General features: G+C 36.3%; 2 protein-coding genes across 2 annotated transcripts; both read left to right on the top strand.

Moving 5' to 3' along the window:
• The first annotated feature begins 13,180 nt into the window (after window positions 1–13,180).
• LOC145660840 (E3 SUMO-protein ligase ZBED1-like) lies at window positions 13,181–14,188 on the top strand. The gene has a single exon (XM_081726262.1). The coding sequence runs from the start codon at window positions 13,181–13,183 to the stop codon at window positions 14,186–14,188; it is 1,008 nt and encodes a 335-aa protein (XP_081582388.1).
• Window positions 14,189–63,037: 48,849 nt separating this feature from the next.
• LOC145660839 (glutamate receptor U1-like) lies at window positions 63,038–64,283 on the top strand. Its single transcript, XM_081726261.1, has 2 exons — window positions 63,038–63,896; window positions 64,117–64,283. The coding sequence occupies exons 1-2, from the start codon at window positions 63,038–63,040 to the stop codon at window positions 64,281–64,283; spliced, it is 1,026 nt and encodes a 341-aa protein (XP_081582387.1).
• The last annotated feature ends 7,806 nt before the right edge of the window (window positions 64,284–72,089 follow it).

The following is a 72,089-nucleotide window of genomic DNA, read 5'->3' as shown; positions in this document are numbered from 1 at the left end:
TATGCTAACCGCTTAGCCACGGAGGAGCTCCCTGCAAAATTAGAATATTTAAAAAATTGTATCATGGAATTATGTACGTTTAAAGTGAATATCTTGAAAACCATTAAACCAATCAAAACAAAAGTTGCACAATATAATGAGAACAAAATGCCCTATGGAAAACCACAAAAAGTATGGCCATAGATGAAGCAGTGTTGCCGACTCAGCATAGAAATATTTTGTTTGAAATAGCATTATATACAAGTGAGCACAGGTTTAAAATGCACTATTATCATTAAACATGTTGCACATTGTTGGAACAACGTGTGCTGATAATGGCCAATGAAGAAGTCTGATATATGGCGACAGATGGTAATCAAGGAATCTGGTCTCACACTATGAATTTAGTTCAAAAGCATAATACAGTGAAACCTCTCTAAAGCGGACAGCCGTGGGGAATCAAAAATTGTCCGCTATAGAGAGGTGTCCGCCTTCAAGAGGTTTCAGTATTTTGTTATGTAAATTAGTGAGCAAGGTAATATACAATTAGAAAAAATATTTTTGCATGAATCACGTATTTACGAATATTACATGCATTATACTGTGTCATCCAATAGTCTATGTTCGAGGCACAACATGGAAATAACATGTTATAGTTCTCTGCACTTTACACTTATCAGTACTTCCTTCGTTTTCAGTATGGCGCTTTAATTTATGGGGTAATTGCAGTCCTGAAGTGTCCTTTTTGAGACAATATATATATCTCAGGGCAAAAAATACCAAACTTGTCTTCTGGTTGGTTAGAGACTCCAACGAGACAGTACCATAACGTGTAATCCCTAACGGCGGGCAACTGTCAATCACTTTTGTGTCTAAAACAGCTTGGGTGGGAGTGGGATGCAAGCAAAGGACACAAAAGTTCGTTAAACAGAGACGCTTCATCTGGGTTGCTAAGCAGACAGTTGAGGATGCAAAATGTTGTCACAATGCTTCCTTGGTGACACATGTATGAATTACTAAAAATGTATTTTTTCTACACTTTTGAACTTATTTCTAGAGAAAGTGTCCGTAATACGGAGGTAAATAATACCTATAAAAGACAGAAAAGACTGTCCGTGTCCGTACTAGAGAGTGTCCGCTTTAGAGAGGTTTGCAAATATGTTTTTTCCTATTACAGTGTTTGGGGATTACAAAATATGTCCGTTAAGGGAGGTGTCCGCTTTATAGAGGTGTCCGTTAGTAGAGGTTTCACTGTATTGATATTATAACATAGCAAAATGTCAGCAGTGACATAAAATATTGATGCATTTGGAAAACGAACTTGAGTTATGCCATTTTTACATCCTGTGTCAGCTCCGAAGCTATATATTACGGAACTTATAGTGTAAAGTGGGATCCGAACCACTATGAAAGAAAAATATAACAATGAAATGTAAGGTGAAAAGTGCAACAAAAACATGTCCGAGGAGGGATTGGAACCTGCGATCCCTAATATGTCGCTTGTCTAGCCTTATAGACCGCACGGCTATCCGGGACGACTGAAAACAACTAGTAATAAAATAATTATATTTTCAATGTGAATATGGTAACATTACAATGTACAAACATAATCGTATGATATGTAGGAGAAGAAGTAAAAGAATATGTCACAGAGTCTAACACGAAAGACATAAACCAAGAAAGTACTCTTCCAAATATTGATAAGATAATCTGGAGAACCAGTTTATAGAATTAGAAAACATGTGATTCTTTCCTTGTGTATATCATTTTGTTTTAGCGAGTTGTTTTCTTATTCACCTGCGCTAAGGAAGTATAATGCAAAACCCTCACTTTTTTCTAATGCATTCCTTTATTACCATCTATCGCCAAATATCAGACTTCTCCATTGAACATTTTCAACACACGTAACTCCAACAGGGTGCAACACTGTACTACTACACTTCATTGTTATGTTAATGATAATAGTGTATTTTAAATCTGTGCACACAAACAAAATATTTTTATGCTGAGTTGGCAATACTGCTTCATCTATGGCAACACTTTTTGTGGTTTTCGATAGGGCATTTTGTTCTCATTATATTGTGCAACTTACTTTAAACGTACATAATACCATGATATAATTTTTGAATATTCAAATTTTGAAGCCCCGTAGCTCCTATCCTTCTGGTCCATAACATCTTAAATTTTGCTAATTTTCATTCCCCATGATGCTCTATCAGATGTGCTATGGGGCATTCAGTTTTAAGCGACAACTTGTGGGACCTTCCCGTGTGAGGGAGGAGGGAGGAAATCACAAAAAAAGGACTTTTTGGTTAAAATACCTTTTTTTTAGCTTCTTACCCCTCTGGACCCCTCCTTTTTTAACGCAGAGATTTAAAAATAATCTGATAATAATTACTTGTGAACTTTTTTTTTTTTTAACAAAATTTCAATCTTCTAGGTGCAAAAGTAAGATCGCCATAAAATAATAAAAATAGGCTTAACCCAAAAACTGTTTTCAGGATCTCAGGTAAAAATTTCCTGAGACATCCTATTTACCCTAGGGTCATGGGTCGTACCTCACTCTCTTCAGAATAGAACATCCTTTCAAATGGCACCATTCATATGTCCCTATCATGTATCTGGCGGGGGGGGGGGAGGGGGGGGCGAAAAAAAGAATTCTTTGGTTAAAATATCACTTTTTCCCTTTTTGCCCCTCTGGACCCCCTGTTTTAATGCAGAAATGTGAAAAAAAACTTACAAATACTATTCGGTAGACTGAATGTTTGTGCAAAACGTCATTCTTCTAAGTGCAAAGGAAGCCCTCCAAAAAATAAAAATGGCCTAACAAAAAATATTTTTTTAGAAAGTTATGACGTCATCACCCACTATGTATCCACTCCGAAAGTGTATGGACTTGAAAAAAAAATAACAAAGCTTTATTGATACTTTTTTAATCGAATAATAAAGACATTACTTTAGTACCTAAACATAGATAGCCTACTAGAACTTAAAAGGGTTGCAAGTGGGAAGCTGAGAGTCATGATCCTACGATGGAATGGATTTTCGAAATACATGTACTTCCTACGGAAATCGTACGCAGGAACACACGTAAAAAAGCACACGTGAAAGGTTTTTATGCACGTCACAATCCAGTTGATTTTGATTGTGATCAACATCCAGAACGGTTTTCAAAAGTATCCATTCACTAGAATAATGTGTTGTTGCTCTTTGGTAGTCTCTGATGGAGGTGATCCATCATGTCTTTCTCCATCGAGATCATTACAATGCTAATCTATGTTAAATGCACCCCGAAATTGTCCGCAACTATCCAGCAATGACCAATAGACTTGACGTCTTTATGTTGCACGCCAACATGTCGCCTCAAAGGATGGTGCAGAGTTGCAGCATGGAACTGTTCGCTAGGTGCCATATTCCTCTCGTATATAGTAATTGATATGTATACAAGAATAACTAGGTAAATACGCCATATTAACATTTACTCTTTTATTATATACCTTTATAAATAATTGTAAAGACAAAATGAATGAATAAATGATCAGAAAACCATTATTTCTTAAACGACTAATTTTAATTAACGCAAGCCAGGTAATGAATCTTGGTTTTTGGTTTGAAAGTACTTCTTACCATTTCAACATAATTGGAATTGGCTTCTGAATGAATAGAGAATTGTGGTTTTTCATGGATGTGTCGAGATATTGTTTGAAAAACGACTTCCATCTTATTGCAGTCTGAATAGAACGTAGAAGGTAGGGAAATTCCAGGAACTTTGTGTAACAGTACCAATTGGAGGTCTTGATTCACTGTTACTGGTAGGTATAATGACCAATAGGTGTACATGTGCTACTTTCCAGAGGTACAGCAGGACTAAACTTCTATTTAATGGATGATGAGGCATATAAACATCAGGCCTATCCGCTGCATGTGCCCTTGGAAGTGAATAGATTTAAAGCATCGACTTCCAGCAAGACCTCCAGATAGGAAGATAATAGAACATTTCTAATGCGTTTGAGTCAAATTGTAGCAATTCAAATGCCATTAGGACAAACAGAACCCATTCCTGATATTCGTGAAGAATGAGACTAACTGCTTACGGTTCTCTTGTACTTGCTCGTAGACAGCATTTAAAGTCGCTGCAATGAGTATGTGGCCGTTACGGGTGACTATAAGCCACATTAAACTTCTTGTTCTTATGGAAGAGATGTTGATATTTAAGATTTCTTCATTCAAAATTCATAACTTCTCTTGCATTATATGATATATTTTGAATTTTCGTACTTTCTTATATATAAATTTCACATTATGCCTTACCTCACCTCGTTTGGAGCATTTTGGCATGACTTCCACATTCCTCTGGTATCATACGAGACGGATGTTTAAAGAAGGCCTACAAATAAAAAGAAAACAAGAAAATGATCGGAAAGGAAATTTATTGTGATTGATCTACACGTACATATCTGGGCTATTTTTCGACGTAGTCGTATATACTCCACACATTCTGGTAGTGTGACTCAAGCTTTTGTATACCCTCTGGGTAAAAAATCTGCGGCATGAGGGTACAACCAGCTCAGAACTGCTATCTTAAACACTTCGAAGTCCTTGAACCACTTCGATGCATGCAAGCCACCTTTTCAGATGAAAAAAAAAATTAAATAAAGCACTGGGGACAAGGCCGGGGCTGTAAGGGGAATGATTGAACAGTTTTCATCGAAATCTTTGAATTGTTTCAACACTACAAGCAGTTGTATTTGGCCGGGCCAGAAGAATTCAGAAGAATTTCAGAGCGTAGCATTCCTCTCAGCCTCACGGTATGCAGCAGATTAGTCAATATATGTCAATACATATCTGTTGTCATTGTTCGTCCTGGTTTCAAAGATTACATAAGAATAACACCCTTTTGGTCTCAAAACACAGTTGCCATAATTTCGTGAACTGATGGTGTTTATTTGAGTTTCTTTGCTTTAGGAGAACCAAAGTGCGGCCATTGCATTGACTCCCTAGTGGCGTACGAAAAAATACAGGTTTCTTCCCCCTTCACATGTTAGAAAAGAGATCGTCCTCATATTTCTCAAGCAAGCCAAAAAAAAAAAAATCACGTGGAGTTATCATACTTTGGAATTTGTGAGCGTCTGTTAGCATTTTTGGCACCCACCTCGCAGACAGCTTGTGATAGCTAAGCTTTTCAGTCACTATTTGATGCACTGTTTTCACAGACATTTCGGGAAACTCTATGGCGATTTCAGTTTTTGTAAATCGGCGATTGGATCATACTTTCCTTTTAACGCGTTCCACTAGATTGTCCTTCTGAACACTAGGCCTTTCATTTCGCTCATCGTCATAACGCACAATTCAGGATGGATTCATTGTGTACTTAGGCGTTCAGAAATCGCATGACAGTTTTTTCTTCAGATTTGGCAGCCATATCACCAAATGGCTTTTGTATGGTATGGATTTTGTATTACGGCAGCCATATCACTTTACTGTTACTCGTACGTACACAACCTACTCGGTCGATTCCACCTCTTGCACGCACAGAATATTAGGGCATGCTCCTGCGCAAGGTCAACTTCATCAATGTTGACAATACAGCGTTAAAATTATCGGCCCTTTTTTTGACATTCGCCTGGTAGTTTGCCTAACTTTCAGGCAAACTAGTATAACAAAATTTGCTAAAGACGGGACTTACAAAACGAAACGTAAATTCGAAATACGTATTTTGTTTCTTTCGGGGGCATATGGAAAGCGTTTCTTCTGCTTATGCGTTACACCCAGATTTGAGTCCCAGTGTAAACAGATAGCACGTTAAAATGTAAGTTCTCTCAAACATCTTGACGTTGGAAAAAGACGTTAAATTACATATAACTTTTCTATAATTTATTTTATCTCTGCAATTATTGTACATATTGTAATATTTTGCACATGGTTTTATTTGTAAACCATAGCACGTGTTTTTATTTACAAACAATACCACATACATTTGCTATAAGCCACTTCAAGATGCAAATAACAAACCATCAGCGCCACTACTAATCACATGATGAAGGAGGAACACTAGGGCCATCGGTACACTGGAGCAGTTATAAAATTCAACTCAACGGTCTTCTCCCTTAGTTTGCTCTGAAATTCAGCGGGATTCTAACCCCTCTTTGCTCGCAGCAGAACATTAAAAATCGTACCTCACCTCACTTAGCTTGCAGCGAAGCTTTGTAAATAATCCTTCACTTAGCCATCTGGTCTTGGAACACTTACTTATTCTAATCATTAAAAAACATTATGCTTATTTAGTAAAATTGTATCATACTCTGTTATATTTACAAATTTTGTAATAAGATCAGTGGTAAAAGAAATTACCGTGTGTAATTGCTCTACCCCGTATCAGCTTCAACAGAACTTTTAAAATATTTTAAAAATGAGCATTGTAGAAATAATTTATGTGTTTCACCATTATAGTCAAATAGGCTAAGTTTATGAAACCAAATTGAAGTATAAATTAAGTAATACTTATTTTGCAAAAATCTTATTTGGTATTAACAAATATAACATCAAATATATAAATGAAGAGATAATTAATTCGTTAATCATTTACATTTCAGGAATGGCAAATCTCACTACCCCTCGAAAGTTTCTACTTGCTACTGGTCTAGCATTAGTAGTTTCAACTGTTCAAAACACAACAATTAATTTCATGAGTGGCTTGAACGAAAACATATAAACGTGTGTTGGACTAATTTTGGACAAGTATTTTCAAACTACAAAAACATTGGTAACCTTCGAGGATACAGAAGAATTGGAAAATTTTATTACGTTTAATTACTTAACACCAGTCTTAAGAATTTATCCTGACATTACCGACTATTATACTATGTTAAACCTACAACTGCTAATGTTACAGGAGAAATATGCAGTAGATTATGTGATTATTGTAAATAATTTATGTAAAGTAACAGATATACTAGTGAAGTTTTGGAATTTTAGGTTTTTGAATCCACCTTCGAAATGCATGATACTTATTACCACTGAAGATCATAATACTCAAGACTTACAAATTGCATTTAATAGCTTACAGAAAGCAGATTTAGTTAATTCTATCATAATATTGTCTCCAAGTAACTTGAATTAGACATCTGAGAATGGTAATTCTTTACTGATATATACTTATTTTCCCTACTCGAAATTGCATTGTGGATCTGCTGGTGCAGAGGTAATCTTGGATAGTTGGGAAAAGTTAAATTTTACGACAGGAACCAACTTGTTTCCAAACAAGATGGATAATCTCCATGGTTGTAGAATATCATTAACAGCAGCTGCTCTTATTCCATATTCCTTTCTATCAGACTTCAAAAAGGGAAAATTTGCTCTCATAAAAACTCTTGGAAAAACTATGATAACATTGATGAGAAAACTGAATTTTAACTTAATATTAAATGATATTTACGATACTGATAATTTTGTGGGAGATATTCTTGCTAATTTAACAATGTCAGGTGATTTATCAGAAATATTTACTCGTACGTATGAAGATTCTTTTAAAGTGTCCATTCCTAATACAGATACATTTATTTTATTTGACGTCATACTGTCAAGGATTTACCAGCATACTATATGGATAGTTCCTGTTTTAAACAGTTATCTACGATGGATGAACATATACTTTCCTCTGGAACTGTTAACTTTGATTAGCACAATCGTCTCCTACTTTCTAATTGTAATTACATTGAAAGCTATGATGAAAGATGAATCTAAAAATTACAGTTCAGTAATGGGTAAATCGTTTTTATATTCTTTGTCCGTTCTGCTCAAAGCCAAAAGGAATGAGTGGAAGATCATTTTTCCAAAGGACCTTCAAAGGAACCTAGTGGAGTACTATCACCTTCAGTACCTCACAGGAGGGCATTCTGGGATATACAAAACGATGCAGGAGATTATGAAATCATTTACATGGACTGGGATAGTAGATTATGTCAAGGAGTACGTGAAATCTTGTCCAGAGTGCCAGAAACCAAACCATCCAAACCAAACAAAGTAATCCTGAAGATTAAATGGTCAGATCCCAGCCTTGGAAACATCTAATAGCAAGACCCGGCATGATGCATACCCTGATGTCTTTCATTGGTTACATTGGTCACCTTATACAAGGAACTGGTTTGGAAGAGCTGTTGCATGCAGCGTACGGTGGAGTTGCCAAAATGATATCTGGAAAGGCATGACCAAAAGCAATCAGAGGTCTGCGTATGGTAGTGACGATACTTCTCCAGGACTTAATCAAAAGTGGAATTGGGGATATGAATGCTCTTCAGATGGAACTTGAGAAAATCCGACAGAACCCCAACTGAAGATTGTGGGTAGCATGCTAATTATACCCATCATCATAATACACTTATGCTTACTACCCCAGAGAGAAGGAGTTTGGTTGTTCGAAATGTATTGTCTAAGCCGCATGATACCGTATTTCTTTACAGCAGAACACTGGAACTATGCAAGACATATCGCGTGGCACGTACCAGAGATGGAAAATGCCTTACCTACTAACGTACAAACTCTTCTAGATAATGAAGAGCATGTAGACAAGATTACGTGCCTGTGCCGCTTGACCAGTTTGGAGAGCGAACATACATCCGGCATGGCACAGCAGATGGTGGCCTTTTGGGCTGAGCCTTTTTGGTCATCAAGTAGCAGGGTGGGTCCTTTCGCATCCTATCTACAACACATTGTCTATGTTAATTGATACGATGTTCGAAACTTCATCTCATGATGTGGAGTGTGGTACACACTGTAATAAACATCGTTAGTGGGCAGAAAGCTGATGAAAAGTCAATGTGCATGATGCATTAGTAATTTGCGACAGAATGGCCACTGTTTTAAAAAACAAACTCCTACATGGATTCTATTACAGCATCCGCAAAGAAGTAATCACCATGGTATCAATGAACAAAACTCTCATGGTGGGAAAAAAGAGTTATATGATGTAGAAAAGCTGTATGCTCGACTATTGGTTATGTATCAACACAGGAATATAGATCTTAAAAGCCTTCTTCAATATGAACTTTCTCCCATACCGTTCTCCGTTTTTGATGTGATAGGGTAACAAAGCAATATTGACAAATAAACTTGCTATTATGGTTTCAACAGATCCAAGACCAGATGTGCTGCTAGTGGATGAGAATGCTTTATTGTACCATGTGCAGTAGCCAGTTAGGGGTAGTGTGTTAGATCTTTATTCCAGCATGTTAAAGGCAATCTCCCATGAATATAAGTACGTAATCTTCGACAATTATAAGACTCCATCTATAAAGTTTCATGAACGAGACAGATGTTCAACTGGTGGTGCAGTGCAACTTGTCTTGACTCTCTCGACACCACTGCTCGCGTGAAGTGTTGTTCTTAGTAATGTGCATAATAAGGTACAACTCGTTAATCTTCTGTGCTCAATTGAACATTCTAACCCTCATGTAAAGTTTATAAATAGTTATAGAGCCATGTTTACGTATGAGGAAGCAGACGTCACACTTATCAGTTACGCTCTGCAGCTGGTTTCCCAAAATGTAAAGAAAAGTGTGCAGCTTCTCAGTGATGATACGGATGTGTTTGTTCTAATGTTACATTTTTACTGGAAGTACAAGTCAGATGCCCTTTTCTCCATGAAAGAGTTCAATGACGAGATAATTGACATCAATAAGAGTGCCATTCATTTGAGTGACAAATGCAAGGAAATACTACTTTTACACGCTCTTACAGGATATGATTCAATCTCCTATCCATATTGTAAAGATAAAGCTGCTGCGAAGCACGAAAGCCTTGGGTTAGAGTTACTTGGAAAGATCCACGTAAATCACAAGGTGATTTTTAAAGCTGCTAATAAATTCTTCGCCCTGTTGTATGCAGCAAGAAACTGGGATCTATTAATCAACTGCGACACCATATCTTTACCACTAAAAAGGGTGCTTCAACCAACCTGAAGGCAGACACCAACAGACGAGGCCATATACTAACATGTGAAGCGTGATATACTGGATACTTACAGATGATATACTGGAAATAGGCAAAAACAAACTCACCCCTCCCGAGTTATGCCTGGATGTTTATGGATGGAAGTTGAAAATTATATTTGTGTTCCACGAACTGGAGTAACAACTCTTAGAAACAAGAAGTGATGGAGCTGATTGCCTGTAAATGTGTGTGTTGTAAGCAAACTAATTGCAGTTGTAAATCGTGTAAATTATCATGTATACACAGCTTCAAAGTACCTGCAATTCTTCCTTTCCTGCAATAGTAGGCAATCCAGAAAATCAGGGTCGTTAGGGTGGTTGAGAATTAGAAAAGGTGTTGGACCAAATCTCAAGTTTGTTACAAATATATCAGTGTGGGAAACTGCAAATAAGAGATGAAAATAAATTGTTAAGAATGGCAATTTTGTTATCGTGCAGGCAATGGGTAACATAAAAAAGTTACAAAATGATTTTGTTTAAGCGGTTCAAACAAGACGAATGGTAAGAAATAGAAATCAGAGGAAAGCATTTTCTCTCCTTTTCCCCCCAAAAATAATAACCTCGCAACAACATAAAAAGGTTACATAATGTAAAGGTTTATGCCTAACGGCACAAAACAAACATCCACATGAAACGGAAAGAGAGATAAACAAAGAATAAGGGACACCAGTGGCATAGGAGACTTGATAACGAATCCTCCCATACAAGATAATGAATTATTATTATTATTATTGAAAACGCGTTTCTCTTTCGAACTCTGATAGCGTATATCGCCTTACTTCTTAAAATATCCACTGTACCCTATTTGTCAGATCATTCATCTCCAGACATCATGTAGAGACAAGACAGAGATGTGACATTTGTAATATCGATGTGATTCAATAAGGAGCATTAGAAATTAGAATATCCGAGTTAAAACACATGTAAGAGAGCGAAAGGAAGATCTAGAATTCTAAACTTTAAGAAACGCCTTAGAAAGGTGAAAATATAGTTAAAAATTCCAAAAGGAAACCTATAATTTATCTTTCTTTTCTTATATTCTAGTATATTTATCTTAGCATGTAAACATCTGTATCCAGGATTACGAGATAAAGTAAAGAGAAAAATATTTCCATTTCAAGAATTAAATCAGAAAAATCCTCGCTATCTGACCTGGACTCGAACTCACAACCGCTGGACTAGAAAGCCAGCACTCTACGGCTGAGCTAATAACTGCTTTGATATTAGAAGATATAACGGTTCTTTCCACAGTTCAATAATTTAACATGACCTGTTAGCAGGACAATCTTCCAAATATTAAATGTGCGGGTGAATTATTACATTCGCCTAACTCTTTATTTGACAATGGAATCTGATTATGTTGAACATGAAAATACTACTTTGCCATTGTAAAGCAAGAGCCGTAATAAATTTAAAAATGATTCAAAGTATTACATAAAATACACAAGTATTTATTCTGCGTAAAACAAAATATAATTCAGTAAGCAAACAACATGATTACGACCAGTAACACCGATAGGAGTTTTCTCAAGAAGGGAGCAAAAGATCGATATGCAGTGTTTCAATCTGTTGTCTTACATGTATACACTTGTGTCCAAAATTTGCGCATTGTCTTTACAAATTACAGAAACCAGTCACATGCAACAGCTGGCTCTCGGGCGGCTCCGGCCCATTGATTCCTTTCATCCATCCCGTCTGACAATATTTAAACTGTATGTTTTACCTAATATTAAAACTCAATTTAAACTGCAGTCCTTGAACACGCAGTGCGACTTACAACATGAGAAAACAATCCAGAAGCTAGTGTTTCTCTTCAGCACTACCTTTTCCTACTCCTTTGTGCTGCAAAACTCGTCATAAGAAAGATTTTTATATGTTTCTTTAGTAACTAAATATTTTTGGCAACCGGAAAAACAGTGTTAACGTTCTTGTGATGTTAGTGTATTATCTGTCACATAAAAATGCATGTTTTTTTTTCTGCGAAATAGTATCTCTTGTCCCTTGAAGCATTGGAAGCCATGAGAAATTCAGTTCGCTTAACAAGGTAATTGACCTTAAAACTTTTAAAGCTGTGGATCCTGATAAAACAACAAAAAACATTACGTTTGTAAATGCAATTTATACAACAAATAACACGAAGAGTGTGACAGGCAGAGAAAGCAGAGAAACTGTTATATGTTAAAAGAATAGAAACAAAAATCACAAGCTGAATGTTTAATGTGTACAGCAAAGCAACAAGCACCTGAGTATGTAGCGTAGTGAGTAACGTTCTAACTTACCACCCAGCTGATCCGTGTTCTAATCTTCGTCAATTATACTTTATTGTTTTCGTCGAAGGAACAGCCATTACTTGTAGTATTAACTTTCTTTTTCGTTTCGTGAAGGAACAGCCATTACTTGAAGCATTAGAGTTTTATATATGGTATCATTCTGTTAGATGTTTTCTTATTCTTGTCTAAGGTAATAATATAAGGTTGCAAGTATGATTCTACCTAAGTAGATCAAAAGTAAGAGTGTTCTAGATTTCTTTCCATAAATAAAATATAAAAATAAGCTAGCATTCGAAACTAAATATTAGGGGTGTTCGGAATTGAGATTTCAATTCCGGAATTCGGAATGTCGATAATTCCGGAATTTTTCGGAATTCCGTTTTTCGGAATCTCGGAATTTTCGGAATCTCGGAATTCCGGAATTTCGAAATTCCGAGATCCCGGAATTCCGAAAATTCCGGAATTCCGATCTTTAGAAGTTTCCGATGGAGTTTAAAAATTCCGGAATTCCGACCTTCCGAAATTTAGTATCGTGTTCTGGATTCCGGAATTCCGATCTTCCGAAATTTCAGATCTTGTTTCGAGATTCCGGAATTCCGATCTTCCGAAATTTCGGATCGTGTTCCAAGATTCCGGAATTCCGAACTTCCGATATTTGCGATAAAGTTCCGGAATTCCGATTTTCCGAAATCTAATCTATTAGAGGCTTTATATTTTAGTATAGATATGTCGGAAATACCAACTGAAAATGTTCGTTGTGTAACAACAGTAGTGCCAATATTGTAAAGGCCATTGTTGACTTGAGTGATTTCCAACATTTGAGCTGTTTCGGTCATACTTTAAATATTGGAGTGAACAAAGCCCTTGAGCTACATCCAGTCAATGAAGTTATTAGGTAACTTCGTAAACTTACTTGTTAGACAAATTACGAGTCGCAGCAGCAAAATGAGACGTGCGCTGCAAGAAGAGCAAGATGCATTAGGCCTCCCGCGCAAAGTACTTCCGTCATGCACGCCAACAAGGTGGTGGTCTACTCTTCCTTTGATACAGGTAGCTTTAACAAATCAAGAAGCAATAGCAAAATTTCTGTCCCGAACAAAACATAAAAACCTTATCCTTCAGAACAAAGAAATAGAATTATTAAATATGATCATGACCCTATTATCGCCCTTACAAATGCTTTGTGACAGTATGTCAGCTGAAACATCGGTTACAGCGTCGGGCATATGGCCATTATATGAACAAATCTTAAAAGATTTTCAAATCGAAGAATCTCAACAGATAGAAGATACATCACAACAAGACGAAGCAAGTAAACAGGAAACACATTTTTCGCTGTATGACTCTTTGACTGAAAAAGAAGATAGTGAACAGATGTTAGAAGCAGCACTCAAAGAAATTGAAAGAAGCATGAAAATGGAAATTTTATCTCCGTTGCAATCCCGATACGAGGAGGATGAAGAAAGCAGAATACTGTTGAAAATGTGTACATTCTTAGATCCCAGGTTTAAAGATCATTTGGGTGAAGATACTGAGATAATAAAAGGTAGAGTACTGAATGAGTTGAGATTTATTCCAGCAGGAAGTCCTAAAAAACATGATCGAGGGAATGTTGGCACTAAAGGATTTGACAGTTACCTAAAACGAAGGAAATTTGGTGACAGGAACGATAAAGAAGACAGTCAAATAGAAGAATTAAACCGATACCTAAGTCTTGGGGATGCAGATTTGGAGGAAGAGAAACTTGTTTGGTGGAATAGCCATTCCCACCATCTTCCAAGATTAACAAAATTAGCGAGAAAATATTTGTGTATTCCTGCTACGAGCGTGCCAAGTGAGAGAGTTTTCAACTGTGGTGGCAATGTAGTGACAGATTATAGAGCATCTCTTACCGCTGAGCATGCTGAACAGTTAATATTTCTGTCCATGAACAAAGCTATTGTCCCAAAATAATTTTAAAATGCTATTTAATATAAGCTAAATGTTCTCATTGTTTCACATTATTGACTTAGTATAACAGGGGATTCATAAATCAACACCTGACTTTTAAAGGTGCGATAAATTTAACTCTTTTAGGATTTCCCCTTTCTCAGGTAAATTTTATACTTTATACTTTATTTTATACTTTTACAGCTACTGCTTGCTTACTATTTATCGTAGGATCATGGTTCATACCTCGTTTTCTGTTTTAGGATAAAGCATACTTTCCAACGGTACCACTCGATTGTGCGTATTATACACCGGAAACGGAAAAAGCGGGAGACTTTTCGAAAAAAAATCGAAATTTTTGCGCCCCTCTGGCGCAAGCCTGGGTTCACGTAGGGATCTAAATTATTATTTTATAAAATACGTTGTTGTGTTCATAATACGTGTGCAAAATTTCAATCTTGTATCTTGAAAACTAAGGTCAGGAGAAATTTTTGAAAGTCTGAAGGTAATCCATTCTTTTCGTATATATATATATATATATATACTGTACTTCAAAAATATACTGTTTATTACTACTTGACCAAGAGTCATGGTTCAAACGCCATTTTCTTCAGTATAATGAGCCCTTTCCAACGGTACCACTCACATGTTCGTATCATACACCTGAACCGTAAAATTCGGGAAAAACCCGCATTTTTTTTTTTGAAAAATCCAGCCAAAACACTTTGCCCCTCGGAACCGGGCCTGCGTTTATGTAGAGATCTGAAGCTTTTTTCTTATGTATATACATAATACGTGTGCAAAAGTTCAATCTTGTATCTTGAAAACAAAGGGCGGAAAAAATTGTTGAAAGTCTGAATTTAGGCCCTATATAGGCCTATATTTACACACACACACACACACACATATATATATATATATATATATATATATATATATATATATATATATATATATATTGTGCAACAGTCATGGCTCATTTTCTTTGGTATATCGAGCCCTTTCCAACGGTACGATTTACATGTCCGTATCATACACCTGAACCGGAAAAATCGGGGAAAACCGGAAATTTTTCATTAAAAAATCGCCCTCTCGGAACACTTGCTTCCCTCGGCCCCAGGCCCGGTTTCACGTAGGGATCTCAAAAAATATATATATTCAGAAGAAATTTGCAGAGGTACACATAATTCATATGTAAAGTTTCAATCTGATATCTTGAAAAATAAAGACGTGATTTTTTTTTTAACTTGCCTTAAGAAAAAAGGAAAAACGCCCCTCCGCCCCCACTTGGCGCCGCCAAGTTGATCATCCGGTTCCAAAACGCATCTGGGGTGTTCTTAGGGCCATCATTGACTTGACCAATAAGAAAACGGCTTAAATACTTATTATAGAACCTAAATAAACGGTCAAAGGCGATACTACGCCATAGTAACAGAAGTCGCTATAAATCTTAAAAGAGTTAAGCTACTGAGAAAGGTATAGTTACTAGTGTCATAACTGTATAGATGTATCTACATATTGTTAAAATAACATTTTTTTAGGTTTCATAACGTTAATAATACAAAAATGTTTCAACTAATACATTATTTGAACAAATGTTTCAATTGATATAGTTCATAAGATTCATAATATTTCGTATTTAAAATGTCGTTTGTACAGTATAACATTCCCTTAGTTTTCTAATGTTACATGTTAAATATGTGTAATGTATATTATTATTAATATGTTATTTGTATAAAATTTCCTTATGTTTAATAGTGATAAGTAGTTTTTATTTTAATTTGTAGTTAACGTATATTTTCATTCTATCTTTTATGTATATCCAAGTAAAATAACCAGACTGAAAAATGCTATTTGAATTTATTTTTATTTTCAAAAGTAGAATTTTGTAGTAGAACTAATTTACACATACAATCAGATTTAATGGCAACCATCAAATATATACGATATTATTTCGTTCTATAACTGAGTACCATGTTCCGAAAAGCATTAAACAAGGTGTACAATGATAGTATTGGATTTGAGGTAATGCATATTTTTTTTTTTTTTTTTTTTTTTACCTTTTTGTAAATTAATTGTAATAATGTATATTTGAATCAATAATGATAGTATTGGATTTGAGGTAATGCATATTTTTTAATTTTTGTAAATTAATTGTAATAATGTATATTCTAATCAATGGAAATTTATACGAAATTTAAGTAGCATTGACCAATATCTTTAAACAGAATAAGGTTTTTTTTGTTTGTTTGTTTATTTGTTTTATTGATCATATGAACAGGTAGATTATAAGGGTAACAGTCCGCTACTATGTAAAGCTGTACGATTATGATAGTTTTTTTTAAATGTAGAAACTAAAATTAAAGGTTTCTTTAAATTAAATTAAAGAAACATGAGAGGATTAAAATTCTATTGATATGGCATTTCATTATTACTTTGTGTTGAAACCTAGATTGTCTATTTCTACACTGTTTTTACAAATATTAATTACAATTATTATAAATATATGAATGTTTCTTATATTCTATTTTCAATTCTCCATTAATTTAGCTCTATTATATTTTTATTTCTTCTTTATAGTAATACAAAATACATTTAACACTAAGGAAAGTTTATTCTTTATGTATTAAAAAAAGATAGCATGGCATAACAGTTAATATTTGTGTGTAATAGCATTATGCAAGGCTTACGTTATGAAAAACTATTTACTATCAGCTAGTTACGAAATCAACTATGTGTGTGAGCTCCGAACCACGTTTTTATTGAAAAGTTTCCATTTTCCAAATACAAGAAATTAAAAACTAAGAAAGTTATGAGGGAGAAGAACTACATGCTTTATCTTATGAAAATGTATGTATGTATGTTTGTTCCAACATAACTCTGGAACGCCCGAAGCAATTTCAATTAAACTTCGCAATTTCAATTAAACTTCGCAATTTCAATTATTAAATTAAACATATAACTTTACAACCTGGAAACAAGAGAGACCCCCTAGCTTCCCAAGGAGGCGAGTTGAAAGAGCGTTAAATGCAAAAATAATGAGAAACGACCGGTATTACTGTCGAATTCATAGTTATTTTAGGTCGCTGAGTTGAACATTGACACTCGATGTCGTTTAAATTTCAGTTAAGCCCTCAAGACCCCCTAACACCCCTATGGTTGGAGTGGCAAGAGGTAACATGTAAAAATAACCGGAAACTACCGATATTAGTGTCGAATCCATAGTTTTCGTGGTAAACCGTGTAAACAATCGTTGAAATGTGTATCGTAAGGGGATTGGGGGTTCAATTATTTTTCATAAACTTACTCTGACCGTGCGAAGAACGAGCATTTCAGCTACGTTTTGAAAACCTGGCTTCTAAACATCAAGGAGTACGAGGGTGGAATAATAGCAGAGGAATGTCAGTTTAAGTGTGCAAGTAAATATGTGGGTAACGAACATGAAACTCGCAACTTATGTATTCACCGTGGTTCTAAATTTTCCATTTTCTATATGTCATTTTGAAGCCAGACAGGGAAGGAACTAGTTGATACTCTTTCCGTATTGCACTGGTGGCCCAGGTAGCAACCATGTATAAATGTCATAGAACCTGCCTTTGGGGAACATTAAAAAGACAAGAACCAATAATGAAGTGTTTAAATTTTGTTCAATGAGTACCATGGCTAAGAACTTTCCGCTCCGCCGAAGGACGGAGTATAGCCACCACTGACAACGTGTGAAAGGAAGTAAGTTTCATCATTATATCTGCCTGAGTTGATGTCTATCTCATAGTCATGTTATTTGAAGATTCCAGTTTCTGAACTTTTGTAATTATGAAATCAAGGAACTCTAAAATTTCAAAATCCAGTTACTTCGTTCTACAATTTCGATTGCCATGACTCAGAAATTTCAACATTCCGAGATTCTGATAGAAATTCCGGAATTACGAGTTTTCGAAATTCCGAAATTTCGGACTGAAGTTCCGGAATTCCGAGATTCATGCATTCTGAAATTTCGGGATGAAGTTCCGGAATTCCGAAATTCCGAGATTCCGCAATTCCGAGATTTCGAATTTTTCGGAGTGAACTTACAGAATTCCGGAATTCCAAAATTCCGAGATTCCGGAATTCCAAAATTCCGAGATTCCGGAATTCCGAAATTCCGAGATTCCGGAATTCCGAAATTCCGTAATCTCGGAATTCCGGAATGAGAAAAATTTTAATTCCGATTCCGGAATTAAGATTTTCATTCCGAAATATTCCGGAATTCCGGAATCCGGAACACCCCTACTAAATATACTAGTAATTGAAATGAAAGTAACAAGTGTCTGTCATCTGACTCAATCAGAATTTGTCTCTCTGTCCGTCTATCATTATCTGTTTCACCATAACTCTCGTAAAACTTATTTCATTTTAACACTGTTCAACAACGAAAATGTAAATTGAACAAAATCAGCTAATTCTTATCGATTTTGTGGTGCTGATCACGAATTTGAAAGTTTTTTTCGAATATTAGCTCTACTTTTCGTTTTACAGGCATGTCTAATAATAACGCTTTAAAAATAAATATATTCGCTTCGTTTGGGGTAAAATGTTACACTGATCCGGCAACACTGGAGAAACTATATGAACGCTTGGTTTCATTGTGTTCCTTATCTCAATAGTGTTCTGCTATTGTTAGAAAAGACAGGTTTAGTGCAGTTATCAGCGTTTTGGGTGTGACGTTTGTGTAGTGCAGGACATAAAAATACAACTACAAGTACTCAAAAATACTGGTAATTCGAATGTATATTTTTAAATAGTTGTCGAAACTATTTCAAGTGACATTTTGAGGATTTCAATAAACAAAAATGCCGCGAAAGTGTGTAAACAGTGCGGATAGCTTCTGCTACGTGTGTGGGGAAGTGACATTTTCCTCACAAAAGCAGACTATAACACCACTAATAAGAAAAGCCTATCAATATTACTTTGGTTGTAAAATTGGAGACCAAGATAAATCTTGGGCACCCCACATTGTGTGTAACACTTGTGCCAGCAATCTAAGAAATTGGATTAATGGGAAGGGGCGCTCAATGCCTTTTGCAGAGCCCATGATTTGGAGGGAGCCAAGCGACCACATCAGAGACTGTTATTTTTGTATGGTTCCTTCCGTCAAGATGGGAATTTCCACGAAGAAGAAGCGGGCCATGATCTATCCTAACATTCCTTCTGCAATGCGCTCTGTTCCACATGGAGAAGGACTACCTGTTTCTGACCCACCTAAAGAATACGATCTTTTTTCTGATGATGATCAAGAAGTTGAAGCTTCTGAATCAAGTACTTCGAAGGACCCTACGTTTGTTGTAGAAGAACCTCCATGTGAACCACATAGACTTACTCAAGAGGAACTAAGTGATCTAATCAGAGACTTGGACCTCTCGAAAAGCAAAGCCGAAATTTTAGCGTCACGCTTAAAGCAATGGAATTTATTGCAGGAAAAAGAAATATTTCAGTGTATCGGAATAGGGAGAAGATGTTCACTTCATTTTTTACTATGGAAGACACACTTGTGGCATGTACAGATGTAAATGGTCTCATGAGGGCACTTAAAATTAATTACGAACCTACGGAGTGGAGGCTCTTTATAGATTCGTCCAAGGTGAGTTTAAAGGCAGTCCTTTTACATATTGGAAATGAACTTCCTTCAATTCCTGTAGGTTACGCAGTTCATATGAAGGAATCTTATGAAAACTTGAAACGTTTACTTCAAGCCATTAAATATTACGATTGTCAGTGGCTCATTTGTGGTGACCTTAAAGTAATAGCACTGTTGCTAGGTATGCAGTTAGGGTATACAAAGTATTCTTGCTTTATATGTGAATGGGACAGTAGAGATCGTTTATGTCATTACCGCAAAAGTGATTGGAGTACCAGAGAAACTCTTCAGTGAAAAATGTGCAGCATGAACCACTGGTAGATCGTAACCGAATTTTGCTTCCCCCTCTACATATTAAATTAGGTCTTATGAAAAGTTTTGTTAAGAGCATGAACCAAGAGGATGAGGCTTATAAGTACCTAAGAGGACAATTTCCTCGATTAAGTGATGCCAAAGTTAAAGAGGGTGTTTTCATAGGGCCACAGATTAGGCAACTATTCAAAGATCACAAGTTCGACGAAATTCTCCAAGGTGAGGAGAAATCTGCGTGGGAAAGCTTGAAGAGTGTTTGTTCACAGTTCTTGGGAAGACACCGAGCAACATATTACAAACAACTGGTAGCAAAGTTGTTATTGTGCTACGAAAATCTTGGTTGCAATATGTCTCTGAAACTCCACTTTCTTCATTCACATCTAGACTTCTTTCCCGAAGATTGTGGAGCAGTAAGTGACGAACATGGTGAGCGTTTCCATCAAGATATTGCAGCCATGGAGAAGAGATATGAGGGAAAGTGGAGTTCTAACATATTAGCCGACTACTGTTGGACTATTGCAAGGGATGCTCCAGATGTAACCTACAAAAGGCAAGCCAAGCGAAGACGCTCAAAATAAAATAAACATAATCCAGTACAAGGGATCACTTGAAACTTTTGTCTACATTGCAGTGTAGTTCTTGCAAAAAAGGTATTTGTATACACGACTCCAAAAGTGCATTACCACCTGCAATTCTCGTTTCCCTGCAATAGCAGGCAACCCCAAAAGCTCGGCGGTTGGATTGGTTCCGAATTCGAAAGGCGTTGGACCAAACCTCAATTTTGTTAAAAATATATCAGTGTGGCAAACTGAAAAATAAGGAAATAAAACAAATTGTTAAGAATGACAATTTTATTATCGTGACGGAGTTGGATGACATCAAAAGTTACAAAATTATCTTACTTAAGCAGTTCAAAAAAGATGAATGGCAAAAGACACATATCAGAAAAAACATTTCTCTCCTTCTCCCCCCCAAAAAAAAAAAGAATTTTAAAAAAGAAAAAGTTACATAAAGTAAAGGTTTAATATAAAAGACTCACCCAAAATTTTGAAAATTGACACGCGAAAGGCAAGAATAACTGAACCCAAGTGAATAAAATTGTGCACAGATATTGCAGACGTAAAATGTGGGAATACAGGCTTCATATTTTCCTGGAAAAAAACAGTAGGGTGGGGCACGGACCCCTCCAAACCCTTGATCATGAGATATCAAAAATGCTTGTAACAGTATGTCAGATGTGTGTAAAGGACATGAAGAATTGTAACGAAACTTTTTCTATGGACAACACGTAAAAAATAAAGGAATACGAGGTTTTAATGTTCTGCGGAAAACAGTTTTAGGGGGCAAAAGCCCCCACGAAAAATTTTGAAATTTGACGTCCGAAAGGTAAGAAGAAGTGAACCGAACTGAATGAAATTCTGCACAGATATTATAAACATAAAATGAGGGAATACGGGTTTCTTATTTTCCTTTAAAAAACGGCTGGGTAGGGCACGGACCCCTCTAAAGCCTTGATCATGAGATATCAAAAATGCTTGTAACAGTATGTCAGATGGGTGTAAAGGACATGAAGAATTACAACGAAACTTTTTGTATGGACAACACGCAGAAAATAAAGGAATACGTTTTTTTTTTTATTTTCTGCGGAAAGACAGTTTTATAGGGTAAAAGAACCCACCCCAAAATTTTAAAGTTGACGCGAGAAAGATAAGAAGAAGTGAACCGAAGTGAGTGAAATATTGCGAAGATGTCGCAGGTTTAAAATGAGGAAATACGGGTTTCGTATTTTCCTGCAAAAAAAGGTTCGGTGAGGCACGGACCCTCCAAACATTTGATCACGAAATATCAAAACTGCTAATAACAGTATGTGAGATGTGTCTAAAGAACATGAAGAATTGCAACGAAACTTAATGTATGGATAATATGCAAAAAACATACGAATACTGTTTTTTTTCTGCGTAAAAATGGTTTTACGGGGAAAAGTACCCACCCAAAATTTTGAAAGTTGACGAACGAAAAGCAAGGACAAGTGAATCGAAATGAATGAACTTGTGCACACATATTGTAAACATAAAACGAGTGAATACGGGTTTCGTATTTTCCTGGAAAAAACTGTTGGAAAGGGCACGAACCCTTTCTAAAGTTTTGATCACGAAATATCAAAAGTACTAGTAATAGTGAGGTGTGTGTAAAGGAAATGAAGAATTGCAACGAAGCATTTTGTATGGAAAATAACCATAAAATAAATCAATACGAGTTTCTTATTTCCTGCGGAAAAACTGTTTTAGGGGTCAAAGGCTCCTACCCAAAATTTTGAATGTTGACACCCGAAAGACAAGAATAAATGAGCCGAAGTGAATGAAATTTGCACAAGTACTGCAGACGTAAAATGAGGATAAGGGTTTTATATTTTCTTAGAGAAAACAGTTAGGTGGGGCGCCGACCCTCCCAAACGCTTGATAACAAAAAATCAAAAATAATATTAATAGTATGTGAGATGTGTGTAAAGGAAATGAAGACTTTCAACGAAACTTTTTGTGTGGGAAATGTGCTGATAACAAAAAAAAATACGGGTTTTTCATTTTTGCGGAAAAATGGTTTTATGGGGCAAAAGGCCCCACCCCAAAATTTTGAAATTTGGCACCGAAAGGGAAGAAAAAGTGAACCGAAGTGAATAAAATTTTGCGCAGATATTGTAGACATAAAATGAGGGTATACGGGTTTCGCATTTACCTAAAAAAAAAAAAAAAACGGTTAAGTGTGGCACGGACTCCTCAGAATCTTTGATCACGAAATTTCCTAAGCGCTAGTAACAGTATGTCAGATGTCTGTAAAGGACATGAAGAATTGCAACGAAACATTGTGTATGGAGAATACGCAAAAAGAAAATAAATACTTGTTTCTTCTTTTATGCGGAAAAATTATTTTGTGGGCAAAAGAACCCACCCCAAAATTTTGAAAGTTGATGCCCGAAAGGTAAGAAGAATTGAGCCGAAGTGAACGAAATTGTGCACAAATATTGTAGGCATAAAATGGGGGAGTATGGGTTTCGTATTTTTCTTGAGAAAACGGAAGCGTGGGGTGCCGACCCCTCCAAACCTTTGATCACGAAATATCGAAAGTACTATTAATAGTATGTCAGATGTGTGTAAAGGACATGAAGAATTCCAAAGAAACATTTCGTATCGACAATACGCAAAAAATAAAGGAATACGGGTTTTTTATGTTCTGCGGGAAAACGGTTTTAAAGGCTATAGCCCCAACCAAACTTTTGAAAGTTGAAGCCCGAAAGGCAAGAAGAAGTGAGCCGAAGTGAATTAAATTGTGCACAGATACTGCAGACGTAAAATGAGGATACGGGTTTCGTATTGTCCTGGGGAAAACGGTTCCGTAGTGCGCCAACCCCTCCAAACCTTTGATCACCAAATATCAAAAGTACTAGTAACAGTATCTGAGATGTGTGTAAAGGACATGAAGAATTGCAACATATCTTTTTGTATGGACAATACGCAAAAAATAAAGGAATAGGGTTTATTATTTTCTGCGGAAAGACTGTTTTATGGGGCAAAACAACCCACACCAAAATTTTAAATTTGAAGCTGGAAAGGTCAGAACAAGTGAACCGGAGTGAGTGAAATATTGCACAGATATTGAAGGCTTAAAACGAGGGAATACGGGTTTCGTATTTTCCTGGAAAAAGGGGTTGGGTGAGGCACGGACTCCTTCAAACATTTTGATCACGAAATATCAAAAGTACTAGTAACAGTATTTGAGATATGTGTAAAGGACACGAAGAATTGCAACATAACTTTTTGTATGGACAATACGCAAAAAATAAAGAAATATGAGTTTCTAATGCTCTGCTAGAAACGGTTTTAGGGGGCAAAAGACCCCATCCAAACTTTTAAAAGTTGACGCCCGAAAGGTAAAAAGACATTAGCCAAGGTAAATGAAATTCTGCACAGATATTACAGACGTAAAATGAGGATATGAGTTTCGTATTTTGCTGAAGAAAAAGGTTGGGTGAGGCACCGACCCCTCCAAACCTTTGATCACGAAATATCAAAAGCGCTAGTAACAGAATGTCAGATGTGTGTAAAGAACATGAAGAATTGCAACGAAACATTGTGTATGCAAAATAACCAAAAAAAATAAATGAATACTGGTTTCTTATTTTCTGCGGAATACTGTTTTAGAGGTCAAAATCTCTCACACAAAATTTTGAAGTTGACACCCGAAAGAAAAGAAGAAATGAGCTGAAGTAAATGAAATTTGCACAGATATTGCAGACAGAAAATGAGGTTACCGGTTTCGTATTTTTCTAGAGAAAACAGTCGGGTGGAGCGCCGACCCCTCCAAACGTTTGATAACGAAAAATCAAAAGTGCTACTAACAGTATGTCAAATGTGTGTATAGGACATGAAGAATTGCACCGAAACTTTTGTATGGACAATGCACTGAAAACAAAGGAATACGGGTTTTTTATTTTTGCGGAAAAACGGTTTTATGGGGCAAAAGACCCCATCCCAAAATTTTGAAATTTGACGCCAAAAACGTAAGAAAAAGTAAACGGAAGTGAATGAAATTTTGCACAAATATTGTAGACATAAAACGAGGGAATACGAGTTTCGTATTTACCTAAAAAAAAAAACGGTTAGTTGGGGCTCGGACTCTTCTAAACCTTTGATCACGAAATATCAAGAGTGCTAGTAACAGATTGTCAGGTGTGTGTGAAGCCCACCAAGAATTCCAAAGAAACTTTCTGTATGGACAATACGCAAAAAATAAAGGAATACGTTTTTTTATTTTCTGCGGAGAAACAGTTGTAGGGGGCAAAAGAACCCACCCAAAGTTTTGAAAGTTGATGCTCGAAAGGCAAGAAGAAGTGAGGCGAAGTGAATTAAATTGTGCACAGATATTGTAGACATAAAATGAGGGAATACGAGTTTCGTATTTTCCTGGGGAAAACGGAAGCGTGGGGCGCCGACCCCTCCAAACCTTTGATCACGAAATATGAAAAGTGCTAGTATGTCAGATGTGTGTAAAGGACATGAAGAATTGCAACACAACCTTTTGTATGGACAATACGCAAAAAATAAAGAAATACGGGTTTTTTATGATCTGCGGGAAAACGGTTTTAGGCGGCAAGAGACCCACCCAAAATTTTAAAAGTTGACGCCCGAAAGACGCGAAGAAGTGAACCAAATTGAATCAAATATTGCACAGATATTGTAGGTTTAAATTGAGGGCAAACGGGTTTCGTATTTTTCTGAGAAAAACGGTTAGGGGGCTCGGACCCCTCCAAACCTTTGATCACGAAATATAAAAAATGCTGGTAACTGTATGTCATATGTGTGTAAAGGCCACGAAGAATTCCAACGAAACTTTTTGTATGGACAAATACGCAAAAAAAATAAAGGAATGCTTTTTTATTTTCTGCAGAAAAACAGTTTTATGGGGCAAAAGAACCCACACCAAACTTTTGAAAGTTGAATCCCGAAAGGTACATGTTGTCTCAAAGGTCGAGGGCATTCTTTATTGCTATTTTAAGGAAAAAATTTTCTAAGTCCAGCTTCGGGTATCTTCGGGAAAAAGTAAACCAGGTTCGAACCTCGAAGTCAACCTTTGCAATCGGGAGAAATTTTGCAGATGTCTTTTTCTTCTTTTAAATATAATAAGACTTGTTATTAATTGTATAAAAAAGCAACATTGATTGAAATACTTAATAATTCAATATTTCGAAACTTTGTATTAATCTCAGCACATGCCTGTTTGTCATTTAGCTCTCCATACGTAATGAAACATTTAGATACGTAAACGAATCTTTCCATATGTGAAAGAATGCACAAAATTAAGACATAGAACACAATTCTCGTCTGAGTACTAAAATAAAAGTCAAAATGGAACAAAAACAGCGTTTGCAGTAGATATGAATCAGAGCCCTGCACCAGAGCCCTGCACGGGCCGGGCGCGCCCAATTCGGCCCGGTGCCCGGCCCGGCCCGACCCGTTTCAAGTAATATCAAACTGGACCGGGCCCTAACCGGGCCGGGCACATTTCGGGCCGAATCGGGTCGAACCGGGCCGAGCACATATCGTGCCGAACCGGGCCGAGCCGGGCCGGCCCGATAGTCTCAAAGACGGTTCGGAAACTAATGTTGTCAGCCTACTTGTTTTTTTAATGTCCTCCACTACCTCTATTTTTGCCGTGTTTGTACGGTCTTACTGTCAGCCTATGTTAATCGTAATGTGTTTGGGAAACTGACTCTTTATTCAAGACTGTGATGTACTGGTAATACTATTACTATTACTACTTCTAGTACTACTATTACTACTTCTACTATTACTACTACGACCACTGCTAATACTACTACAAGTGCTACGACTTCGCGTCAGAGTTGACATGTCTGATGGTACCGAATTTACCTTCTAAGTACAGAATAAAATTGAGAAATGCTAGTTATTATGGCCGGTCTGCGTAGAATGTGAACCGATGCTTGATCTACGAGGGACAATAGTGGCTCAATAGAAAAAAACACTCACATCTGGTGCTAGAGGTCATCGGATCAATCCCTGCTCATACTATGTGAGCTTTGTTTGGACAAACATCGTGTGCATGGGAGTTTCTGGGGTGGTCCCGCTTCCTCCCACTGTTTTCTTTCCACCAATTCATCCCATCATCATCCATTCAGCCTGAGCCGTAGTTACCTAAAGAACGTATGGTAAAGTCAAGTACTTGACCTAGTAAGTAGAATTTGGTACGCTACCATTGGACTACGGAGGGCAAAACCATAAACTGGCGTGCTCATAAGATCAGTGCAATTTGTAGTAATGTTCAATTAGCAAGGCAAATATCGAATGGTGTTACATGTTCATGTATTGTTTATAGTATGATGCTACAAATATAACAAAATATAATGATCAAATAAATCACCAAATCGCCAGGGTCGATTAGGTGTTCCTGGAACGGTGGCTCAGTGGTTGAGCGTTCACCTCTGGTGTATGGGGTCCCTGGTTTGATCCGAGCTCTCGCAAAGTGAACTTTGTGGTGGACAAACACCGTGTGGGGGGTTCGCGGCGTTCTCCTGTTTCCTTCCACTTTATTTACTCCACTATTTCATTTATTACTCACCATCGTCTCCTTTAGGCTAGTTGGCATAACTTGGAACCACCTACCAAGAAGAATAAACTAATGGATTGGGAAGATAGACATTCAGTCTCTGGTGAATTTGATGATGAAGTAGACATCTACCTCAACATGTCATCATGTGTAAGAAAAATGAAATGAAATGAAATCTTTGAGTTTTATGTCCCACGTTTATGCCGGTTAGGCTAAAGGAGACGGATCATGTGTAAGAGAACTAGATATACTGCAGTGGTGGAAGCAACAAGAACAAACATTACCAAAATTGTGTAAATTAACGCGTCAGTATCTCGTCATCCCTGCTTCTAGTGCGTCTACTGAAAGAGATTTTAGTACTCAGGAACGGAGAAATGCTCTAAAGCCTGAAACTGTTGAATCTGTTTCCGTGCCATTCGATGTGTACAAGGACATACAGTAAAGCGATGTTCATTTTGCACTATTGGCTTCTTAGGAAACCTTATATTTTCATTTTCTTAATATCAACTATCCCTTCTATTATATGTGATGTTAAGAGGCATTTTTGATAGCTGATATCTATACATTTTTCATTCAGGGGACTTTTGAGGTATTTTTTGATCAACAATGATATGTGTGGATTTTGTTTTGATTTACTGCCTCGCATTCCGTCATATAGCTCTGTTATTTACTTGTTACTCACCGTTCCAGGAACATTTCATCGATCCTGGGGTCTGGGTGATTTATTTGATCATTGTTTTTTGTTATTATTATTGTAGCATCGAATTATAAAGAATACAGGAACATGTAATATGATTTGGAATCTGCCGTGCTAATTGAACATTACTACAAATTGCGCTAATCTTATGAACACGCCAGTTCATGGTTTCGGCTTCCGTGGTCTAATGTAGCGGAACAAATTCTAATTAGTAGGTCAAGGACTTGACTTTCTCATATGTTCTTTAGGCAATTTCGGCTCAAGACGTATGAATGATGATGGATGAATTGGTGGAATGAAGACAGTGGACGAAAACGGTCTAATCCAAAAACTCCCACGCTCACGATTTTTGTCCACAACAAAGCTCACATAACACGAGGAGGGATCGATCCGACGACCTCTAGCACCAGATGTGAATGCATTCTACTGGCCAGACTACGCAGACTGGCCATAATAACTAGTATTTCTTCGATTTTTTCTGTACTTAGATTGTAAAGTATGTACCACCAGACATGTCAACTCTGACGCTCGTAGCAGTTGTAGTAGTAGAAGTAATAATAATAATAATAATAATAATAATAATAATAATAATAATAATAATAATAATAATAATAATAATAATAGCAGTAGCAGTAGTAGTAGTAATAAGAGTAGTAGAAGTACAGTACTTTACAGTCTTGAATAAAGAGTTAATTTCCCAAACACCAGTGGCGGCGGTTGGACTTTAAAAGTGAGGGGGCAAGACATTATCTGAATATTTGTATATAAATGTTAGTTTTCCTGGTTGTTTCTAAGATTTTGTTTGACGAAAGGTTGTATAACTAATAGGATACTATATTTTCAGTTAAAATACCGTATATCGTATATAATAGTTTATTAAGTAAATTGAGAAGAACAACGCAAGTAGATACTAGCCCTTTGTACTCTTAAACAACGAAAGTGTAAGAAGAGATTTGATTCCTTGCTCATGAACATCTTAAAATTCTGTCTGGAAAATTGTATGATCAGATTATTTAATAAATTTGCAAAACAAATAAATAGAAAGGGTAATAATTATCATAGTAATGAATAATGTTGCTTGTTTTGCAAAAGTTATATTGAAACTGAGGATTAATGAAAAACTTAATATTTAATTCCAAACATGATATTAAATGTATGTTATTACTCTTAGAAAATCAAAGACAGTAAATACTACAAGCATATGCTACGACATTTAAAGAAATATTTGCTTTTGCAACTTCTTGAAATATGTTCGTTGCCATTAGGTGCAGATTTCACTTTCTTGGAACACATCAAAACACAACAATACTTAGAATCCACACTTCAGTTATACAAAATAAACTTAAAACCTAGAATTATGTTCAATTTACTAAATTTTATTGTATATACACTCGTACATCCTTAAACACAACACTTTACTCGTATATTACACTACAAAACAATGGAAAAGGTAGAAGTTGTTTCTTATCACGCTCTTTTTAATCGATATTCCTTACTTTAGAAAGAAGAAAAGACATTTTAGGAACTGTCAATTTTTGTGCAATTAAAGAATAACTTGTGAAATAGGCCCTACTTTTTTGCATAATGTTCTTTCGATTAGCTTCAAAGCGGCTCACTAACATATCGAGCCCTTGTAAGAAGAAATGAAAGTATGCTGAAATTGTGCTCCAATAGGTTATTTTTTGGGGTTATTTTCTGTGACGATTAAAACGCAATTACTGTAGCTTTCTTTACTCCACGGGAAGACAACCAATACGTACTCACGCAACAGCAAATATTATATGGCAGCATTTTTTCCTATTAATCAGTAACACATACAAAATCGTTACATTTCCAAATGAAACTATATACATTAATTGATTACTTAAAAAAAGTGCGGGGGCAACTGTCCCCCTTTGCCCCCCCTAATCGCCGCCCATGCCAAACACATTACGATTAACACAGGCTGCCAACATTAGTTTCCGATCCGTCTTTCACAGTGTTCAGGCCGAGTCGGGCCGGCCCGGCTCGGCCCGATTTGTGCTCGGCCCGTTTCGGCCCGATTTGTGCTCGGCCCGTTTCGGCCCGATTTGTGCTCGGCCCGTTTCGGCCCGAAATGTGCCCGGCCCGGTTAGAGCCCGGCTCGAGATTCGGGCCGGGCCGGGTCGAGCCGGGCACAGAATTCAGATCCATTCGGGTCCGGCTGGGCCGTCTTCGGGCCTGGGTTTGCAGGGCTCTGCCCTGCACGGGCTGGGCGTGTCCTGTTCGGCCCGGACACAAATGCTATAGGGCCGAACCGGGCGCACGTATTTCCGGGTTGGAACCGGGCAGTCAAGGACGGATTGGAAACTAATGTTGTCATTTTTTCCCTTAAATGTCCTCCACTATCCCTGCCTTTGCCGTGTTCGTACGGTCTTACTGTCAGTCTATGTTAATCGTAGTGTGTTTGGGAAACTGACTCTTTATTCAAGACGGCAAAGTACTGTAATACTACTAATATTACTACTACTTCTATTATTACTACTACGACCACAGTTAATACTACTATAACTGCTACGATTTCGCATCAGAGTTGACATGTCTGGTGGTACAGAATTTACCTTCTAAGTACAGTATTTTATAACAAGACTTGTCAAACAGGGTGAAATATCCCTATTTTCATTTTCCAACCATTTTTGACCATAAATCGACTTTTGCGAGGTGAGAAAGGAAGATACGACAGAAGGAAAACAAAGTTATTGTAGAAGCATTATCATCAATATTTTGCATTCCAAAATACGGAATGTTACTTAAAAAACATAACTTTAAAAGAAATATCTACTAAAACGAAAGAACAATCATGGCATTTTAGGCGTGTGCGTAACAGTAATATACAAAATAAATATTACGATACTTTTGAGGGTCTAGATCATTTAGATTAGATATTGGTATTCCAAAGGTAAACAAATGGAATGTTTTTTTTTTCTTTTGACTGAAAACGTGATATATATACAGACTGTTATACAATTCGTGTAATTTTCTACAGCACTGGGAGAAGATGAAGTTTTCACACCATTAATATAAAATTTGGCACTCTTATTGAGAAATATCTGAATTTTTCGAATTTCTAAAGGAAATAGAAGAAAATTAATGTTTAGCCGCCCTTTTGGAAGTGTAAACACAGAAGTTCATTTTCCTTATGGGAGGTTCAATGTTAAATTTTGGAAGCAGTTTTCTCCAATAATTATTCGTAAAGATTTTGGGGTAAATGAGTTGTATTTGTTACGAAATGCAAAAACACTCATTCACAAAGCTAGTAAAGCCGTCTCAAACATTATTTAGGGAAGGCCCCCCTTCGGGGGGCAAGGGCCGTAAAAAGCTGGTGGGTGATGTGTTACCAAATCCCAAAATTTATTTTCGGAGTGCCAGTAAACGTCAGATTAATCACGAATGTCACATAATTAATGCTCCAATGCTCCTTACATGTAAGAGTGACTGATAATGGGGCTACAGCCCCCTTTCAAAAGTAAGAAAATCACCAGAAATATCCTTAGTAGGGACATACGAGAAGAAGGTGTTTTTGTTAATTAGTGTGAAATTTGGCGTCATTGTAGCAAAAGAGTATGCATTTTTGAAATATGGAATGCTATTTTGGTAACGCACCGCCTTAGGGGGGCACAGGGGACGAAGCATTAGATGATGTACCTTTATAAAAATTCAAAATTTTGTTCCGGAAATGCCAGTGAGCGTAAGATTTTTCACAAATGTCACAGAATTAATATTCTAATGCTCCTTGCATGTGCCAGTAACTTGTGTGGGGCTATAACCCCCTTTCATAAAATATCCCCATAATTCTTCAATTTATTTGAGGTGACCTTTGTGCTGCCTCTGTACCATATCGGGTTGTGCATTAATGGAAGCCATGGCTAAAAATAATATATATTTCCTTTCCCCCGACTTCGATCCGACATTTTGTTCTCGAGTTACGGCTGTTTTGGGCATTTTTCCGACTGGTTTTTGGCTGGTTATAGCGCCAAAAGGAAGCATTGTGCACCCAGGTTGTCTTATCACGGTGTCAGGAATGAGCTCTCAAACGTTGTAAGTGTTGTTTTGAAACACCCTCTATATTTATATCCTGTTTCTGATTAGCTTCTCTTTGCCAATCAATTTCCAGTATTCCCAAAATAAACCAAAGGTGAACTAAATTCACTAAATTGCCTTCCCCGTATGCTTTCTTCTTGTATAGTACTTATTATATATTTATATTGTAATTGACAGAGATTGCCAATATTGATTGAAATATCTGGTTAAAATTCTATTAGAGGAATTCCCTCTTCAGTACAGAAATTCCCTCCTTGCATCCTACCGCCATTTTAGGCGAGATGGGATTAAGTAAGATGGAAATTCCCATCTCGCCTAAAATAATAGACATTCTTATTTTGGAGATATAAGTGGCTGATAAATCGTTAGGCGAGGTGGGATTAGGCTAGATGGGATGGAATCATCTGAAAAGGTAGGGGTACGGTAGGTAGCGACATGACGTCACGCCGTCCCTCATGCCTATCTTTGCCCATTGTAATTGCTTAGGAAGTGGGAGGACGCCATACACAGTTTTTTGGAGGTGGGGATAGGGTCCCCCGCGTTCCCACGCACTTTAACCCCTGCTGCTAAGTATTAATTGCTGTGAGGACTAACGAAAAATATTATGTGATAATAATAATAATAATAATAATAATAATAATAATAATAATAATAATAATAATAATAATAATAATAATAATAATAATAATAATAATAAGTATCTGAATGATACAGATATTTTTTCAACTTTTATTACAATTGCTGTTTGTTCCCATGAATCTGGTTATATTGTTTTTGAAAGGAATAAAGAGGCTTGAAACAATATGATTTGTATAAAAGAAAAAAAGCCTTAACAGTTGCAAGAACTGACAAGTGGCCTTGTGTCTGTTTTTTTAAACACAATGTTACGAGGCACAGAAGCCACCACGCCTGCGGTGTGCTTGCTTTTTTGCCTCAGGCAGCTTCAGTACTAAAATTAAGTCTTTGCTTCAGGCAAGCAGTACTAAAATTCTGTCAATTTATGTGTAGCTATCAGCAACCACACAGGTTCCTTGAAACGCTGAATTTTACAAGAAAGGTTTTGTCCATCGGATAGGAAGCGAACGAAGCCCATCGTACGTTGTAATCCCTCCCCTCTTTTGCACACAGTGTGAAATTTAACTTGTATACTGTAGTAAGTTACAGAAAAGAGAATGCTATTTTTTTAAAAATGACATTATCGAATAAGATTGACCATTATTACAATATATTCAAGATGAAAAATATTCTTTTAACATTCGTCGTACTTAGTTGTCTGCACTGAAATTCCCATAATGTGCTGTATGAGCTCCGAGCTTCTTCGTGTCTAAGTGGTTAGCGTACGTGCCTTTGGCGTGAGAGACTCGGGTTCGATTCCGGTGAGAGCTCATGTAGTTCGGGTTTGTCAATTAATCAGTAGGTCCCGTCTTATATAGCCTCGCTGCTGAAAGGGACGACAAAATCAACTCAACTCATATTGAGCACCATAGGAGATAAAACTCCGAGGTGAATTTTGTCCCTGGAAAACCTCCCAAAATCATCAACGGTACGAAATATGTCTGCAATGCAACATGTCCATCATTTCCAACTCTATGCTCTGTGATCTAGTTTGCTTTTCATGTTTCCAGTAAACTAGACAGACAAAAGGAAGAATAGAGGATTTCTTCCAGAAAATTGTGTTCGAGGGTAGGGGGTCACACAGGCTCGTATCCACGGGGAGTCTAGGGGGCCGGGCTCACCAAAACTTTTTACATTAGAATGATTTATGAGCATTAAAGTAGTCAGCCATTAGGAATTTTTTGTTTTAGGATGATACCAGAATCGACTCCTGGTGTAAGCTCAACTTTCAGTATTGTGTCATTTGCAGGTCTCGTCTGATACAGATTCGTTGAAAAACCTCTAAACATGTGCTATGACTAGTATGCGAACTAAAGATTTTTTGGCAAAAGAGAGAGAAATTTCTTGCTTTAGACTCTGCCCTGTAATCCAGTTTTTCTGGAGGCGAGATAGTATGGTTGGGAACGACCTATCAGATTCAAGTTCCGAACCCACATATAAAAGACCTTCCTTTATAACCTTGGTGTTGTATAAAGACGAAAAACAAAAATATACTGATAGCTCCAGTAATAGATATTATAGCAAAGAGATTTAAAAAAATAGGTGGTTTTGAAATAGAGAAAGGACAGTACCTGAGCTTTATTAGTATTACTAGCATATATTACCCGCTTTGGTAAGTTAAAATGAAAATTTTAAAGCACAACTCCGTATTTCATGTCTTTAGTACCCGTGAAATATGCTGTTTTCGTTTTTAATGGCATCGATTTAAACAGCATCGGAAAGATCATTGATCAACTCGGCGACCCCAAAAATCATGGATTCGACACCAATAATGGTCATTTTCGGTCATTTATATATATATATTTCCTCCTCCCCTATGTTGCGGGCCATGGCAACGAAAGTGTCACTGTTCATCTCAGCGACCCCCCACAAATGTGGATTCAGCACTAATTAACGGTCATTTTCCATTATCTTTAAATATCTCTTCCTCCCTTTCCCCCAAGTTGTGGGGTTGAATTTGAATTTAAACATTATCGAAAGTACCACTGCTCATCTAAGCGACCCAGAAAACTATAAATTTGACACTGATAGTGGCCATTATCGATCATTTTATATATCACTTTCTCCCCTTCCCGCAAGTGGCGGAGCTGATTTTGCATTTAAACCGGATCGAAGATGTCACAGTTCATCAGAATGATCCCGAAAGCTATGGATTAGGCACTAATATTGGTTATTTTCGATTATTATTATTATATATAGCTCCCCCTCCCCCGTGCTGCGGCACACGAAATCAGAATTGTCACTGTTAATCTCAGCTACTCCTAAAACTATTGATTCGACACTAATATTACTCAGTTTCGATCATTTTTAAACGTTTATCCCCCGCTCCTCCACTGTACCCTCCACCTTCCCAACTATTAGGGCTGAACTTGGATTGAAACAGCATCAGAAGTGTTACTGTTTGTCTCATCGGGCCCGAAAACTATGGATTCAACATTAATATCGGTTATTTTTGATCATTTTTAAATTTCTCTCCCTCTCGCCCTCCCCTACGTTGTTTCGTCAAAGTAAATAGCCTAAAGTAATCCCTGCCCCTATACTCATGTATATTGAAAATTTGATTTAGATCGGTCGGGTGGTTCAAGAGTGATGAAGTCACAGAGACAGGCATTTTTATTTTTATTTTTTTTACATATATCTGCCCCCTCTCCCTTCCCTACGTTGGCTCGTCAAAGTGAAATGATAAAAAAACACCCAAGGCCCGACCCTCATATTTGTTGAAAATTAGATCGAGATTGGTTGGGTGGTTCAAAAGTTATTAGGTTTTATTAGTTTCTATTTATACGTTCCCCCCTCCCCCCTAGGATGTACCGTTAAAGTAAAATTACAAAAATGTTTCCAGATCCAAACCTCATACATCTTGAAAATTTGATTGCGATCGGTCGGATATTCAAGATATAGTTCAAGAGTTATTAAGTTACAAAAATAGTGGCTTTCACTCTTATATAAATTGATTTTTATATATTTCTCTCCTCCTTCTCCGCCCCCACGTTACTTCGTCAAATTTAAATAACACGATCCCAGGCCTGAGCCTCATCTATGTTGAAAATTTGATCAAGATTGGCCGAGTGGTTCAGGAATTATTAAATTTTATTTATTTTTACACCTCCCCCCCTAAGTTGTACCATCAAAGTGAATAGCCTAAAACCAGCCCAGCCGTAAAACTCATCCATGTTTCAAATTTGATTAAGATCAGTGGGGCGGTTCGGAAGATTTATAGTCACAAACATAGTTTCTCAATTATATATATATTAGTAGTGTCGAATCTAGATTTTTTCCTATGGGGGCAACGTAAAATTTTACGGCACATTTCACCAGCCCCCCTTCCAACAGAACGGCGAATATGCATCGTTTTTACCACTACCACTCTACATTGAGACTTTTCCCAAATAGGCAGTACTGGCTTCGATAGAAGGAAAAAAAAGTTTGAAGGACCGGATCGGGACAGTGAAGAGAAGAGTGGCAGTGTTGGGCAAATTTCAATTGAATTGACAATTAACAATTAATCTGTAAATTTAATTGTTAATTGCAATTGACAACGGAAGTAAGTAATGGTTAATTGTTAATTGCAGTTGCCCATTAATAAAGGAGAATCAATTGCAATTAATCAATCGATTGAAAGTAATTGCAATTGAAATTAATTAGCAATTAATTCAATTGCAATTTTTGATTTCCACAGCAATTACTTTCAATTGATTGATCAATTGCAATTGATTTTCACTGATTAATTTTCAACACTGTAGTTCAGAGAGAGTGTGGGGCAATGAAAACTTTAGCCACGACCAACTGACCCACCACCCATCGTGACCCATGACCCACCGTGACCCACTCTGTCCCACCATCCACCATGAACCACTGTCACACACTGTGACCCAAGACCCACCGAAACCCATTGTCATCAACTCTGACCCACGAATCATGCCCTCTTCTCTACTGACTAAAGAGTTTAAACTTGTAATAAAACAAGGCTATGAAATTATCACTCATTGGATTTTAAATTTCTACGATCAATCACTCAAGCACCGCTCTATTACAATAACGGTGGATCTGACCTTTCTAATATAAATAAAATAGAGTTTGCTTGAGTGTCTGTCTCTCTATCTGTGTGCGGCCCGTGGACCAGACGAGTGGACGAAAGTTTTTAAAATTTGGTCGCGGGTAGCTTGGTCTAGGCCACAGATCAAGACGAAGAGTTTTTTTTTTTCAACCGGGACCGGCCTGAGAACCAGACAAGTTGGCAGAGAGTTACCAAATTTTGGACACGGATACCTTGGTTCAGGTCCCAGACCAAGGTGAAGCGTTTTTGACTAAATTCGAACCAGGGGGGTCTCAGGAGGGCGTTAACCCAGACATGTAAAAGTAGTAGAAAATGACCGATATTAGTGTCGATTTCATAGTTTTCGCGGTCGCTGAGATCAATGGTGATACTTTCATTAGCGATGATTTTCTAATTCAGCCACCATTGTATGTGGGCCGGGAGTCACCGGGGTGGAGAATTGCGAGACATGTAAAAATAATGGAAAATGACCGATATTAGTCTCAAATCAATAGTTTTCACTGTCGCTGAGATGAATGGTGATACTCACACAGGCGTTGACTTCCAAATACTGCTCCCATCGGCTGCTGGCCAGAGGCATGGTTTTTTTCAAAATTGGAACCAGAGGATCATAGGGGCTTTTATCGGAATATGTAAAAGTAGTAGAAAATGGCAGATTTTAGTGTCACATTCATAGTTTTCGCGGTATCGGCTGGAGGCCAGAGGCGATTTTTTCACAATTCGAACCAAGGGGGTCTCAGGGGGCGTTTACCGGGACATGTAAAAGTAGTAGAAAATGACCAATATTTGTGTCGAATCCATATTTATCGGGATTGCTCAGATGTATAGTGACAACCCCGATAGTGTTTACGTTCAAAATCAGCCCCCATCGGCCTTCCCAATGAAAACACATGTATATATATTATTTTGTTTTCTATGTAGTTAACATTAATGTCATAGTAGATTAAATGATAAAATTCGAATTAATAATTCTGTTTTACATTGCTCCATACATACACTGGAGCAAATCCCGGGGGGATGAAGGGGACATGTCCCCTCCAATCTTGGAACTGGGGAGATTGTCCTCCCCAATAATCCGATTTGAAATGTGTTTTTTGGGAGAGAAATTTGATTATTTGTGTCCGATCGCTAGAAAGGAAAGTGAGATGAAATTAATGTCCACTCAGAATAAGCCTCAAATCTGCCCGCCTCCCAATGTTGAAGACAATTCTGCTCCCCTGATCCTCTACAGCATTGTTTCTCGGCTACAGAAATATTTTGAACATCGCTATATATGTATATATATAATATGGGAACGATCTTACCCGTCCCCCCCCCCTCCCCTAATGTTGAAGACAGATTTGCGCTGTTGCATACATACCTGTCGTTTCTCGTTTCTTTCTGTCCATGAACTCAAAATCCTGGACAAGGCTTGCATAAATTTCTCGCCGTGCTTTTTGCTTTTCAATCCTGTCCTTGAAAGAGTTTGTTATCTTATCCCATATGCAAAGTCTACATTCCACAAGTTAAATAACGGTTAAAATATCGAATGGAAAAATTCCTGCCATCTCTAAAAATCTAAGCAAAACTAGAAAGGTAAGAATGCAATAATACACAACCTTTTGATCCAGTCACTGTAGCTAAAATGCAGAACTCTATCAGGGGGTCGATCCCGGTACAAAGGGGAGAGGGAAAACTTGGATACATAGCTTTGGTCTTTGTTTTCAATTGCCATTCTACACATTATTTTTTAAAATGGGAGATTTGGGATAGTTTTGGAAGTGAGAGAAAAAATCTGTAACAAGTGAAGCATGAAGTCACATCCCTATTGTTGAGATCACAATCAAGAAAATGCCAAGTGAGTAACTTGTCCTTGGAGCTTGGGAAAGAGTGTTTGTTTGTGTTGGTTTCGTTTCAAAATAATAATTCTACTTTGACTTGTCAAAAAAATATTGTATTCAATCACTGCTTATTGAGTGGAACCGGGAAAAGTAATCTGCACACAATTCTAATGAAAATAAAAGGAAGTAATAATAATCAGGATTTTTTCCATATGCTTATGTTCACAGTGTATCAAAATTTGAAAATTACGCTTAAATTAATTTCCAGAATGTATTGAAATTTAAATGCATTAATAGATAAAAAATATACCATCAAAGAGTGTGTGTGTGAGAGAGAGAGAGAGACAGAGAGAGAAAGAACAAAAATTAAAAATTAGTGGAAAATAATCAAGAACTTGGTTATCTAAATTTTCTATATTCTATTTGGTAATAGCTATTTAGAGGGAAACCAGTACTCTTCAAACTTCCCACATTTTATACTTATTTAATAAAGGGAATTAGCTACTCCAAAACAGAGACTGTAAAAAAAATAATAAGTTGTTCCGAAGTTGTTTATAGGACAAGATAATAATATTATTATTATAAAATTATAATAGAAAAAAATGGAAACAACAAAATTCCAAAGACAAGAAACGATACAAAAATATACAGCGCCTTGTCACTCACTCTCTTCATCTAACCCACTGGCCGGCCGACATTATCGGCCACATGTGCATCCAATCATAAGAAAACATTGCCACCGACAAAATCGGTGTCGGCGATACCGCCGACATTATCTGGGGCTTGGCCGACAGCATCTGCGTGTCGGAGGATCGGCCGATAATATAGGTGGCGTGTGTAAGCTACGATTTGAGTACATTGAAGTCGATTTCACCGCCGACATTATCGATGCTTCCACCGATATTATCGTTGCCGTGTGCAAACGCACTAAGACTTCTCTTTGATCTGTATGTAAACTTTTGTCAGTTGATGCAAAAAATAAGTGAGTTTGTTCTACGCTCTACATTTCGAAACTGATTTTATAAGATGAACAGACTCCCCACACTTGAAAACAACATAGACAGATTTTCTGAAACTTTCGTACGTTGTTAGCTGCAATATTCCTGTACAGGTAATTATTCGCGGAGATGTTTACATAAAATCAAGGAAATCTTTACGATCTATGAAGAGAAAGAAAACAGACTTTGTTCTTATTTGCTGTCAATCTGCATTCCATCGGTTTCTTTTTCTCCGCGGACAATCCTAAGTTCACGCACGTGACCTAGCGAGGGAAGAGAGAGAAAGAAATCTACCTGGTTAGATTCCCATCTGCTGTTCTGCACTGTTGCAAAATGCAGCCAATATCTTAAACAGCTTTTAAATGGAAGAAAATTAATTTTTAATTAGCGCGCTATAATATTACCTTAGCAAGAAAAAGTAAAAGTGAACATGTAATATTAATACTAATAAACATTTGGCCGAATTTTGAACTCTACCTACCGTTCCCCTACCTTTTCAGATTCACTTTATCTTTGCTTAGCAGGAAATCGATACAAGAGTTAGTAGGACAGCCACTCTTTATTGATAAAAATCGTAATTTGGCGTTATTAAAAACAAAATTTCTGTGTCTAGAGGTAGAAGAGAGGGGACCATGGAAGTTACTATTGCCACGTACAAAAATGAAACCTGTATTCAACACTGACTACGTATAATTCAAGGATTTTTTTTTTAAAGCAAAATGCTTACACCTTTTCAAAAGTAAAATTAAAATAATTACTAAGAAATACATTCATTGAAAAACTCAGAGGTGGCAAGTCCACCGTTTTAAATCTGCTGCAGAGCGTTCGAGTCCAAATTCAAGTAAAGTTAACGCATGGAAGACCCAGGTTCGATTCCCGGTGGGAGTTCATGTGATTCGGATTCGACGTTAATTAGTAGGTCCACGTTTTATATAGCTTCGCTGCTGAAAGGGACGTTAAGTTCAAAATCAAATCAAGAAAAGTTAAAACAATGAGAATGTTTTCTACTGTTTTGTCGTATGCAATTCTATGTTAAATAAAACTACATACACTATTTGATAATGGAAACATCGTCAGAAATACAGTATCCAATAAATAACATTTTTCACGGAGGGTTTATCTGAAGATACATACAAATATTGAAAATAGTTTTAAAAGGTGCATAATGCGGAAATACTATTTTATCGCGTATGAACTTAAGGCTTCTAGAACAGCAAGTTCTGAACCGCAGAACCAGAATATGATCAAGGGATGGACTAAACCAGCGGTGTGCCCAACCGGTGTGCCGCGGCACAGTGGTGTGCCGCGAATAGGTCGCTGGTGTGCCGCGAGGAAATCGGGAAAAAATATTAATTCTATAGCAATCAAATTGCAAGACATACAGAAAAAGGTATATTTGTATTTCAAATTACTACTATGAATCTAAAATTTAAAGTTTCATACTGTGTTACTTTTCTGTAGAACATTTTTCTGTACATTTCTAATTTTGAAAAAAAAGTATTTGTTATCATTGTTATGACCATTATTGCTTCTTTATTGTTGCAGACTATTTGGTAACTTGAAATTTTAAAATATTATTCAATCCTTCCGGCAAAGTAAACATGCATACGAATTACCTATATTTGTGTTTTAAAAGTAAAAGAGATTCGTTTGTTCGTTCGTTATTTAGTGATCCTCCTTCTTAATGAAAGGTTGGATACAGTTTTCGAAAAAAAAAATATTTTTAACAACTTGAGCCCTATATCTGATTGTAATTGTTTTCTATTTTTAAATTAAAATGAAAAATAAGCATAATGATTTACCACGGGGAAAAAACAGTGGTCTAGCTTTCTTCTCTGTGAGAAGGATGTCAGTAATCAGAAAAAAAATACTACAGTATTTTATATTTTCAAATAATAATAATAATAATAATAATAATAATAATAATAATAATAATAATAATAATAATATGTGTGCCGCGAGAATTCAAGTTACCCTGAAGTGTGTCGCAAGTTGAAAAAGGTTGGGAAACGCTGGCCTAAACCATAGTTTCCAACTTTACCCAGTGTAAATAAAGTAGGATTGAAACCCACTCTATCCAGTGTACACCTGAGCGTCATGGGGGGGGGGCTGTATCCCTATCCCCTATAAAATTCCTCTTGGATCCGCGCCTGTTGAAACCAATTCATATTTCATAACTTCATACACGGCACGATCAAGCACTGAATCTATTAAAAAAATCTTACTACATAAAAAATTATCGAGTGTCTACACTTTTTCTATTAAAGCTCATAGTATATTCTATCATAATATAAATTGTCACTCATGTAGTGTGTGCTAATATAACTAGGGATGCGCACGAGACAAGATTTGTGGCTGTCTCGTCTCGAAAATGTGCTGTAAAAGTGATGTCTCGACTCGAAAAATGTATATTTCTCTATTGGAAGTGCCATGTCTCGACTCGAATTTTGTCAGGAAAATCCTGTCTCGATTCGTCTCGTGCGCATCCCTAAATGTAACTCATGACAAAAATGTTTTGTTTTAAAACAAAATTAAACGGTTGAAGTGGACTCTGCCGAGTAGAAGACATCCAATTTATTAAACCGCCTCGTAACTCACTTGGCAGCACACTTAGGTTACACTCTTCACCTTTTTCCCATGCTATCTAAAGTATCGGCTAATCTTAAATTCGCATTGCCGATTCGGGTTTTCTAACAAGAATTATTATGTTGCAACTTAATTTGGATGTGAAATCCTGACTTAATTAGCATTTAAGAACTTCGAAGTCTGCATTAAAATCATGACAGAAATATAGTTAAATCTCAGTTCTAAATTTTATGTCTACCTTGCATCTAAATACTTGTGCTGTCATTTCTTTCAATGTTGGTAGGAGCCGAAGTTCCAATTGATTCCAATTTTTCGCTTTAATTCCCTCTATTTGTTCATAAAATTTTAGAGAAATATTATTATTAACAAGCAACACTTCTGAAGTGTAACACACCGATCTTGATAAAATTTGGAAGGTAGATACTATACATGAAATACACGAATACGTGTTTCTTATTTTCTGCGGAGAAAAGGGTTTTAAGGGGCAAGAGACCCCACCCACAATTTTGAAAGTTGACGCCCCAAAGGCAAAAACCAAGGAAACCGAAGTAAACGAAATTTTACACACATATTGCAGATATAAAATGAGGGAACACGTGTTTCGTATTTTCCTGGAAAAAACGGTTAGGTGGGGACCGGATCCCTCCAAAACTTTCATCACGAAATATCGAAAGTGATAATAGCAATATGACAAATGTGTGTAAAGGACACAAAGAATTGCAACGAAACTTTGTGTATGAACAACATACCAAAAAATGAAGGCACACGTTTTTTATTATTTTGTGCTGAGAAACGATTTCAGGGGGCAAAAGCTATCACCCAAAATTTTGAAAGTTAAGGCCCGGAAGGCCAGAGGAAGTGAACCGAACTGAATGAAATTGTGCACAGATATTGTCGACATAAAATGAGGGAATACGTTTTTCTTATTTTCCTGAGAAAAAAAAAGAAAACCGTTTAAGTGGGACACACACACCTCCAGAACTTTGATTATGAAATATCAAAACTGCTAATAACAGAAGTGTTTGAAGGACACGACGAATTGGAACGACACATTGTGTAGGGACAATACGCAAAAAATAAACGAATACGGTTTTTCTTTTATTTTCTGCCGAAAAACGGTTTTAGGGGGCAAAAGCCCCCATCCCAAATTTTGAAATTTGAGGCCCAAAATGCAAGAAGTGCACCGAATTAAATGAAATTGTGCGCAGATATTGTAGACGAAAAACGAGATAATTTGGTTTCGTATTTTCCTGGGAAAAGCGGTTGAGTGAGGCACGGACCTTCTAAACCGTTGATTACGGAATACCAAAAGTGCAAATAAGCATACGCAAAAGTTCCTAAAGAATATGGAGTATTGGAACGAAACTTCGTAAAGGGACTATTTGCAAAACAGTATATGAAACGTGTTTTAATTTTTGCGGAAAAACAGTGTTGGGGCCTAGGTCCCATCCCAAAAAGAAAGGAAATATTACCGTAATAGCTCAGAAAGGAGTGGACCCAAGCAAATCAAATTGTGTGTAGACATTATATGTAAAATAAGGACTCTCGTGTTTCTCAAGTGTTCCTATCCGTTTTGCTTCAAATTTGGCATACCAATAGCAAACTGGAAATAAATCGACACGTGTTTTTGTTTATGCTGAAAAAAACATTGCAAGGGTTAAAGGTGCCTCCTGAAATACTATAAAATACGCTATACTGTTTGTGTTTGCTGTTACTTGATCTGCCAAATTTGAAGAAATCGGATGGAGACACGACACTTGTGAAACACGAGAGGCCATATTTTACATATCCAATATCTACATACAATTGCTTTCGCTTCGGTCCACTTCTCCCGCGACTCAACGCCTCGGTTCACTCACAATTTTTTTTTCTTTCAGGAAAATACGAAACACGTATTCCCTCACCTTACCTCTACAATATTAGTGGACATTTCATTCACTTCGGTCCACTTCTTCTTGTCTTTTGGGGTCAAATTCCAAAATTGTAGACGGGGGCTTTTGCCAACCAAAATCCCCGGCGGTTCGATCCCCGGCGGGAGCTCATGTGGTTCGGATTCCACGTTAATCAGTAGGTCCACGTCTCATATAGCCTCGCTGCTGAAAGGGACGCTAAACTAAAATCAACTCAACTCAACCCATACACGCAGTTTGATGCAATTCTTCATGTCCGTTACACGCATCTGATATACTGTTACTAGATATTTTGATATTTCGTGATGAAGGGTTTGGAGGGATCCATGCTCCACCTGGCCGTTTTTTCCAGGAAAATAAGGAAACTTATTCCATAATTGTGTGTCTACAATATCTGTCCAAATTTCATTCACTTCAGTTCACTTCTTCTTACCTTTCGCGCGTCAACTTTCAAAATTTTGGTTTTGGGTTATTTTGCCCCTAAAACCGTCTTTCCGCAAAAAAGAAAAACATATTCTTTATTTTTTGCCCACAAAGAAAGTTTTGTTGCAATTCTTCATGTCTTTTACACACATCTAACATATTGTTACTAGCATTTTTCATTTTTTGTGATCAAAGCTTTGGAGGGGTCGGTGCCCCATTTCTAAAGGAAAATACGAAGCCCGTATTCACTCACTTTATGTCTACAATATCTGTGCACAAATTCACTCCCTTCGGTTCACTTCTTTTTGCCTTTCGGGAGTCAACATTCAAAATTTTGTTTGGGAGGTTTTGCCCCCCAAAAACAGTTTTCCCGCAGAACATAACAAAACCCGTATTTATTTACTTTCTGCGTATTGTCCATACACAAAGTTATGTTGCAATTCTTTATTTCCTTTACACACATCTGACATACTGTTATTATTACTTTTGATTTTTCGGGATCAAATTTTGGAGGGGTCTGTGCACCACCCTACTGTTTTTCCAAGGAAAGTACGAAACTCGTACCCTCATTTCACGTCTGCAATATCTGTGCACAATTTCATTCACTTCGGCTCACTTCTTCTTGCCTTTCGGACGTCAACTTTCAAAATTTCGGGTGGTGGCTTTTGCCCCTGAAACCGTTTTTCCGCAGAACAAAAAAAAAAGTATTCATTTTTCTGCGTATTGTTAATACACAAAGTTATGTTGGAATTCTTCAAGTTGTTTGCACACATCTGACATACTGTTGGTAGCACTTTTAATATTTCGTGATCACAGGTTTGGAGGGGTCCATGCAGCACCCAACCCTGTTTTCCAGGAAAATAGAAAACCGTATTCCCTCATTTTACGTCTACAATATCTGTGTAGAAATTCATTCACTTCGGTTCACTTCTTTTTGCCTTTCGGGCGTCAATTTTCAAAATTTTGTGTGGGAGCTTTTGCCCCCTAATACCATTTTTCAACAGAACATAAAAGAACCCGTATTGCTTTATTTCTGGCGTATTATCCATACAAAAAGTTTCATTGCAATTCTTCATGTCCCTTATACACTTTCTACATACTGTTATTAGCATTTTAATTTTTTGTGATCAAAGGTTTGGAGGGGTCCGTCCCCTACACGACTATTTTCTCCAGGAAAATATGAAACCCGTATCCTTATTTTATGTCTACAATATATGTTCACATTTGCACTCACTTCGATTCACTTCTTGGGGCCGCGGTGGCTCAGTGGTAGAGCGTTCACCTCTGGTGCTTGGGGTCCCGGGTTCGATCCCAGCCCCCGCCAAGTGAACTTTGTGGTGGACAAACACCGTGTGCGTGGGTTTTCTCGGGGTTCTCCCGTTTCCTCCCACTTTCTTCATTCCACCATTTTATTCATTACTCATCATCACCGTCTCCTTTAGCCTAACCGGCATAACCGTGGGACGTAAAACTTAAAGATTTCATTTCATTTTTTTTTCGATTCACTTCTGTTTGCCTTTCGAGTTCAACTTTCAAAATTTAGGGTGGGAGCTTTTGCCCCCTAAAATCGTTTTCCCGCAGAACTTAGAAAAACCCGTATTCGTTTACTTTTTGCGTACTGTCCATACACAAAGTTATGTTGCAATTTTTCATGTCCTTGACACACATCTGACATACTAGCACTTTTGATATTTTGTGATCAAACGTTAGGGAGGGTCCGTGCCGCACCCACTCCTTTTTTCCAGGAAAATAGCAAACCCATATTCCCTCATTTTATGTCTACAATGTCCGTGCACAATTTGATTCACTTCGGTTCACTTCTTTTTGCCTTCCCGGCGTCAACTTTCATAATTTTGTGTGAGAGCTTTTGCCCCTAAAACCGTTTTTCCGCAGAAAAACCCTTCTCCATTTTTTTTTTGCGTATTGCCCGTACATAAAGTTTCATTGGAATTCTTCATGTCCTTTACACAAATTTGATATACTGTTACTAGCACTTTTGATATTTCCTGAGCAAATGTTTGGAGTGGTCCGTGCCCCACCTAACAGTTTTTTCAGGAAATACGGAACTAGAATTCCCACATTTTATTTTCACAATATGTGTGAAAAATTTCGTTCACTTCGGTTCACTTCTTCTTGCTTTTTCGGCGTCAAATTTCAAACTTTTGGGGTGGGTTCATTTGCCCCCCTAAAACCGTTTTCCTGCAGAACATTAAAAAAACGTATTCTTTCATTTTTTCCCTATTGTTCATACACAAAGTTTCGTTGCAATTCTTCATGTTCTATACACACATTTGACATATTGTTACAAGAACTTTTATTTTTCGTGGTCAAATGTTTGGAGGGGTCCGTGTCCCACGCGGCCGTTTTTTCCAGGGAAATACGACATTCGTATCCTCATTTTACGTATTCAATATCTGTGAAAATTTTTATTCACTTCGGTTTACTTCTGCTTTTCAGGGGCCGCCGTGGCTCAGTGGTAGAGCATTCACCTCTGGTGCTTGGGGTCCTGGGTTCGATCCCAGCCCCCGCCAAGCGAAATTTGTGGTGGACAAACACCGTGTGCGTGGGTTTTCTAGGGGTTCTCCGTTTCCTCCCACTTTGTTCATTCCACCATTTCATTCATTACTCATCATCAACGTCTGTCTCTTTAGCCTAACCGGCATAACCGTGAGACGTAAAACTGAAAGATTTCATTTTTTCTTCTGCCTTTCGGGCGTCAACTTCCGTGGGAATTTTTCCCTCTAAAACCGTTTTTCCGCGGAAAATAAAAAAAACAATATTCATTTATTTTTTTGTCCACACATAAAGTTTCGTTGCAATTCTTCATGTCCTTTACACACATCTCAGATACGGTTACTAGCACTTTTGATATTTCGTGATCAAAGGTTTGGAGGGGTTAGTGCCCCACCGAACCGTTACTTCCAGAAAAATACTAAAACCGTATTCCCCCATTTTATATCTACAATATCTTTGACCAATTTCATTCACTTCGGTTCACTTCCTTTTGCCTTTCGGGCATCAACTTTCAAAATTTTGGGTTTGAGCTTTTTTCCCTTAAAACTGTTTTTTTCACAGAAAATTTAAATAAATGTTTTCCTTTATTTTTTGCGTATTGTCCATAGACGCAGTTTGATTAAATTCTTCATGTCCTTTACACACATCTGACATGCTGTTACCAGCACATTTGATTTTCCGTGCCACGTTCCGTGCCCCACCTAACCGTTTTTTTGAGGAAAATACGAAACTCGTATCCTCATGTTACGTTTGCAATATCTGCGCTTAGTTTCGTTCACTTCGGTTCACTTCTTGCCTTTCGGACATCAAGTTTCAAAATTTTGGGTGGGAGCTTTTGCCCCTAAATCCGTTTTTCCGCAGAAAATTTTAAAAGGCCGTATTCCTTTATTTTTTACGTATTTTCAATACAAAATGTTCCGTTGCAATTACTCATGTCTTTTACACACTTCTGACATACTGTTACTAGCAGTTTTGATATTTCGTGATAAAAGGTTTGGAGGGGTCCGTGCCCCACCCAACCGTTTTTTTCAGGAAAATACGAAACTCGTATTCCCTCATTTTACGTCTACAATATCTGTGCACAATTTTATTGACTTTGGTTCAGTTGTTCTTGCCTTTCGGGTGTCAACTTTCACAATATAGAGTGGGGCTTTTATATTAAAACTTACGTAACTTTATGTAACTTTTTCTTTTTATGAGATTCTTTTTTTGGGAGGTGAGGAGAGAAATGTTTTCCTCTGATATGTGTCTTTTGCCATTCATCTTTTTTGAACTGCTTAAGTAAGATCATTTTGTAACTTTTGATGTCATCCATCTCCGTCATGATAATATTATTGTCATTTTTAACAATTTGTTTTATTCCCTCATTTGCAGTCTGCCACACTGATATATTTATTACAAAATTGAGGTTTGGTCCAGCGCCTTTCGAATTCGGAACCAACCCAACCGCCGAGCTTTTTGGGTTGCCTGCTATTGCAGGAAAACGAGAATTGCAGGTGGTAATGCACTTTGGGAGTCGTGTATACATATTTTTCATGTTTTGATGTTAATACTGATTTTTATTACGGAATTGTTAATGTTTAACTTGACCACGGTTACTTTATTTTCTGTATCGCTGTGAAACTGGTATTTGCGCAATTTTGAAAAAGGAAGTACAAGGGTATAAAAAGCTATAGGTTAGGGGACATCTTAACTCCCCAGCTTATCACATCACAGTGAAATAGATAAAAAAAAGTGAAATGTAGGTTTTTAAAAGGATTTTGCTTAAATGTTCTATAAATATTAATACATTTGTATATATACAGCTACTGTTGTACAAGAGCGTTTTTTTTCACAACCTGAGCTAAGAAAATTCTTCTATCATCATTTCCTTTCATATTATGCTTAAATGAATGTAAAAATCGCAATTTCAAAGAATTTACATACTTTTGATCAAAATTTGTTGAACAATGCCTCCCTTCAATGTTTGAAAATAACTCTATTGTTTGATGTTGTAAGCATGATGTAACAGCGAGGATTTGATTTTCGTTCACACTCCTTCGATTCGTCGCGGAAAATCGCGAAAGAGCCAATACGAACTATAGCTAGTCATATGCATGCGGTTATAATAACAATATTTTTTTTTCACGACGAATTGTTCCTTAAAGTGAGCTCCCTAGGTCAAGAGTAATCCCTGCTTCTACTTCATGAAGTGAAAATCTTGAGATGAGTGCGTATGATTGTATGAATTTAGATGGCAAATGTCGCCGATCATTATAAAGTGAATAAGAAAGAACTATGCAATCAAGTAAATCAATAGCGTAGCCAGGAATTTTATTTTCGGAGGTCTTAGTATTGTGAAATTTATATATATATATATATATATATATATATATAGAGAGAGAGAGAGAGAGAGAAAGAGATACAGTGTGTTTAAAAACAACACCGATAACGTTTCAGAGATTATTCCTGACATCAGTCTAAGAAAAGTATAGACCAACCTGGGTGCACAAATGCATCTTTTCGGAGTTATAGGCTGCCAGAAACATGAAAAAATGAACTTTAAAGATCCATAGCTCCAAAACTATGGGGCCTACAGTAGTCTGGTCAAGGCTTCACTTAGGAACTGATATGAGTCCTATCCAAAAATCCACGTTTCAAAGTCCTAAGCCACTTACACAACAGTTTTTATAGAGCGAATTTTGCTACGGGCATATAATCTGAAGTACTCAAAAACTACCTCTATAAAATTGTTGCGGAACTACCGCAGGATTCTGAAACTTGGATATTTTGATAGAGCACATACTAGTTTCTCAGTGGAGTCTTGACCCGACTACGGTAGGTTTCATAGGTCTGGTGCTATGGCTCTTTAAAGTTTATTTTTTATGTTTTCGGCAGCCTACAACTCCAAAAGGAAGCATTTGTGCATCCACGTTGGTCTATGTTTTTTGTCTTATCTTGGTGTCAGGAATCACCTCCCAAACGTTGTCGGTGTAGGTTTGAAACACCATATATATGTTGCGCCAGAAAGTTTAGCTAATAATAATAATACATCTTCTTCTACAGTATTGGATTATTTAGATATTTCTTCATTGTTTGTGGATTGCTTATACAAACACATTTCCTTTCCAAAAGTAACACCACTACTGTCTTTATTCGTTCTAGCCATTTTTCTAAAACGTTTTTCGAGTCTTTCTTAGAATTAATATCTTGTTTACATTTTTCTCATTCTCATTTACGTTGTTTTTGGTTTCTTTCTTTGCATATTTTCCTTACCGAAACTAACACAATTGTCCTTTTTTCACTTTAACCACTTTTGTAAAACGTTTTGCGACATTTTACAATTGCAAAGTTAGTACTTATTTCGACACCTTGAACACGTCTAAGTCCAGCAACTCTTCTGAACTTCTCTAATTCATCAAACATCAGAGGTTGCTGTGAGATAGTCACACGCTATAAGTCTGTATGTTGTTTTCCACCCTCTCCTGTTAATATTTCCTCAAACATTTTAAATCTGAATGAAACCAAGACAACAAAGGAAAATATTTATTTTTACGCCTCCTTTATTTCTTTCTGTATTTCCTTGTAGGCTAAGGAAACTAACTGCTGAGCATTTATCGAAATCTATTTATTTCCGATTTCTTTGATGTCAATTGCAGCCAGAAGTGAGAAACCGAGGTTTTCTGTTCTAGTTAATCCTATTGAAAACGGCGGTGAAGGATTCAAAATATGTGATGACAGGTCACGTGTTTTGTTATTTTTGTCGGAATCAATGATTACTTGGGCTAAAATATGTCAATTCCCTTTTAATCCTTCAACTAAAGTAAAGTAATTTTTCGAGACCTCCTTTTATGATTAGAAAGGAACTGATTTTTCTTCAGTGTTACCTGGCTCAGTGTGCATACGCTTTAGGTCAAAGAAGATACGTGAAAACTGTGATCGTTGCAATGTCAAACAGCAAAACAATAACTTCAAGGTCACCATATTCATACGAATATAGGCCCTTTCTTCCCTTTGAACAGCAAGGGTTGCTGGAAAACTCGATTTCCATACCCCTCAATGCAAGCATTTTTAAAGAATAAAGACGACGTTGGCGAACACAGCTAATCTAGGAACTGTTTAGTGACATTTATTTTGTTATGAAATGGAGTACATGCAGGGCCGTGGTGGCTCAGTGGTAGAGCGTTCACCTCTGGTGCTTGGGGTCCCGGGTTCGATGCCAGCCTCCCTAATTGAACTTAGTGGTGGACAAACACCGTGTGCGTGGGTTTCCTCGGGGTTCTCCCGTTTCCTTCCAGTTTCTTCATTCCACCATTTCATTCATTACTCATCATCACCGTCTCCTTTAGCCTAACCGGCATAACCGTGGAACCTAAAACTCAAAAATTTCATTTCATTTCATTTTAGAGTACATGCAAGGTAATTGCTGTTTCTTCAAAGAAAAAATTACAAACATCAAAGTATCAACGTACATTGTCGGAACCCTTTTGGGGGAGGCCCTGCTGGGACCTCTTCTTTATACCACTGAAGTAAATAGACGCGTGTCATTTTATTATAAATTACATGGCGAACACATTTTATCTGATATCCAACGGTTATCGTGGAGTATACACGGTTAAAGAAGCACTCTGATTAGCCAAATTAAAGAGATTCCAAAGATTTATCCGCCTTAAAGCGATCTTTCTTTCGCTGCCTTCGGAGCGAAGTCAGAAGAACAAACGCCTAGTAATCATAAGATTGGTGATTTGCGCCCGCTTCGGGGTATTTTTAAAAACTTTTTTCTGGTGTTTTTTAGACACACCTTGATGTAAACAAATCACGCATATAGGCTATGTAACATATTTTGGGGGAGTTATTTTGTGGTTTATTTGCGTTTCCTTGCGTCTCTGCAACTGTTGGGCCGCTGGTGGTATGGTTTTCAAAACGGAAGTGGGACTATCGCGAATCATCACTACGGGCCCGCCAATGTTTGGCGAGATATCACTAGTTGTCCATCGGTGGTCCACCGACGCCGACGGCATGGCGATATTACGTAAGTTGTAAGTAAACTCGACATACCATGAAATTTTATAACAAAATGACGCCCGTCTATTTACTTTACTTCATAGTTCTCTCATATTCACTTTCTAATGATCGGCGACAGTTACTATGTATAAATTTATAAAATTATACACACTCATCTCAATATTTTTCACTTCATGATGTAGAAGCAGGAATTACTCTTGACCCCCGGATCTCACATTATGAATAATTCGTCAGGATATAACATGCGCATAACTGGCGATGTTGGCCCCTTCGCGATTTAATTCAATTTTGTTTTCCTACCGAGAATAGAACCTGGAACCGCAAGTATCAAAGTCGCACGTGCTACTTGCTAGACCAACATGAAGGGCTTGAAAGCTAATATTTGACTGAGGGTAGAATATTGTATTCACATTTATTTGCAACAGTTTACTTATGGAAAATAAATTAGCTACTTTCTTCAGTTACTTTTGTAACAGCTTATGATAGTATTCATTAACTACAGTATAACACACAATCTGTTATCTACTCACAGTGATTGAATTATAGGTAATATGTATTTTATTTATTTATTTATTTATTTACAAAAAAGATTTCCAATACAGACAATTTACCATTATTTTGTAAAATGTTTATTATTTTTATGAAGCAAACATTGAATATTTTACTTAGGTTGAAAACTATCCATAGTGTACTTTTAATGGACAACTAATAGTTCTCGTTTTTATAATTTCTGTCCATTTTCTACATATTGCTTGCAGAGACTATTTACAGTAAATGTTTTGTTTTAGTATTATTTCATTTAAGTTTAGTAATATATTAATTAATATTTCAAATATTTTTTTCCAATGTCGGTCATGATAATGGTTGGAAATGAAGTTTTTTCTTTCTACAAAATGGTTTACAATTTTAACATGTTTAAAATCATAACTCTGAGTTATAAGGAAATATTCAAATAAATTAGAATGAAGAGGATAATAACTAACTTACTAACTCTATGACCTATGGAACTCGGAGGTTCAATGCCGCGTTCACAAAAGATTTCCACTGACTTCTATCCTTAGTCAACTGGATCCAGTTTCTACTTTGTATTCCTATTTCTGCGAGAACCATTTTAATATTGTCCTAGGGAGGATAATACTAAAGAACATTATTAGAACAAAGCATTGATGTTTAACGAATTGACGAAATCAAGCTTTTCTAAATAAAAAAAAAAGTTAATGTAGGATATGGGATTTGAACTGATTATCGTGGAATAAGTAAAATAGCAAGGGAGGACGCGCTAAACAACTACTCTACGTAGTTGAAATTCATTTACTTCGTATATAAGGAAATCACTAACACAAAATGCCTATTCGCTTCACATATTTTGTGCTTTATTTCAATTTAGTCGTTTGTTTACCTGTAAAATGTTTAATAATTATGATTATTATAGCTGTGTTACATGTTTAATAACTAACATTGAGAGATTTAAGTAGTATTTCTAATAAAACATAAAATTTCCTTCTCTTTGTAAATTTCACTACGCGTTTGGCACGGTTACGAATATGGAACTTAGGTTTTGTGATGAAAGTTCCAAAGATTTCTTTTATAATTATAACTTGTTTATTTCTTAATTTTCTATTAAAATATTTGTTTTTGTAACTATATTTTTTTATTTTTCTGCGTATTTCGAAGAAAACATGTGAAATTTTGTATCATGAAAAAGATAACTTTTTCTATTTATGTCAGGCATGTGCCAGTAGGGACACGTGGTGAGCCAATCGCAGAGGACTATTACTGGCATCGAGGTACGTACGAAGCAATGTGTAAATTTTTTACAAGAATTGAATAGTTAGTTCAATAGAGAATCTCATTCTCATACACTAACATCACAGGAGCGTTAAAACTCTTTTGTCGGTTACCAAAATTATTTACTTACTAAAGAAAAATATAAAAATCTTACTTAGGACAAGCTTTGGAGCACAAAGTTGAGTGAGAAGGGGCAGTGCTGAAGAGAATTACTAGTTTCTGGATTGTTTTCTCATGTTATAAGTCTCATTACGTGTTTAAGGGTTGCAGTTTAAACTGAGGTTTAGAGATTAGTAAGACATACAGTTTAAATAGTGGGTCAGACAGACCGGAGGCGGCCCGTGGGCCAGCTGTTGCACGTGGCTGATTTCTGTTATTTCTAAGGAGACAAATTTTGGATACAAATGTATACGTATAAGACATCAAATTGAAAAACTGTATATCGATCTTTAGCCCGCTTCCTTGAAAAAACTCCTGTTGGCGTTACTAGGCGCCATCATCTTGTTTACTTACTGAATTATATTCTTGTACATAGAATAAATATTTGTGTGTTTTATGTAATATTTAGAATCATTTTTAGATTTATTACGACTGTTGCTTTACGACAGCAAAGTATATACATGTTCAGTTACCATTGTCAAATAAAGACAGTGAGGCGAATGTAATAATTCACTCGCACATTTAATATTTGGAAGAGTGTCCTACAAACAGGTCATGGTAAATTCCTGAACTGCGGAAAGAACTGTCTTCTCTATACATTATGTCTGGAGATGAATGTTCTGACAAATAGGCTACAGCTTCGATTTTTAAAAGTGAGATGATAGAGTTTGAAAAGGAAACGAATTTTTAATAATAGTAATAATAATAATAATAATAATAATAATAATAATAATAATAATAATAATAATAATAATAATAATAATAATCTCTCTTTGTCTTGCATGGGAAGCCCACAAGTATGCTACGCCTCCGGTGTCTTTTATTCTGTACTTGTCTCTCCGTTTCGTGTGGATGTTTGTTTTCGTGCCATTAGGCTGTTATATTAAACCTTTGCATTATATAACCTTTTCCTTTTTTTTACGAGATTATTTTCTGTTTTTAGAAAAAGGAGAGAAACTGTTTTCCTCTTATATCTGTTTTTTATTCATCTTGTTTGAACTGCTTAAGTAAGATAAATTTATAACTTTTTGTCATGCATTGCCCTGACGATAATAAAATCGTTATTCTTAACATTTTTTTTATTCTCTTACTTGCAGTTTGCCACACTAATATATTTGTAACAAAATTGAGGTTTGATCCAACGCCTTTCTAATTCTCAACCAGTCCAACGACATTGTTTTCTGGGTTGCCTACTATTGCAGGAAAATAATAATTGGAGGTGCTAACTCACTTTTGGAGTCGTCCATACAACGTATTGCAAGTGGGAGCCACTAATATGTGAATGAATCTGTACACCAAAGCGATATCTGATTATCATAAACCTACAAGTGACTAAAGTGATGTTGATTGAAATAGCGATAGTGATGATAACGGTGAAAACTTTGATGATTTGTCTTACACTTACTAACTTCTGTTTCACTTGTAAATCAGCGAAAAATATATAATACTTTATATGTGAAAGTCATTAGTTTTCGGTTATATTTCAAAAGAATTTTTAATCCTGTTCATATTCTGAAAGAATTTCTTTCAGTTTGTTTGGAAATATATGTAATACTGTACTTTGTATAGCTGGACGTTTATAGTAGTTCTTTAAGTTTATCTCAATTTGATAACGTAATTTGTGTTATATAAATTAGTAAAGTGGAAAGTCTTTAAAACCTAGAACTCCAATTTTTGTGACGTTGTGGGGTCATCATACCACCAATGACCACCAGAATGATCCAAATTGTGAAATGGACAAGCCACATCTTTCTCTGAAAATATCGCCTTAGTATTACGTACTCTTGTTGTGCGTATTACCGTTTGTTACGTAAGTTCAACAGGTGCATAAGTGACGCCATAAATAACGTCATACTGAAAATTGCCCAAGGATGCCAAAGTTGGCACCCGTCCGAATTTGAGAGAGGACATCTCAATCTATAATAAGCAGCAAAGAAGAAAACTTTTATGTTACGGTCCTTCTATCAACTCTCCACGACTAGTTCGTTTTTGGGTCATATTTAAATTTCTCTTTACGGTCTCCAGTAATTCTAAACTTAAATACTGAGACCCTGCACCAGGGGTATACCCACAGGAGTGGTCCACTGGTCTGTAAAACCCAAAACTTAGTATCTCAATATAGATTTGTACACTTTCTCAATAAAACTATAATTGTCTAACAGGGAAATGATTAGTGTAGCATGAAAATTTTATTGTACACTTCATCTGTACTCTTTCTTTTATAAAAAGAACGTAGTTCTATCATTTTACCGGTTCAATACTACCGGTTCAATAATACCGGTTCAATAATACCGGTTCAATACTACATAGACGTAGACGTAGTGGCTGGTAGTATTGGACGTTTTCCCTCTCAACAAAAATTTCTGGGTTCGCGCCTGCTCTGCACTAAGGCAATGCAGTACCCGTATATCTGCGCTCGAACTTTGTGTGAAAAAATACGGGAGGCGAGGAAAAAAAAAACATAATTATCCTTATGATCGCCGATCCTTGGTAACAAATAGTAATGGCACGAGGTTGCCATGACAATCTACATGAAAAGTTAGTAGTAATGAAGTTGCTGCCTTATATAAAACTAAAGTCAATAACACAAACTATTCAATCAATCAATCAAACGACAACCCATAATTTATTTATTTATTCAGTATTCCATCCTATTATTTATTCTATTTAATTTAATTCTTTTTTTTTTTTTTTTACTGCAGTGACATTCTGCCTATTTTCAGTCATGTGGCAAAGACCTTGTTGACTACTGTAATGAGTAAAACAAGAAAACCACCAATGCATTATAAGTGTCGTTGATAACAATCGATTGGCCTTGAGTCTAATAATAAATTAAGAGTCATAATAACAGGAAATTATATAGTAAATAACGGTTAATTGATATTAAAACCACAGGGAAATAAGAATACAAAAATTGAGGAGAGGAATTGAACATAAATTGTAGTTAGTATTAAGAGGTGTTCCATTCAAGACAGCTCCATTTGAAACAAGTACAAAGGAAATGAACTCAAAAAGTGACTTGTGACGACCTTAATGCTGGATCTGAGATATAACAGTATAATGGGTAAATAACAATACAAAAGTCACTAAGTTGAAGGTATTAATTAAATATTTCGTATGAAGAAATTATATTCTAGGTTAAGGAAAGAAAGACAGATATTTAAACTAAGTACTTTAAATTAAGAAGTTAAAAAATTAGATGTTTTATCTATTTATTTTCGATTATTGGTGAACAAATTATTTATATTTAAGCACTATTCCTGAAAGCATAAGAATAAAATATTAAGTTATAATGCACAGTTAAACTTATAGAGAAACATCAAAATTAACATATTTAAACCAGCAAACAGTAAAAATTAAACATAATTTTGGTACTATATAAACCGACAATTGTAAAAACGAAGGATAACACATGATGATTAATAAGTGTTTCAGTCCTCTATACTTAGATTTTGCCATAATCCCAGTCACACAATAATAAACAAAAATATCATTTTATACTGTATATGTCTTTGAAGTAGCAATTATTAACATTCAGAAAATGTTTATATTTATTTTAGATAAAAAATTTCGTCTAGCTTGGGTGAAGATGGGAAGGAATTTAATATGCTAATGGCATTGCCTCTTTGTATGGCTAGGCTTATCCTTTGTGTCAAAAAGTAACAACTTCTAGGATCCCCTGATTTATTAATTAATTTTGATCCTAATTAGATTATTTTCTGTTACTAACATAAGTTAAGAACAAGTAGAATACTTTCTGTTCTTGTGACACGTTAGGCCACACACCTATTCATTAATTATACTAGGTATATTTAAAAAATATCAAACATTATTTTTTCTATGTAAACAAATGAAGTATTGGTGCCGTCCCGTTGATCGAGATAGGTAAGGAATAGTAAAGTGCATAGTATGTGAATTTTTGCTCGTTCGCAGAAAGTATCAGTCTTGATAGGTCAGCTTTTGAGTGCAGACGTGAAGTGAGCGGTGGTAGAATTTTCAATGTGTGTCAAATGAGGGAGCGATTTCAGCAGTGAATGTGCATCAAGTTTTGCCAAAAGTTTGTTGATATATAAGAAGTGATGATTTGCAAGATTCAAATTTCATTCCTTAAAATTTCATATCCGCGGTCATAGTCTACTAGTCATTTTCACTTTCATGATAAGACTGAATAATTACAATCGTTCAATAAGCAGGTTTGTGAAATTAGTATTTCTTTCTTTTATATGAGAAATTTGACCCATGGTTGAACCATCTACATGATGACCACGGCAATTATTCTTCTTGACACTCTTCAACATCTTTGGACGGATACAAGTAAACGTTTATCTACTGTCACTGTCTTTAATTAACCAAATACAACTGAATACGTAATTAAACGTATTGCATTTACACTTATATTACATTATATTTGTATTACATTTACCTAGGTACAGTGAGTAATTAACATATAATTAAATTTCATTACTTGTATAAGTTCAAGAAGCAAACGATTGGTTGTTCACTTTTGATAAGATTGGATTTCGATCTTAGGGCTCATGAGTTTTGGTGAACATCATCAATTAGCCATTACTCAGAAAATTTTTTGTGTGACAGTAAAATCCGTTACTTTGGACTGAAAAACCACAAAATCAGCAACCACTCTCTTAAAGATAGTCAATTTACCCTTTCCTAGTGAAACACACAGTAAATCTGGAATTGCTTCTTAAGTTATGCTGATGAGTACCATGTAATTCAAAGAGCAAGAACTTAAGTTAAATCGGCTTGGTGTAGTAAATTTTCGAAAGAGCTTCAGTTCAACGTCAAATTTATTCAGATCAGATTCTTGAATCTATTTTCTTTAACATAAAACGTGTTGCATGTAATATTGGCAGACAGTTTACCAGAATCATCTTCCATAAAGAGGATCTTACATCCATTAACAAGCGTACATACTTAAATCTGGGATTTAAATTGCTATCTTAAGGTCAATGCTTCATCACTGAGCTGTCACAGACTTTCTCCTTGGTGATAGACTGTAACACGTTCATTAAAGAATATACTATTGTGTCATCTTCGATTTTTCCATTCCGCTTTCCGTTTTAATGAAAGATTTTTTTCATTATTTAGTTGAGTTTACATGCAATTTCCTTTACAACAGAATGACCATAATATGGGATACGGACAAAATCTCGCGGCCGAAACCTCGCCACCGAAAACCTCGCGGACCAAAATCTCGCTTGTCCAAAACCTTGCGGAATGAAATCTTTCCTTAAAATTTACCCAATGAGTTTCTTAATATGCTATTCCATATTACAAATAATAATAATAATAATAATAATAATAATAATAATAATAATAATAATAATAATAATAATAATAATAATAATAATAATAATAATGAAAAGAAGATACAAAATATCGTGAGCGTGGGCTTTCTCGGGATATTCCCGTTTCATCATTTCATCGTTTCCTTCATTTTGATCATCTACTTCTCCTTTAACCTACTAGACATATCGAGGGACGTAAAAACTCACAAGTAAACCTTACGTTTGGGTGAATCGAGTTGCTGAATGAGACACATATGAGAAAGTAGTACTAAATGTGGTCAGTATTTCAGTGAAGTTGTAGGTGCGAAGCTCCAGAGGTTTAGGAGATACAGCTACCAGAACATCACATGGAAGTACAGAATAGTCTTCATACAGTTGGAGGTAAAAGCCCTGTAAGACCTCTTGTAACTACAAAAGGTGAATAACAGATATATGGGTACATATTAGGACTAGGGCGAAGTCATATAGTAAGGGTATACCTGACGGCGGCCATCTTGAAATCCGCCATTTTGAATTAAGGTTAAGTTTTTAAAATAGGAATAGGGTCATGTGATACATGATTTAAGGCGAAAATTTAATCAGAAGAACAATGGTGACGTTAATTTTGATTTACGCGCAATTGGTAAACAGTTACAGGGAAATTAAATATTGTTGCAGCATATGTATTAGTCCTTTACCCCAGCTTGTAAATTTTGTGTTAATGATAATAATTAAATAAAAAGCAGGTGGATAAATATTAGGTGTATGGTAAGAGTTGCTTTGATGGCGGCCATGTTCAAATCCGCCATTTTGAATCACACAAAAGTATTAAGCAAAACGCATAACATTGACACCTTATTAATAGCAAATTTTACCATAAATCCAACGGTATAACCATTTTTGCTTTATCATTAACTAGCATTTGTTATCTCATAAACAAGTTGCTAATTTAAGGAAAAATGACCAAAGTGGAATTGAGTCATAATTGAACTTGGGTCTTTCTTCCAGACAAAGTCCTCAATTAGTACAATCAATATGTAGTTCAGAAAATAGTGCATGACTTGCACAACAACTAACATTGTAACGTCAAAATTGTATTTCTGATTAACTTCTAGCCCGAAGTCATCTATTGCATTAATCTATTCCCATTTAGTTTTGTGCTGGTTAATGATAAAGCAAAAATAGTTATACCGTTGGATTTATGGTAAAATTTGCTATTAATAAGCTGTCAATGTTATGCGTTTTGTTTAAAACTTCTGTCTGATTCATAATGGCGGATTTGAACATGGCCGCCATCAAGGCAACTCTTACCATACACCTAATATTTATCCACCTGCTTTTTATTTAATTATTATCATTAACACAAAATTTACAAGCTGGGGTAAAGGACTAATACATATGCTGCAACAATATTTAATTTCCCTGTAACTTTTTACCAATTGCGCGTAAATCAAAATTAACGTCACCATTGTTCTTCTGATTAAATTTGCGCCTTAAATCGTGTATCACATGGCCCTATTCCTATTTTAAAAACTTAACCTTAATTCAAAATGGCGGATTTCAAGATGGCCGCTGTCAGATATACCCTTACTATATGACTTCCCCCTAGTCCTAATATGTACCCATATATCTGTTATTCACCTTTTGTCGTTACAAGAGGTCTTACAGGGCTTTTACCTCCAACTGTATGAAGACTATTCTGTATTTCCATGTGATGTTCTGGTACCTGTATCTCCTAAACCTCTGGAGCTTCGCACCTACAACTTCACTGAAATACTGACCACATTTTAGTACTACTTTCCCATATGTGTCTGAGTCAGCAACTCGATTCACCCAAACGTAAGGTTTACTTGTCAGATATTATTTCATACTTTCATAAATATTATTAGATTTTGTTAGAATTTCCTAAGGTCGCCGTCAAAGTGAAATAAAACCCATCCCAGGCTCAAACCCCATACATGTTGAAAATTTCATCGAGACCAGTCGAGTGGTTCAAGAGTTATTAAGTCACGAACGCAGCCACTTTCATTTTTATGTATATGTCAAAGTGAAATGATAAAAACCATGCCAGGCTCTAACCTGATCTGTGTGCAAATTAGATCGAGATTGGTCTCGTGGTTCAAGAGTTATTAAGTTTTATTTATTTTTAAATATCTCTCCTTCGGTGTGCCGTCAAAATGAAAGTATAAAATACATCCCAGGCCCAAACCGCATCTATGTTGAAAATTTCTTCGACATCGGTCGGGTGGGTCAAGAGGTATGATGTCACAAACATAGTCATTGTCATTTTTATATTGGATAAATTTTCAAAGAACGCACTAGAATTTTCTTTCTCATTATTTTAATGCAATTATGTGTTATTACAAAATATATACATATAGCAATATATAGAACATTCTACATCGAAGAAATCGTCGTGACGACGTTTTATAATGACGGCATTTCTTCCCAGGCGAGATTACGTCCCTCCCGCGTAGTTTAAACCAGGCGAGATTCTGCGTCTCGAAATCAGGACAGCGAGGTTTTGGCCGGGCGAGATTTTGGGATGCGAGGTTTTGGCCCGGCGAAATTTTGGGCGGCGAGGATTTGGCCAGGCGAGGTTTTGGGCGGCAAGGTTTTGGCCAGGCGAGGTTTTGGTTCGCGAGGTTGTCGCCGCGAGGTTTTGTACCGAAACCTATAATATAGATAGTTACATAACATCATTACTGTTCGGATCAAACATCTTGACGTTTGGCGAAAGCCAATGGTGCGTAAGAACGTCATTGTTGGATCTCATTTTATTTCGCGTACAAGTATAACGTGAAACGTTTCTTTCGCGAAACACAGATGGGAGAACGAAATAAACACCTCAAACCGAAAAGGTGAAAGAATAAACACTGCTTTAGATTGAGTTATATATGAAGAAACATTCTTACAATAAAATAATGAACCACTGTACATAGACTCATGCTGTTTTCCTCTAATTATTTAGAAACTATTTTGTTCTTTCCTAAACATAGCGTACACTAATATTCCATTAACAAAGACATTTGTGAGTACAAATAATATTTCTCTCAAGCATCGAGTATTAGACAACCTCGCGTAACTTTCATTGGGTATTGCAAAAAAGAGAACAAGTTTTAAACGTCAAGAGGTTTTGAGCCAGACAGTAATATAATATCAAGATAACTAATATGTCAAACACAAATTAAAAATAACAATTTTTATCATTTCATTAATATTACGTTTCAGGAATGGTTAGTTTCAACATCGCTACAAGATTTCTACTTGCTAATTATCTAACATTAGTAGCTGCCATTATACAAAAGGAAACAATGAGATTGCTCATAGGAAATAATTCGAACGAAAACATAGCTGAATGTGTCAGACTAATTTTGGACAAATATTTTCAAACCACAAGAACTCTGGTTATATTTGAGGACCAGAAAGAAATTGGGACTTTAATTACGCTTAATTACATGACACCAGTATTACGAATTCATTCTAACATTAGTGACTTCCATGTTCTACGAAAATTATGTGTGTTAATGTTACAAGAGAAATATGCAGTAGATTATTTGATTATTGTAAACAATTCGCATAAAGTATCAGACTTATTGTTGAAGTTTTGGCATTTTAGATTTTCAAATCCGCCTTCCAAGTGCATAGTAGTCTACTTATTTCTAGTGAAGATTATAATACTCAAGATTTTCAATCTGTTTTTTATAGTCTATACGAAGCGGACTTAGTTAATTCTATTATATTATCGTCTTCAAGTAACAGGAATTTGACATCAGAGAATGGTAAATCTTTGCTGGTATATACTTATTTTCCTTTTTCGAAATTACATTGTGGATCTTCTGGTACAGTAGTGATCTTGGACCGTTGGGAAAAGTTTCATTTTAGGACAGGAACTAACTTGTTTCCAAACAAGATGGATAATCTCCATGGTTGTGGTGTTATGTTGACAGCAGTTGCTGTTGTTCCATACTCCTTTGTTACAGTCCTCGAAAATGGAGAATTTGGTCTCGTAGGCATCCTTGGAGAGACTATGACAGCATTGTCGAGAAAACTGAACTTTAACTTGACACTAAATGATATTGACAATACTGATTTTCATTTGGGGATTGTATTAGCTAATGGAACAATAACTGGAGATTTAGCAGAGATATTTATTGGAAAATATGAAGGTGGATTCAAACTGACGAGACCTATACCAATTACGAATACTTATTTTGACATTGTACTTACAAGAATTTATCAGCATACTATATGGATAGTTCCTCTTCCGAACACCTATCCACGATGGATGAACATAATCTTTCCTCTGGAATTGTTAACTTGGATTAGCACAATCGTTTCCTACTTTCTAATTGTAATTACATTGAAAGTTATGTTTAAGATTGATCCTGAAACTCATAGTTCATTATTGAAAGAAACGTTTTTATATTCTTTATCAGTTCTGCTGAATATGTCTGTACAACCACCTCCTGCGAAACTGTTTGTTAGACTAGTTTTTATTTTATGGGTACTAGCTTCATTAGTTATTTCCACTAGCTATGAAGCTTCATTCTTTGGTTTTCTAACTAAACCTAAGATGCATTCTACAGTAAATACTATGGAAGATGTTATAAATTCTGGATTAGAGTTTGGTGGCTCACTTCGTGCCCGGTCGTATTTCGCAGAGAGAGACGATTCAATAACAAGTGCTCTATATGATAGATGGATAATTGAAGATGACCAAGATAAACTCATGAAACGAGTTGTAGAAAAGAGAGACTTTGCACTTATTAGTTTGCAAGTAGCAGCAGACATATATTCTTTCGTATACTTTGATGCTTATGGACAACCATTGTTCCGGACAGCGTGATTCTTTTTTTACCATTCCACTTGCGGTTTATATGAGGCGGGGATCACCATTGATGAGGCCTTTCACCCGAATAATAGATACATGTTTCGAAACTGGATTGCTTATTAAATGGAGGAATAACGCGTATTACTTTTTCCGTGTAGAGAACGACATTAAGTTAATCTATACTGAGAGAAAGACTAAGGTTGCTATTACAATTAGGAGTCTATTGGGCACATTTATACTACTTGGAATAGGACTATCATGTGCTACTTTTGTTTTTATTTGCGAAATCTTAGTAAATTTTACAATGCTGAAGAAAGAAGCTTAGAGTAGTAAATTCTAATAAAAGTATCTGCTTTAAATGGCATAATTTTCTTTACATACAACCAGTGTTGGACTGGAGCTGTCAAAGCTAGGCGGAGATAGAAACTTAGAGGGGCGCCTCATGGACAAATTTATGTAAACATTCTGTCTTTTAAAATGACTTTTTTTTTAATTTGTTCACAGTTTAAGTATACACACACACACAAAACGACTAGGACGAACTACCGTAAATGTTGCATAGCACAGAACAATATTATAATTACATCCAACAAAGACGTCAATGTAGGATGTATAAATTAGCATAGTCTACCAATTCCAATACAAACAAAAGGAAAAAGTACCATTAGGTACAATTGCATGACTATATTAAATTTCACAGCATGATGAGCGTTTTGCTATTTCGCTTCCAATAATATCGTAATCTACATGAAAATTCTGACATATTCCGTAATTTTTCAGTAGACTTTGCCTCAAAAGTGATCTTAGTTTTGATTCAATGATCTTCAACTTAGAGAATAAGCATTCACAAATTACCGTGTTAGTTGGAAGAGCCATATCATATTTGTATACACAATATAGATTGCTATAAGTGCTTTCATTTAAAGTCAGTTCATGCAAGAACATAAATGCACATTCTTGCATTCATTTATACACAACTCTGGATTCAGCTGATCCTGATCTTCTGTGGTCTTCACTCCGTTCGTCTTCGTTTCCAGAATCAGCTAGGCACTGAACCACATCAGAGTCACTAGTAGAAGTACCCTTCAGATTCTTAAAGTAATCTTTGTAATGAGCAACAAATTACTTGAGTTCGCGTGACAGGGTTTCTTTACACATGTCTGTATTTTCTGCTAATGTCTCTTTATTTCTTCAAATCCCTTTGGAGCCAAACAAGCACAATCTTCATTAAATGTTCACTTGGAATAAACCTCTCCTCAACACTTGTAAAAGCAGTCTCACAAATTCTGTAGAAGGTTTCTATTTGGAACTTCTTTCACTTGGTTTCTTCTTGCAAAGACGATTCTTCTTCAGAGCTGTTTTTTTTTTTTTTCGATCAAAAAGCGTTTCTTTACATCGAATCCTTTTCGTTGCAAAATCAGTATCCAACCAGAAATGAAGTTCGTTTCCATCCCATTCTCTGTTAAGATTTTCCAAAAACATTTTAACGTTTCCATAGGGGTGAGAAAATGTCTCTTTGAGTAATTTTAAAGTTGTTGCTAATGTTTGGTCTATTTTCCATTCCATTAAGTGGTCCATCTTTGGGGACAGAGGGTAATTCGAAATTAGTGTTGTAAGTTCATATACTGTAGCTCTCTGTAAAGAGCTTCTGTCATTTGAGTTTCCAATTTCAAGCATTATTGTCTCGTAAACTTCTGCTCTGGCTGCTCTGCTCTCTTTGCACCACATGCGCACTGCATATAATATTTTAAATTAGAATATGAATAAATATTGGGTTATTGAGCCTTACCTTCAATATAAAATCAAAATATCCTGTTGCTCTAGCATAATTTTAAATGTTAAATTTACACATTGTTTTCGTTCTTACAATGAAGAGGAATCACTGATCTAGTCAAAAGAGCGACTGTTAACATTTACCAAAATAAACTTATAATTTCATAACTATTGAAAATTCAGCCAGACAGAATATGAAGACGTTTTTAGATATGTTAAACGTAATTTACGCATAATTTGGATAGTAAAATTCTGAAGAAAATTTTATCAAAAAATTATTTCCATTTTTACCTACACATCTATGACTACTAAAGTCAATTACAGTAATAATAATAAATAACACTATAAACAATAGCACACAATATTATTGTCTTAATTCACATCTACTTTACTACCTGAGAACACGCAGGCGCCCTTACGTTGAGTCTCGATCCTAACACTATAACATTACAACAGTCAAATAACGCAACGGGAGAATGAGCCATACTTCAGTCACAATGCGACTTGTGATAATACTAGATCAGACCGAGTTGTTACATATCACCTAGGATATCTGGCAGAGCTGGCACCCGCAACGAGGAAAGCACGGCGATTTAACAGCTTATAGCCTTTAAATAAACTATGCAAACTTGCAATAACTGTTACATGATATTGATTGTAAAGACGATAATGGGAATTTTAACTAAAATTGTTATGACTTCAATACAACTAAGCCTGTTTTATTGTGTCAAAGGGGCGCCATAAGAAGGGGCGCAGGTGGAGATCTCCGCCTCCCCACCATGTCCAGTCCGACACTGCATACAACTATGAACTTAACCTATAGTCTAGTCCAGGGTTTCTCAACCTGGGGGGTCCGGACCCCTAGGGGAAACGTGAGAGGGTTTCCTGGGAGTTACGAAGATAAGCGGAAGATGAATGAGAAGCAAAACCAAATTTAGTTTTAATCCATTCGCTTTTAGGGAAGTTATTGTATCCACACATGAAATGAATTCTACTGTTAGAGAAATGAAAATTATGGATATTGTGAGATCTGCGAAATAGGAATAGGCTATTTAAAATACCATACACACTTTTACAAACCAGAAATTATAAGAGGAACGCTGGCAAGAAGATGCCATAAAATGATTGTCGTGATAGGAATTAGTATGAGAAACAGTGTTCTAGTCAAATTAGCAATCAACTAAGATGTTTAAAATAAAACGATACCTGCTGGAATACGTAGTAATACTTACGTTGTACTTCTCACCAAACATTCTCAAAAATCCCATTGCTAATTTTCGAGCTATGACGTCATTAGCATGGCTGTCGTCAAAGTCCATAATGAAATCATTAAATGCATATAATTTTTCACGTAATGAAACCAGAAAGTCCATTTTTATGGAAAAAAAATAAAGGAAATAGGTTGGAAATTTTGTGGAATAAACTATTCTATTAAAATTTGAACGTTTTCTTTGAATATTTCCAAATAAGCTCCCAGAATTTACTTATTTTTAAAATACGTTTTAAAATTTAAACGTAAGTATCTCCCTGACTATAGAGGACTAGTAAGTGTTCGTGCACTAATATTGTAACCCATCACAGTCACTTTAAAACAACATAGTTTTCTTTATCACAGAAAATAAGAGAGCTTTTTGTTTTTGTGTTATGGAGAATGTGTCCGTAATTTATGCTTAATCAGGTATCGTTCTTATCTGATTTTTATTTTAATATTAAAATTCTTTCAAGTTTATTCAGTGAATCAAAATTAATAGAAAAAGCACTTAAACTGATAATACTATAAATTAGCGCAAATTCAGTAATACACTAAATATCAAATATGTACGATGCCTGTACAATAGCTGTCGTTGTTTCACATTTAGTTCGAATGTTTACGTTATGCAGGCGGAAAACTTACTTCACTACTATCTTCCAGTACTGCAAGATTCCATCGATTTCATCGATAAGTTTCCATCCATTCTCTGCTTAGCACTGGCCTTCAAAAAATATATTATAGAACGTCAGTTTTTGTTCCTTCTTTCATCCAGTACACAGCCACGAAGTATTTTTACTCGTACTACCTACAGTGGCGGCTTTAGCGGGTAGGCCGGATAGGCACGGGACTACCCAAATATTTAGAAAAATATATAAACGCTAAAAGATACAATGAAGAGTAAATGTATTTTCCACTATTTATATTAATGGTAGATAATTATTTAACAAATACTAACAACCACTACTGTAAAAGTAATTTCCTATTGTCATTAATCAATCAAATGTGTAGGGGAAAATAGGGTAATGGCAAGCTGTGTATAATTGCACTCATCCCTGTTTACAAAGAAGCAGAAGAAGGAGAAGGCCTGCATGGTGCTCAACCCTACCAACAAGTGCCCAACGATCCTCACTTGAGTGGGAGAGCACTGCAGAGAACGTACACGGCAAAAAATTGTTGTGTTAATTCAACTCAATGTTAACACAGGGCAGTAGTTCCAGTGTAACTACCACTATTCGGTGTTAGTTCAGCACATACCCCGCGGTGTTGGCGTTTAACACAGGGAGTGTGTTACGTCTTCAAGACACAACCGGTGTTGAGCCGTGCCGTAAGCGTTAATGAACCACAAAATTACTCCCCCAAAATATGTTAAATCGCCTATATGCGTAATGTGTTTACATTATGCTCTCTAAAAAAAAAAAAAAAAAAAAAAAAATAAACAAGTAAAAAAATGTACTCCAATGCGGGAGGGGGCACGAACCACCAACTTTTCAATTACTAGCCGCGTGCTCTTCCGACTTGCCCACGGAGGCGATGAAGAAAACATCGCTTGTAGAGGGATAAATTATTGAGGTCTTTTGAATTTGGTTAATCAGAGTGCTCCTTTAAGCCGCGTATGTTTGACGATAACCGTTCGGGATAAGATAAAATCTGCTCGCATTGTAGACCTAATTTTATAACAAAATGACGACTGACTATTTACTTTATTTTATAGTTCTTCCATATTCACTTTCAAATGATCGGCGCCAGTTGCCATCCAATAAAGTTGATGCATTTGTTGCTTCTAGTACACAATCGCTTAGAAAAACAAGCAATAAATGCATCAAATGTGGGGGTTGAATTTAGAACACCTAAATGGCACATGTTTAGCACATCTTGTACTGTTAGGGTTTCTTCAGAAACATTATGTAAAACAAATGAAAACACATCGCGCCGTATGCATTTTGAAATTTTGCGTATACCTGGATTTGTTTAAGTATTTCTTTCTACTGTATTTGTCTATAGCTTCAATTCATAAGCCTTTATAATTAGATGTCCATTTGGCAATCACGCAGAAGAAAACACCAAAGATTCTACACTCGTGTTAATTTAACACACATGCTGTGTGTCATTTCAACTACCGGCATTTGACACACAACTCCAAATGGAGAGTGAGTTGTTCTAACCACTTGTTTGTTATATTTTAACACAATCGTGTTAACATATAGGCATATCGTTGAAATAACACATCGATTTTTTACAGTGTACTGCGGAGTATGACCATATATTGAAAATCTTTGTTTTTCTTCAAAAATTTCACCAGTTTTCTTTAGTGGTTAAGTTCAAACTTACTTCTGGGGAACGGTATTTTTGTAGTCAATATGTATGAATAGTCAATTTAGAATGAACATAGGGTTAGTATTTTGTTATAATGTTTACGCATGCCAGTCAAGAACAAAAAATCAAGATGGGCTGGTTTGGGGTAACAGTACGCATGAACACAAGAGTGCGTCTGATTAAAAATGCCTCATCAGGCTTTCAAAAGTGACAACGATATTGTATATCTGACATCTGTGAATTACTTCCATTTCTAATTGTAGCTATTTTGGGAAACGGTGCTTAAAAGTGCACAAACTGTTGTGAAGAAGAAGAAGAAGAAGAAAAAGGTAGAATATAGGTGGAGATAGATAAAATAATCATGTAATGGGAGTTGCTGTAACAAGATATAGTTATTTCGCGTTACTATGACAGAAAGATTATTCATGGAGTTTTAAGAATAATAGTTAATTGTGATATGCATTTGATGTGCCTAATTTCTCTTGCAATTATGAGTAAAAATTAAGGTGCTGGATCGTGTTGACTTACTCGAACTGTGGGCAATAATTGTAACAGAAAGGTAAAAGAATTTTAACGGTAAGTTAAAAATAAGAGTGAAACGTTACAAAGTGTGATACGTTCCCCATGAATCCAGAAGTTTTTACAGATGCTGATTTTGCTGCAAGCGATCAGTGCTGTAGTCAGACGGGAGAATATGAAAGCAGACCTTTCTCATGATGCAATGGACTCGACGAAACAAAAATTGGTGACGTTTCTGAACTGTCAGTTATAGGACCATCAAGGGAAGTGACCAATTCCGAAAGGTTCTCCGGAATAGTACCGTTCTCCAATTCCTAGGCAAAAACCATCGTCAGTGAAACAGAAGGGAAAGCACCAAAGCTCAGAAATTCTAACAGCAATGCGTCGTAAGGCTCTTCTGCAATAAAAAGAGCGAAGAAAGCAAATAGCTTTAGGGAATATCATCATATGGAAGTTTAAAAAAGAATTTAATTAAGAACTCAACTGTTGCATGCTATTATCCTCAACTCCAGAATAACTGCATGCAGTGTAAGGTTTCAAATTTCGTCTGCTATCTTATAACGCAGAGTAATTAAGCAATAGTTCCGAGTTATTTCATAGTAAAAATATGTAGGTATGTACAGCACTATTCATTAGATACCACGGTGCTCTCTCATTGCTGTTATGAGCAATTAAAAAAAAACGCGTGTCATTACCCCTATATGTATTCATATGCAAGGGAGTGGGCCTACCCAAAATTAAGATCCTAAAGCCGCCCCTTATCGCATTCATGAAAATAAAGAAGAGTTAAAGACTTCCATTTGATGACGAAGTTCACTATCTGTTGAAAGTAATTGGTAAGCTTTATTATTATTATTATTATTATTATTATTATTATTATTATTATTATTATTATTATTATTATTATTATTATTATTATTATTTGATTTCCTCAAAAAAGAAATTAAATCACACCTTACGAAACCTTACGAATGCACGAAAAAAATCATATGTTTGTATATGTGTCGAATGTTTTATGTTCGATTTTCTTTGCCATTCATATTAGGTATTAACATGAATTTTGATCTGCCGCACGAATGATTAACAGTAAAAAGAGACTCGTATCTTCTGCAATAAGTATCGATTAACCTGCTGCCGTTACTTCAATGGATTTCGCCACAACAGAGATATCTGCATCAGCAATTGTACTTGGTACACGTACGTAGCATTTAGATGCCTTTTCAGGAGGAGCTTTAGAAGATTTATAAAACTTGCCTTGTTCGTGTGATTTGAAAGAAAATTATCTTCACACATGGAAATTTCAACATCGTGTTTCGAGATTCACTTTAATAGAAGTAAGAAACTTTATTCTTTCTGAATGGGCCATATCTGCTATGTTATGTATCCTTCTTCGTACCTATTAAATACTATGTGATATCTTCGTAATGCTCCTTGATGTATTTTAATATTGTCTTAATATATTTTTGTAGATTTCGGGACGTTGTCAAATAACTGTGCAACAACTGACTACCGTCAATTGTGCTGAGTATGCTGCAGAAAAATTACAGACAGAAAATTAGTTTTATAATACAGGGTGCATTCACAAAGTTTCAAGACTGAGTGTTACCTGAGTAGGGACGCCCGCGCAGACCCGTTCCACCGACAGGGTGTGGTAGTGCGGGGTGTCAGCTAACCGACAGCACGAACGCCATTTGCCTCCGAGATGCAGGAGTGAGTAGATTGCTAGTGGCATGTGTGCATGTAAGTAACTCCCGTCGAAACCTGAGTGAGTGAAAAATGCAGCGGCATTTGAAGCAGCGTTAAACTTTAAAGTTCTGTAAAAAACTAAACAAAGCTGCAGAGACTTTCCGTATGATTCAAGAGACCTACAAAGAAGACGCTATGTCACGTGCAATGGTTTCCGAGTTGCACAAGAGGTTCAAAGGGAGCCGCGAGGACCTTGAAGACGACGACCGCTCTGAAAGACCTGCAACACGCCGAACTGAGGAAAATCTGGCAAAATTGCGTGAACACTTAAACACTGATCGTCGTCTTAGTGTTAAATAAATTTCCCAGGAATTGCGATTTGGTCCGACTACGGTGTCCAAGTTAGTGACAGAAGAGTTGAAAACGAGAAAAGTTTGTGGCAAACTTCTTCCCAAAGATCTGACGGATGAACAAAAGGCACGGCGCCTGGCTGTTTGCGAACAAAAGCTCGAACGCTTGCAAGACGATCCTCATTTTTTGGACACGATTCCAGCGGTCCATGAAGCTTCGACGAGGTTCCTTCACAGC

Source organism: Thermobia domestica, chromosome 9 (genome assembly GCF_964235325.1).
Source record: "Thermobia domestica chromosome 9, izTheDome1.hap1.1, whole genome shotgun sequence".
Taxonomy (NCBI): Eukaryota; Metazoa; Arthropoda; class Insecta; order Zygentoma; family Lepismatidae; genus Thermobia; species Thermobia domestica.
This window is presented reverse-complemented; position numbering and strand designations above follow the sequence as displayed.

Coding starts and splice junctions, on each gene's coding strand:
- LOC145660840 (XM_081726262.1), top strand. CDS start 13,181: ATGAGACGTGCGCTGCAAGAAGAGCAAGATGCATTAGGCCTCCCGCGC.
- LOC145660839 (XM_081726261.1), top strand. CDS start 63,038: ATGGATAATCTCCATGGTTGTGGTGTTATGTTGACAGCAGTTGCTGTT. Junction 63,897..64,116: donor GAGAGACTTTGCACTTATTA/GTTTGCAAGTAG, acceptor TTTTCCGTGTAG/AGAACGACATTAAGTTAATC.